Source organism: Lepidochelys kempii, chromosome 11 (genome assembly GCF_965140265.1).
Source record: "Lepidochelys kempii isolate rLepKem1 chromosome 11, rLepKem1.hap2, whole genome shotgun sequence".
Taxonomy (NCBI): Eukaryota; Metazoa; Chordata; order Testudines; family Cheloniidae; genus Lepidochelys; species Lepidochelys kempii.
Window position 1 is genome coordinate 24,147,489 of NC_133266.1, and position 72,089 is coordinate 24,219,577.

Sequence of the window (72,089 nt, forward strand, 5' to 3'; positions counted from 1 at the left end):
TTTATGTGAGGAACCAAAATCAAAAATTCCTTCATTCCTACAATGCCTGAGTATCTCTCACTTCTCAAGGGGATATACCATAGTCATTTTATTAGCTCCATTTTCATTTTCTATCAGCACAGTGTTTTCTGCACTTGAAATAAATCAACATGCAGAATTCACTTATCTCCAAAGCCACTTTGCATAGAGGTTAGGAAGTCAGAAATGGCATTAACCAGGCAGCAACAAACATCCCATTTCCTATGTGCAGCTTGCTACTATTTAAATATCTGAAAACTTTTAGTGTGCAAAAAAGCAAATATCCAATCACCAATGCTAGGCGCAGGAATTAGTGGTGTTTCCTTAATCTCTGCTAACCTGGTTCTGTCAATGTCAAAAATTGCATGACCATGAGGGAGAAGAGCAATAGTGGATGGATGGGTAGGAAAAGCAGTTCATTGCTTACATGTAACCAAATAACGTACGTGTGTTAGCACTGAATAGTCCATGTCCTTGTATGGGAGAATTACTGACACAGTTATGCGCATTTGAAACATTGAGCTTCCTTGAGAAAATATATGATGTATAGGAGTACATGCACTTGCACTTATCCAAGGCTACCTTAAACTATGCCAATGGATGGAGAGAAATGGAAGAGAAGAGCATTTCCATACTTCAGCCTTCCAATATGTGTTACAGGATGTTACTGCAGGGGTTTCTAGGTGGGATTCTTCTCTGTGGAAGATGAGAAACCACACTCATACTCTGCCATGGGTTAATTTTTGTCTTCTCAGCTTTTCCTCACAGAGTCATGCTAGTTAGGTTCTTTCAGCCCTGAATTTCTGTATATTCCACATGCACCTGTGAAATATGCTCTCTTTATTTAAATGCATGTTTTCCCCATGCTTGTTAGCTCAGATAGTGTTAGCTTCACTGAAGTCAATGATGCTGTAACAGTTTACACGAGCTGGGGATCTGATCCAATGTATTTAAAATATAAATGAAGGCTATGCTTTTGTCAAATCTAAATACCTCAGTGTCTGCATTTGAACTGATGTTTTTGATGGACTTTTTATGCACATGAGGGAGCTAGGAATGGAGCTGAAAATAAAGAAAGATCTGGTCATCTTGGAATATTTCCACCATCCAATAACTGAGAAAATGTTTGATGACCAGATCTTGCACTTTTTAAGCCCCATAAATAATTTTGCGAAGCATTTTAAAAAATGTGAACAATGTAAATTCAAGCATAAATGCACATACAGAAAACATGGATACAAATTCTAAAACTTGCACACACTCCTCATAGTAACCTATATTCTAGAGTTGCTATACAAACAGCCCTGAGCTCCCTGCCTTGAACAGTTTGAAATCTAACCCAACAACCTATACATATAAGCTATGGATGGGATACAATAAAAGCAATTGACTGAGCTTGTGATGAGGATGTGCCTTGTTAGTTTAATGATTTTCTGGGGAGAAATCATTGTCTATTTCATTACCATTTCTTATAATGGGGACCAGGGTTTATAGATCTCACAGAAGAAGTGTGTTTTGGGAATGACTTGAAGGAGGAGAGGAGGGAAACATGGAAGGCTAGTCAGGAAGGAGGCTTAAATCATGGAGGCCAGCATAGACAAGAGCGTGGGGACAAGAATGGGAGGAGCACTTGGCAGGTATGTAGAGCAGTGTGGATTGGGGGAGTATAAAGAGACATGAGCAGAGAGAGGTGAGAACTAACTGGTACAGTGTTTGGAAGGACAGAATGAGGAGATTAAATCTGAGGTGAGGGGAAGGGATTTAAGAAGATGCTGGAAGCTGGCTGAAGCTCTGGTCAAGTTAGATGACTTTTGCAGCAAAATTTTGGATAGCAATTATTAGAAATGAAACGTGGCCCATCTACCATTCAGTGATAGCATTACATAGTTTTCCGCTTACACATGCACAAACCTTGATTAGTGCTAACGGTCCAAAGAGACAGACAAGTATTAATGTAAGGACGCCAGTTGTAAATCAATATTTTAAATAAATTGTTTTAACTGTTCATTATGGAAACTTCATTCTGAGAATAATTATAAGCCTAAAAGTAAAAGTGAGATTTAAGTCCTGTGCTGATGGGCAGAGATTTGGCAGGCAGCATACATACTTAATCAGTCATACTATAGCTTCTATGCTTACGTTGGAGCTTACAATGTCTTTGTACTAAGAAACACAGTATATTCATCCATTATATTTATTCAGATTAGGTCATTTTAGAAGCAATGGCAATGCTGTTTTTCAAAGTTATCTGTAGTGGCTTTAAAATGTACCTGCTAATGTAAAACATACTAACCATGGCTGATGCACATTCAAACGGAATAAGGCAGTACAGTTTTAATATGTTTAAAATGCCAAAAGTTAATGGCATATTCTTCCTGGCTTCCTAGTTCACAACAGAATATATATATTTTTTTGTTTATTGAACCATATACATTTACTTCTACATTATTAGCCCAATTTTGTGGGGCAGAGGTCAAATCCTCATGTCTTAGTTAAAACTCATTGATTGTTGTGGTAATTTTGGTAGAATCAGAAATGCAGTAGGAAAACTTTCTATGTTGCTTCTTTTTCTTTTGTTAAGGACAGGATTTATTATTTCTTCTTTTGACCTATAATGTTTTAACACAGTAAACTGTTTGGCTGATGAATTGCAGCAACATAAATATGGTGTGTCTATAACTGTACCAATTGAATAGTGTACATCAACTGTGGGAATACGTGTTGTCTCTGTGTTCTTATGCAGGTCCCATCACCATAGTTTTTTAGCACATCCTAAGTATGAAGAAATGGAAACAGTCTCTCTTTCCCTTCCATTAACAGTCTCTCTTTCCCTTCCAAGTAAGTAGAAGTAAATTGCTTGATTAGATTATAGGGTCTGTGTATGTGTGTGAATAACTTATTGTGGGAAATGTATATTAACGCCACACCGATTAATGGTAATTAATGTTCCTATGTTTAATAACAAAAGAATTAATAAAAAGCAGCCACTTACAATAAATTGTTGCCTTGACATCTCTTACTAAAAATAAAAATCCCTAGAATGCCATGTAGATTTTAGGAAAGAACCAAAAGAAAGATTAGATAAAGAAAACAACTCACTGTAACAACAATAATTGTCTAACTGCTTTTTATCTACTGTCTGGAAGAAATTAATGTATTTTATTTAAAATAGTTGGTGAGAATATATTTCAAATAATATAATCAAAGCTTTCTTTCATATATAAACAATGGGCTTTTGTGTGTGAGTAAGGCTTTAAGTGATATTTAACCACTGTGTGAGTCTCTTACCTAACAAGTATATTGCTCATAAATACAGTTTCTCAACACTAAAACCATTTTTTAATTTATACATAATGCTCTTTTAAACACTGTGCCATCCAGTAATACTTATCAACAAATTTGCCATCATCTGAGACATTAGCACCCTGCTTACTACTTGATGAAGCAATAAGTACACTGCATCAATTAAGGAATATTTTCCAAAATTTAGGGTTAAATCATACTATTAGTAAATTTCCCAAATAAATAATGAGTCCTTAAAGCAAGATTGTCAGACATATGGGCTGGACACTAGAGGTGGCCAGAGAAGGAGTTTAATGTGACCTAGCAAGCTATTGCAAAATCCTCCTTCTGTTGCTTCTGCTATGCCTATCCCCTGTTGTGCTAGATTGGCACTGATTTAAATATCACCTCCCACCAGTCACCACAGTGGAGGCAGCCTATATGGATGAGATGGTAAGAGACCTGTGCTAGGAACTCAGAAGATCAGAAGGGGGATTGTATTCATCTGGGGGAAAGGACTTGGCCAAAGTGGCTAATATTGAATGAAATTCTATCCTTTTGAAGAAAAAATGTACATAAAAGAGAAATGTTGTCAGATGTCTGTGTATTCTGAAGACAGAATCATTTATATTGCATTCTGCTTTTACTGTTTTGGTGGATCTGTATGTGCTCTGTCTGTGGCTAGAGTTTCCATGTCTGTGCTTCTGGCAAATATGGTCAGTACTTAACCCAGACTATATTTTTGCACTTACCATCTGCTTCATTCTCACTGTCAAATCCAGAATCTGCCTGTTAGTCATTTCACTCTCAGGTTTTATGTAGATCAGCACAGTAACTAGGACTGGATGAACTGAATGTGATAAAACAGAAACCTAGCTAAATCTCCTGCCCTAAAAATCTGAATGAAACTTTTAGTGAGTAATAATAATAATAAAGGGCTGCATGTGTGTGTATGTAACTTTCTTGTATTCGTTACAATTTATTCTGTGTTACTCTGTATTCCCTTGGTCTGGATGAAATCAGAAATGGAAGTCCCAAAATACTACACAAAAGGCTGATCTTGGGTAATTCCCAATCTGATTAGAAGCGGGAATTACTGAACATTTCACAAGAGAGCCTGTTCTTGCAAGATTTCCACCGTATTTGATAGTCCTCTCACACAACCAGGCAATAACATTACTCTATATATCTTGTCTGAAGGGACCGATCCAGTGCTGGAAATTTGGGCTTGGATGAGAGCTAGCTGTAAACACAGCCCAGATTGAGGAATGTTGGTAGGATGGGAAAAGCAACAAGGAACAGTTAGTGAAGATTATACCCACAACAGTGATTGGGAAAGTGTGCCTGCCATTTGTAATTCAAGTCATGATTTGTGGGCCAGATTAGATTTTCACTTCTCGATCAGCTGTGGCCAAGAACATTTTTTCACTTGTACCTTCTGAGAAGAATGTTACTTTTCCTTTCACATGAGAATATTGTTAGAATGTCCATGCCTTTGTGCACCTCCAGATTAGTGCTCCACATGGGGCTACATCATCTTTCTTTCTTTCTTTCTTTCTTTCTTTCTTTCTTTCTTTCTTTCTTTCTTTCTTTCTTTCTTTCTTTCTTTCTTTCACATTTTATATTACAGTTGAGTCCCCACTGAGCTAGGCACTGTACATACATACACATGACAATGTCTGCCTCCAAAGAAGTCACTGACAGGTGGATGAGACAAACAAGTGGGTTGGGATGGAAAGCATACCGGGACCATTTACAAACATGCCTTCGAGAGAAATCTTGATCACTTTTCCAGGGGTCTGGGTTTACCCCAGCAGAGGAACTGATGCAGTATGAAGAAGAGATTCCAAGGGAGTGCACATCCCTTGGAGCATGGAGTTTAGCTCTGCACTGGCTCTCTACCAGCAAGAAAGAGCAGGTGGAGGTAGTGTGTGGGCACGATCAGATGATCAGCAGCAACATGAATCCCTTCATGGGAGGAGGTGCTCAGAGCTACAGAATTTATTGCAGCACTGCAGCTGCTCCTATGCTTGAGGGGAGAATGATTCTTTTCCCCTGACCCACAAGAGAGCTAATCAGAGCACAGTCCAGGAGGATGAGGGTCTTAGCATAGACTGCTGTTGACTACATATTAAATTGTGCTTTACAGCGAGCACAGAGTGTAACTGCACTGGCTTCACCTTAGCTCCCAGGTAGAACTTAAGGCAGTAGTTTTGTCCTAAACCAATGGTTTTGACATATATAGTTTGGGAGCTGGTCACCATAGAGATCGCGTCTCTTCTCAGCCCTGGGATGGCATGGAAGTAGAATGATCTGAGTGCCATTACAAACAGCCCTGGAGTGGCCTTGAAGGGGTCATGCTCCAGCCGGAGTCCCTGGAGGAATTCTGGCTGGGGTGGATGAGAATTTGTCCTGACTGTTCCAGGGGAACACATGCCAGAGTACCAGTTCTGAGATCCTTTCAGAGGTTCAGCATGTGCTGGCCATTGGCCGTGGCCTGCCACCATATTCCTTTTCAGCTAGTTAGCACCGATGCGGGCACAAACAGGGAGTTTGTGGAAGTACTTCCTACTGGGAGTTTTCTTCCTCTTCCCTCCCAATCCCTTTATGCTTCTACACCCTGCCCACCACTGTTGCGCAGCAATATAGTATATCAGGACCTACATGAATCCCGGACTGCTTATTGGGCTAAATTCTGCTTTCAGCTTACACCATTACAACCCAATTAACGTAAAAAGGATTGGACCAGTGTAACTGGGAGGAGAACTTGGCTCAATATGTATTCAACTTGTTCACGAAATGTCCCAGTCTATTTTGTTCATCTTGTGTTTATAAACCATGGTCTGTGATGTAGGAGGTTGAGGGAGAGACAGTGTTTCAGTAGGCTTGGGAGGAGTGCATGCTTGACTGATTCCTTTGAAAGGATGCAGCATACATTCCACTTCATGCTAGGCAAGCTCCGTTGGCCACTGCAGGAGCACAGGGTAGGTTGTGTTATGGTCCCAACAGACCACGTCTTTCCCCTCAACCAGAGAGAGCAAAGTCCAAGATTGGAGCTGGCCACTCTTCAGGGGAGCCTCCTTGAACACTCTCCCTCTTATGCAATCCAGCCTGCTGCTCTGCAACAGAAAAATAAAATGAAGAACACTTAACATGTATATTAATCAACTTGCATTGAGTTACACTGTGATTGCCTATTAAATAAACAGTTATCCATATTATATCTGCCACCCGTAAAACCTGGATTTATGGATGCATGTAATCCATTTATTGTTTATGAACTGAAAGTCCTCCCGGATGTCCCCGAGGGCTGGATTTTGCTTAGGGATCTCTGAGTTAGCTGAAGGAAATGTAAAATCAAATGTAGACAGACAGCTCCCTATTGAATACATATCTACAGAGGCTCAGGAACACTTGTTATTCTAGCATAAATTACACTCAAGAAATTTGCTCAAGATACACCTATTTTGTTTGATAGACTTTGTGCAGAGTTAAACCAAACCCTCCTTAGGGATCTGCCATCACAATCATGGCAGACAGGTAGATCTGGAGATGCACACACTTTGCAGAATGGCAGAAGACCAGCCAATCAATATTTAATGCAAAGGCTGCTGCAGCCCCTCACATGCATAATTTATTCCTACTTTAGGGTACAGATGGGCCTCAAACAAACCCTGTTCCAAACTACAGGGGTGTTAGAAGTGGATCCAAACCTCTCAAATGGTCCTTATCTTTAAAATGGGCCAAAACAAATCCCCATATATCCAATGGAACTGAGTATCTGTACTTTTGGCAGACAAATTGATTACATCTCAGGACAGAATTAGGCCTCTAGAATGAATTAAGCACCCTTAAGTTAATTAACTGCACTAAAATATATTATATGAACAAGCTGAAGCTTATAAACTTTACCACTTTATTGTACAGGATGACACACAAAAGCCTATTGGGCTTAAATAAAATAATCTGAAAATCACATTATGTTGAGTAGTCTAACTGCTCTTGTTTCTCTCAATGAGCAAACATCTTTGCCTAAGAAATTTTCTCCTGACATATGATTAAATGCAAGTGATAGCACACAATACTAACATAACAAGGTATGAGCAAAAGGGATTTGCTTTTGACTAGTTAAGAAATAGGCTTACCAATTCACAAATTTATTATAAGATTAGCCTGTAATACCTGGTAATCACCTTTGTCAAGCAAAATTTCTTCTATGTTAAAAAAAAAAAAAAGGCTCATGAAATTTATAGAAAGGTCTTGAGCCAGACTCACAAGTTGTAGACAAGGATAGTAAGAAGCCTAGCCTTTTTGTTAAAGAAAGAAAGAAATACCAATTTAGCAGACAGGATACAGTGTGCAACACAGCGTAACATGGTAGCTCAGAAACAAGACAGTCCAGGAGATCTATCAAATGCCTTAAGATTATTAGTATCATTGCACAAAACAAAATTGTTCTCTGTGTCCATTAATTTTTATCTAGTATATTTTAATCAGTATATATGTGTTTTGAGGTGTATTTACAGGAAAGCACGAGTAAATATGCATAGAAAATAGACAGGTATTTAGTTTTTAATGGGGGGCTTTGTTACATACAGGTGAGAACATAGGTATTTACGGCAGTGTTATTTGCTCTTCAGTAGGCTCTCCAGACCTCAACTAACAGTACCTAACATGCCAGGGCCAATGTATAAACACATAGTCAGAGATAGCCCCTACCCCAGAATTTACCACCGAAAGTGACAAAACAGTAAAAACATGGGAGGGAAAGAAAGTTATAGAGAAGTTAAGTGATTTGACCAAGGTGTCACAGCAGAGCTGGAAGTAAAGTCTAGGTCTCCTGAGTCCCAGTCCTGTGTCCTATCCGCTAGACCTCACTGCTGTATTGTTCAGCATAAGAATATACCTATGTAATTGGTGCAATATTCTTATACATAAATACATACATATACATAAGTATAAGAATAGCATAAAGCACTCAGCGAACAATAAATAATAAAGTATATGCACACATATTTTCTGCAATAAGGCTGTAAACTGTAGGCTCACAAATAAATTGGCAGCTATAAAGCTTTTGTAGACTGGTATAAATATGTGAGTATCTGGTGCAGAATTTTCCTTGGATTTCAGTTCCTTCTTACACTGCTTTCTGGAAATTTGACAACATGAGGGTTTGAGAATCACTGGGGCTTGGAAATGTATCTTGACTAGTCTCTGTAGGAGGTAGGAATACAGCAATATAAAAAATCTCACTCAGCAAAGAGTGGGACTCTTAGAAGCATAAAGGCATATGAGCTGCAACAAAGTTGCTTTGGATATGCAGAGAGAATAAATAATTGGATTAAAGAGAGAAGAAAGTAAAGATCAGAAGTCTTCTCATATGACCCTGCCCCGCTTCTTTGGATGGCATGGAGGAAAAGAATAGAATTTTCCAAATTTCCATATTTGAGAATGTCTTTCTCAAAATGAAATAATGGTCTCAAAGTGGAAGTGTTAGACAAAAGGCTTGTTTATTTAAAGTATTAAGGGGATCTGAAACTTAGGGTCCTCATTCCTTCGCTTCTTATATGATTCTACATAGTGGAACTTGAGAGAGAGAGAGAGAGACTTTTCCCACATGAATTTTAGTTTCAGTATCCAACATGCATGTTACTCTGTTCACAGTAATCTCCTGACACCACTTCCAGGTAAGGGTTCACCTGAAGAAGTCAGAGACTGAGAAGCTCGGAAGAATTTTACATACTTCATTGCTCACTTTGTAGAATACAGAGAGGCAAACAGATTCCATCATCTTTAAAGTAGCAATTACTAAGCTAAATCCAAATGTTATTACACAAAGACATGGGCAGGAGGCCCTTTGGAAGGGGCTCAGCAAAGTTATAGAGCTGTCTTAACTTGAGCCAGGCAAAACTGGTGGGACCTGAACAAAAAGGAAACATTTTAATACACTAGCATGTCTTTTACCAATCAGTTTTTCTCTTTGGAAATGCTTTTTTTTTCTTGTAGCTGAGTTGAATGGATTAAAGAGTGACATAACGATAGAGTAGAAGAATCGTGTTTGGCCACATGACAGAACTTTTTAGGTATTGTCTCAATCTTCTTGGTATTGGTTTTAAAGTGTGTCTGTTTGCTATTGTTTATATGGGGCCAACACTATGCTACGTGAAATAGAGAGAGATCTCTATCTCATGTCATATACCTATATGGAATATTACTTTAAAGACTGATAGTCAAGGTGAGAAATTATTTCTCAGCAGGTCATATTTTAGGCTCTTTGAATCATGCCACTAGAGGACTCTCTGTTTCAAAAGCTCCTTTTCATAATGGGTACAATTCAATCCTCCACCCTGCACAAAGCCAGATTAATCAGGAGGTGAGGGGGTGCTGCTGCATGGAATAGTCACCGCCCAATGCACAGACAGACTGTGAGGCTGCAATACAGCTCTTCTCCACTTGTGGTTCCAGTCCAGAGGCTGTAACCATGGTCACAGACACTCGATACCTACTGTACTACTGTATCTGTGTTATTTATTACCTAGTGGCCTTCACTCATCTCTTTCTGAACTCAGCTTTATCTGCCTGCCTATTTGGGATTGGCTCACAGATCACCTCTGTGATCTGGGCCTGAGGTGGGGAGAGCCAGGAAGGCAAAGGTTTTCTATGGCTTTTCCAACTCCAACTCTCTGCACAGGCACCACCAACTGTTATGGAGGGCCTTGAATGGTCCTGCATGAGTTTTACCCTTTTGTATGTAAAATTTTAAATATTCCTTGCAAATGCACTTGTAGAATCATGCAGTACATCAAATTAGATTGGCTATACTATACAGAGGGGTATGCAATATGTAGTTTAAAATCAGAGCATGTCATGTGACAGTATTAAAATGTAAAAACAAATAAATGAGGAATACAGAACATAAAATTACAAGACAAGCAAAACACATGTGAATCATGTACATAGGTGATCAGTTCAACAGACTTTGCATTTAATAATAATAATGTCAATTATAAATCATATCATATGATTAGCTGACCTAATTTAGACTTTCATTCCATATTTTAAAAGTTTTATTTTAAGAAATGGAGGAGGAAATCTACCTTTTAAAAAAACAAAAACAAAAACAAAAACAAACAAAAAAACCAGTGATAATATCCCACCGACCTGGGCCTGCTGTTAGAGCAAGGATTTTGCCTGAAAACATTTCAGGAAGTTACAAAAGTCCTTTACATGGCCTGTTGGATCTGTGTATGATTTCCAACATTACACAAAATAAATACCAGGAGACTGGTGTGGTTTATACAAGAGTTTATAAAGAAAAAAAATCCTCCCACCAGCTCCCTTGCTGAGGATTACAACCAGGTCTCTGCTGCCAAGTTCTCTGTTTAGGTAAAGCATGGGAAAATCTGCCATTTTTAAAGTCACAAAAGGGGTTCTATAGTGGGGGCAGTGAGAATCTGATAGCTCTTTAAGCTTAAAAGTCAGCTGTTCCATTTCAGGTACTATTATTAATAAACCCTAAGGTAGTGTTTGCTCTGAAATATGTCTAATTGAAATAATTTACTCTGACCCTTAGAGAATTATGAAACTGTTTTCATCGTGTTCACACACAGCAAAATAATTATGAGATGCCATATGGAAAAGACATCATGTGGTATATGTGTTTCTGAATGTATACTTTTTGAAATGGTTCCCACAGATATATCATGTAGCTAATTTATAAAGAGGAGGTGGATAGTAGTCCTTCAGTATGCAGTTTAAATTTAAAATGGTTTCGGGCTGGGTAAATTTACAATGGTGATAACACACAATTGCACTGATCACAAGACATATCTTACAAATTATGTCAATAGTGCCAGTAAGTTCCACTGTGCAAAATGGAGTGGTGAAATTCTTCTGATAACTCTCTGCTGTTGTTGGGTGTCATTGTAAATATATGCGCAAGTACAGCAGAGACTTGAGTTCATTTTGCATTTGTAATGCATTCCTCTTTAAACTTATGCATTTCCACTGAAACAACACAGGGTCCAAATGTGCTCCCAGAGCTGCATGCAATGAGTAAATTTCACAGATGGATCTGCTTCTGGTTGTGTGGTGGTAGGAGGCCACTCACGCTCATAGCACCATATACCCTCTCCCAGACCTTGGTGTTGTGCAGCTCTAGGGGTCCTTTTGTGGGGGATTGTGAGGCGATATTTCTGGGAACATGCAGATTATTCCCTGGCCCAACCATATGAAGGAAACCCTGAAAAGATAATACTACTTAAGGCTAAGATTGATTTTTTTCCCCGTGGTCTTCATCATGAAAAGGAAGGTCACATGTTTTCCATCAGTATAGAAACTATTAGCAGTGTGACACTATCAGGATGCCAGGGAGCTACAGGGGATAATGTCATCTAAAGCTAATGTCAAAGCACAGACCACGGTGCTGATAGCCGTATACTGTCAGAGATTCCCTGAGAATCTATGTGGTTGTCAGGACATTCAGAACACTTGAGAGTTGACACCCTGCTAACAGAGAGAACCCTCCAAATCCACATGAAATATATGGAGCTAAGACTATGAGGGGAAACTTATGTTCTCCTCTCCCACTGTCTAACACCCCTTGAAGGTTTTCCATCAGGAGAGTCTGGCTTGGCCCACAGTTGGCAGTATTATCACGAGTATGGTAGCAGTAGAATATCTGTGGAAGCCTTTATGGACCTTTTCAGTAATGTTTGTCTGAGAGATTATGACACATCCTAAGTATCAAGAGGAGAACTTCAGAAGACTTGAATGTACTTTTTGGATAAGGAGCTTTTACTAACCTTGCTACAAATCTGGCGGGAGATCAGGCTTTCTTGTTAGTCCTATATTACTTCTTGGTTCCAGCTGGGTAAAAGTTGATATGAGAATAGCTTTCTTATGCTATTTTGGTATCCATGCTTCAAGTCCCAGTTGAAAATAGGAAGTGGAGAAGACTGTAAAAGTGGGTGCAGGGGGAACCCCAACTTTTTAAACTTCAAAATATGCATAGTTCTTATTTCAGGCCAGTTCAGGTCAATTCTTATTTCAACTGAACCAGCTCGCCAGTGTTTTTTGCATCTATCCCCTTGACAATTAGTGAGAGATTTAAGAGTTCCTGGAGACACTGACTAATTTTCCCCAAAACCCACTACTGTATTTTTAGTGGTCACAAGGGCACAGAGCTAGATGCTGGAATTGCATGTTTATCCAGCAATAATAGCATTACTATCCTGTATCACCAATGTCGTAATAGACTCGCCAGCAACCTGGTAAATCATGGGTACAATCAAAATATTTACCCAACTTTCATGCTGTGGTGTTACCCCAGAAAAGCCACTTCTGGGAGCCCACACTGTGTGTCTGAGATTCAGGCTGCAGAAGTAGCAGCAGCAACAACAACAAGGAAGCATTTCTGTGTCTGTAACAACAGTTCTCAAATTACCATCTTTCAGAAATGATAATTGCAGTAATGACATTTCTCTTAAAAATGTGTTATTCCCCCTAAGTAGTTAAAGGAGGGATTTTTTAAACACCCACACTGCTTGTGGGTCACTTGAGACATCCATGTTTGATGATTCCCTAATCTTCATAACACTAACCACATATGCTAATATTTACTCACTCTGTCCATACAGATAAAGTATCTCAGTGCTGTAGAAGTATTTGTGTGTGAGTGTTTGAACTGAGCTTTTCTGCAATGTATCACTTCAGTGAACTGATTGTACAGAATGGGTAGCTTTGCTTCTGCCTATTTCCTAGCCCTCTGATTTTTAAAGTTATTAAATATTTTACACAAATAACAGAAATAGAATGAGAAATTTGATATTCATATTCCTATTTCTAATCTTAGCTCTAATATTGCACTGACCAAAAGCTGTGTTTCCCCTTTTTGCAACTTTCATTTATTTGTTTTTAAGCTCACTGTATTTCTAGCTATTAAAGTGACCGAAAACAAAGGTAAACATTCTGAGAGTTAGCAATGGATAGTTATTGTACTACAGTATCCAAAAGCATGAGATAATGATTTATGATACACGTGTGTTTCCCACTTCAGTTCATGTAACATAGGAAAGGTAAAAACATCTTGATTTCTACACTATTTCTTATTTTAAATAGTTGGGTCCTTTGGTGTGCTGCTTGATTAAAGTACAGTGAGAAGGTCACTGACCAAACTTTATCTTCCACACAGTTTCCCACAGCCTGTATTCCTCACAGGGAACATTTTCTCAGCTCAGGTTATTTCCAGAAATGTTCTCAAACCAAAAGAACAGTCCTTGCAGTAAAACATTTCATTCCCACTTTTTATCCTTTATCTAACAGTCCAGTGTTGACAGCATTATGTTTCTTCTATTGACTGGGCCAAGAACAACAGGATTAATGAGGTTGTCTCTTCGCGAGTGCATTATGTTTTTTCCTCTGACCTTTCAAACATGGGAATCTTCTGTTTGTAATATTTCTTAAGGAAGGGAAAACCCTCTCCATTTAAACTGTTGTTCATGCTAGCCATTTGGGGCCTAATCCTGAATTTCTTTACTCACTCAAAACTACCATTAATTTCAATGGTAGTTTTGCCATTGACTTCAGCAGCATTTCTGGATGCAAAAGGAATGTAGGTTCTGGATGCTCTGTGTGATTCTTTCCTCACCAATCTGTGTTTGGAGTGGTTGGTAGAAAATTGTGAAAGGGTAGAGTAGAGAGTATCTCCATGTCCTTATTTTCTAGGAAACTGGACTGTGGCAGAGCATATTTTAGGGATTTTCTTTCTCGGACTATGAGCTTCTGATTATAAATAAACTAAAACTGCCATGAGACAATGAGCCACTACAGAAAAATGCACCAAAAATAAACACCCCCAAAAAGCATTTTGTTTTTGAAAATGTTGAAATGTTTCATTTTAATTTAAGCTGTTGAAATGAAATGTTCTGATATTTCCAAATCAAAATTTTTCAGAATTTCCATTTCTCAAAAAGATGTGAAAATTTAATCTTTTCATCCCAATTTGAGTGTATAGACTATCAAATGACTGGAGTTGCACAGAAGATGGGAGATAATTAAAGGGTGCTAACTCTTTTTCTCCAAATGATTACATATATAATGAATTATAAATATGAAATGTTTAGAGTGGGTGGCTGGGGGAAAGCTTTAAGGAATATTCTTGCTTGTTATCTTTCATATTCTTGGCTATCTCTGACATTGGATAACTGGAACTTAATCAAGATAGGATCGTTTTTATCTTCAGCGGGACAAGGAACACTAAGAACTTTTCTGAGAGCAGAATCACAAAGTTCCTTGAAAAGAATAAATAATAACAGTTTCCATATGTGTCACTTTTTATCCTACTTCTCAAAACACATCAATTAGTTAAGCTTTACATGATTAAACTTCTATATAAGGCAGTAATTATTATTTATTCCCATTTTACATATGGCAATAACTGAGGTTCAGAGAAGTTAAATAACTCACCCAAAGTCCCAAGCAAGTCTGGAGTGATATAATAGTATCAAAGACTTCTGGTTTCCTGCTTTCACAACTAGACCATGTATTATCTCTGGAAACAAGGCAGGCTGTCTTTTGATTCCTTTAATTTGAAGATGCTTTCATAAGAACCAAAAATACTATGAAAGATTTTTAAGCCAAGGAACAACATTTCAGATTAATTTCTCTTTGAAAATATTAATAAACCACTTCCCCATGTAGTTTGGTAACATTTGCTCTACCTAGCGGCTATTGCCAGCTCAAGGGGGCAGAGTTAAGGTTGCAATATGAGGGTGGTGTGTACCTTAATTTTGTAGGTCCTCATTTTCAGATCTTTATCTCTGTGTTACCTTAACTCTTCATTTTCTGGTTTTCAGAGGTTTAAGTGTTGCTGAACTTGATGTTCTAGAAGGGTGTGAGGCAGCACTGAGCAAATTTTATTCTATATTAATAAAGTTTTTGGGGCAGTTAGCTGTAAATGTGACTTCTCAAGTATTAATATCCTGAAAGAGAAACTCCTGTGTTCAATACTTCCTTTGTAGTCTCACAAACAGGACCCATATTCTGCTATCAATTTTACCAGTATATAACTGGAGCAACTTCAATTAAGCTTATGAAATTTGTATTTGCCTGGCACTCCTCCTTCACGTATTGTCTTCCCCACCATAAAATGGTAAGACACACACTGGGAAATCCCCACTATGGAACTCATCATCTTTTTGGGTTGGACCCCTCCAGACTTTAGGATTATAAAAACCTCTGACTTCAAGATTTTCAAAGTGTAGCTATCAGTGAAGAGTGAATACATGTTTATGTAGTTCCCTTATTTGAATTTGTTGGTAATTAATTAAAATACATGAGTTTAATTAAACTTGGAGTTAGGGGATTCATTAAAATAAAACCAAAACAAACAAACAAAAATTCAGTTAAAAATTTATAATAACTTGTTCAGTTGAGTTTGCTGGTACAGCTTAAGGATTTGCAGACAAATACAGACAGTATTAAAACTTTAGGGAATATCACACTGCATACAGTTATAAATCAGTTACTGAACATGAAGATATTTGTACATCTTTGTCAGCAGAGAAATATTATACTGTAGATAGTGGAATCACTTAACATTAACATTTGTTAGCAGTTCCTTTTTATCTATCTTGACTGACTATGGCAGGGACAAGACCAAGCTTGCATAGATCTGTTAAAGTTCAAACCAGAATGTTACCCCCTAATTGCACTTAGTGCTCTTAAGAATTTAAGATGGTAACTTTGAAGGTGTCTAAGGAAATTAGGCACCCCAAAGCCCATTGATTTGGAGGCATAATTCTAGCAGGCACTTTTGAAAATCCCAGTCTATATTGTGTCCATCTGTTCATTGCCTACACTATAATAAGGCTTGGCAGAATTCAATTTTTATTTTTCTGTATTTTCAACTGATATTAATGTTTATGTTTAAGCATTTTTATTTGTATCTGTTTGTGTTTACAGTTGTGAAAAATTATGGGGTTTTAGCATTTTTCAGCTTTTATTCATTTGCATTTTCACATTTATGGGAAATTATTTAATGACAATAGACATTGAGATTCAAAAAAATAAAGCTTTATTACCATTAAAACATGAATTTTCAACATCACATGACAACATATGCAAAGTCAATATATGTAAGTCAAACTAAGAAATTCTCAAGCTGCATTTTTCTTGTTTTGCCATTACTGTAATCAAAATATTCCATTTATTGAACTACATTTTCCCATAATGGCACATTGCCTCATGATTATTGCAGTTGATGCCCCATTTTTTGCCTATGGGCGAGGCTCCCTAACTGCCTATATCTCCCACAAAGCACCTAGTCATATTACTCCCATGATGCACCATGCAGATAGACAGACCAAAAGCCACATTGCATTATGGGAAATTGTAGCCCTCAACGGTGCGTGGAGGGCCCAAACTACAACTCCCATAATGCAATTGGACTGATTCAAAACAAAATGTTGCTGGTCAGTTCAAAGAATGAAATTTTGCTTATTGTTGAATTGCCTTGAATGGAAATATTTAATTTAGATTTTCCTGACAGATAATCAAAACTTTTCAGCATTATCCTGTCTCTGACAGTGGCCAGTGCCAGATGTTTCAGAGTGAAGGACCAGAACAAGGCAAATTTGAATGATCCATCCCCTGTTGTCCAGTCCCAGCTCCTGGCAGTTGGAGGTGTAGGGAGACCCGGAGCATGGAGTTGAATCTCTGACCAGCTTGACTAATATCCAGTGATGGACCTATTCTCCATGAATTTACCTAATTCTCTTTTTAACCCAGTTATACTTTTGACTTTCACAATATACCATGCCAATGAGTTCCACAGGGTGTGTGAAGAAGTACTTCCTTTTCTTTGTTTTAAATCATTCCAACAGAAAATTTCTGACCAAGCTACTCATTAGGCTCAGTTTAATCTGAAATTAGTTTAGCTGATATCTCAGTTTAACCTATAAAATGTAAACACACTAATTTGCCTTTAATATTTGACAGCAGTGTTGTAAAACTTAACAAGTTTTCAAAATGCTTTGAGATCCTCAGAGAAAGATGCTGTATAGCTGCAAAACAAAGCATTTTTATTTTAAAAGTCTGTATCACACCTTTGAGTCCCATCACTTTCTATCCAACTGAAAGAACTGGACTTGGAGACTTGAGTATCAACAAAACACCTGCTATTGACTTAGAGACTCAGAAGGAAATGTGATCACAGCATAAAAGTAAAAAACTTGTAACTGCTGATTTTTTTAAAGAAGATACCTATGAAATATCCAAATCCAAGTTCTTATGAAATTACCTATTCACATTTAAATGCTTTTTACAGGGGTTATTGCCGGCTTTTAAAAAATCAAAACCATCTTTTAAAACAACTATGGTTAGAAAGAAAGACATAACTTGTGAAGAGCTTTTTTGAGGACCCCACACTCTCAAAATCTTTTAGGTCATGTGTTTGCTTTCTGAAACATTTGGTAAGTAATAAATGCTATGGGAATATATTCACTCCATCTGGAATTAGCAGATTCCTCTTTGTTCAATTATTCCTGAATTTTGAACCAGCTGGTTTACTTAGAAGTATTTTGATTTTCTTTGAAAATAAATATTGTAAAGAAACAAAGCCCAAGAGTCTTGGAGAGGTAAGTTCTTATTAGTCTTCTCTTTGACTTCACAAGGAGTGAAGGTCTTAAAGTGGCAGCTGCCAAATTTGATGTTTATTATTGGTTAATGGGTTGGAGTGACCCATCATTTCTGTTCCCTTTTTTAATAGAATAAAAAATAGAGATAGAAAAAGAACGATTAAGTCATCTAATCCATCCCCCTGCCAATATAGGATTGTTCCCTACAGTGTATTTTTCCAATTCTTTGTCCATGTTAAACTTGGCATTATATTTTAGAATCTGTTGGTCTGATGGGGGGTACAAGAACAAGTGGAGATTTTACTCCTTACTCTTTCACCTCATCAGAGGGCTGTATCATTCTGTCTCCAACTTTGACTGCTCTAGTGGCCTCTTGACCTTTGTCTATATAAGGAAATGTATTAAAACACCATGCAGGTGCTACATATTTGCAGGTGCTGTGGATCACTACCTCATCCCTATAAACATTTAATTTTTGCTTGGGGAAGGCAAGACAGGGAAGAGAAAGGAAACACTCCTACCTTCCCACTTCCCTGATGCACTGTAGCACCCAGGAATAAGATGTTGAGACCTAGCCACCTGCTCCTCCAGTAGCTTTATGAAAAGAGGGACTGTTCTTGATGACTTTTAAAAGCTTTAAAAAAATTATTTTACTAGTGTTTGCTCAAAGTACCTTTGTAAAATTATTGTAAAAACAAAGTGGAATTTGCCAAATGACACAGAATTCATGAAAATGGACAAAACAGAAGAAACATTTGACATTGCAAATGTCATCAGTGAAAGGTTTGCAAATCAAAGCTCACTGACTTGAGTGGATCTATACCTATTTACATTGGTTGAGGATCTGGTCTTGTAATATTTTCTGTAACAAACTCCAGGTATTTGCCTAGTTCACTATTTGTCAAAACTTTGCTTCTTCGAAACATTCACTCAGATATACACAGAGAGAGATTTTACTTCTGCTTCTAGCTTTTATGTTACTGGATTTCAGCTCAAACGTCAAAGACAATATGGGCCTCATTCTGCTCTCATTAACACCATTTTTAATCAAGAATATCTCCTGTGAAATGAATGGAGTCACACTGGTAGAAATGGAAATCAAGCTCTATAGTTTGTCACTGAGCAGATTCAGCTAACTTGAAGAATCACAAGTATGTGTCTCTGTTTACATATACATAGTAGCTATACAGTAGTTGTATCTGGTCTGGACACACATTTGTAACTAATTAACCAAACTGTGTATCCATACATATATGGCTGACCCTCAGATGCGGCCCAAATATACAGAGCACAAGTCAAGGGATGGTGTTCAAATGCAGTGTAATGCTAATTTTTGCACTGCCATCATCCTGGTCCTATTGTTTTGCACAATGATTCCCCTGAACTGTGTTTAAGCACCCAAAAGTCTGCTCTAAATTACTCTAGCCTTTACCTGTCATACATGACCAAACTGTAGCCAGGGATGAGTATGATGTAGGAGACACCTGGCCAGACCCTCCTCCCCTGAAATTCCAGAAGCAAGGAATATTTATGGTTTACAAGTTCTACACTACTGCAGGATCAGCCTTGCATTTCCCTGAGTTAGTTAAGCAAGGTTTGTAACCATATTATGCCATGCAGATAAAGTGACTGACTCACTACTGAGGATCTGGTATACATATTTACATGTGGATCAGAAACAGAATATTAAGACATTTGTTTAACCATTTTTATATCTGTGAGAATATTTCAAACCCAATAACTAAAGACCTGCACAGCACTTGGAAAGTTTATTACATCAGAGGATTTCATGCATTTCTTTTTACTGTTGAGAGCTGATTCTCTAAGCCTTGTAGTGTGTGCTATAAGAAACTCACTGACCTATATAATAAAACTGTGATGGAAGTATGACAGATATTATAATTTTGTGCAATATCCTTGAAAAAAGTATTGAATTATATTTAATTATTTTTGAGGCCATTGTATTAAGTGCAAATATTATGTATTATTGTGGGACTGCATGATCAAAGGACTGTACTAAACAATATGGTAGACAAGAATGGCGTTTTGGGACAATACATGTGAAGTGGATTTACTGAGAAATACATATGGGGAAGTGAATGCAAATTCCTTCCCCCACCAGGTTATCTAAAAACCCAACCTTCTGAAGCTGAGACCTGAGGAAGGGACCATTGTCTACTGATTATGTGTTTCCAGAATCTGAAGCTCAAAAGCCCAGGAAAATCTAACCTATGCATGGGGGTTCTTGTTCTGAGCTAAGGCTGTTATAAACTTGTAACCACAGAAAAAACCCTTGGTGGGGTTTGAAGGATTGACTTCTACCAGAGCCCTTGTTGAAATTGGGGGTGATCTCTGATAAACCTATTAGTTTATGTATAGGTTCTTTTATTGTTTTAAATATGTTTTTCCTGTAATACTTTCACCATAAGAATATATGTGCTTGCTTAGAAAGAGCTGTATAGTAACTTATAACAGTGGGCAATTACACTGTTTATAGCCTCTGGGAGAGGGGGGAGAGAGAAAGAGAGAGAGGCAGAGATGCTGGCGTGTTTAGGCACTCTGGCTTGCTGGAAATAACACAATGTAGGTAGGGAACTGTGCAGGCTGGAAAATCCCAGTTAGAATGGAGAGAGGTGAGGGTCTCTGCCCAAGAGAGGTGATAGCTAAGGAGCCAGGAGCATAGAGTGGGTGCCCTTCCTGGATCATTAGGGGAAATATAGGTGCACTTGCCGTGAACTGTGACATCAGATAGGAAATATTTAGCAGAATCTTGCAGAATGACTGTAAATTGTTACCCCTAGGACCTACAGCTTCAGTGAAGACTTCTGTCAAAAATATATATGGATCTTTCCAAGTCAGAATCATTCTCTGGATCATCTTCCATGATTTTTCTTGAGTACAACAGAGAAAAAAACAGATATAGTTCATTTGAAGGGGCCCAAGCTTGTAACCAATGAAATCAGCTAAAATGTTGCCATTAATATCAATGGGAGCAGGATAGGACCCAAAATGGCTGTGTCCATGTGAAACTGATGTACTTACTGCTTCTTATCTTCTCTTATGAAGACTGGAAAACTGAGTTTGCTATGAGAATAAACTCATTATTTTCAATTTGTAAATCTTTCAGGCAGTGAATATGTTCACATGCATACTTCACATTTTATACTGTCCCTTTTAAATGATTTTCAATGCTCTTAAATGTCATCTTTTTAATTATAAAAACTACTGCTACGTGGAAAGGTTTTTAGCAAAAGCTAAGAGAACAAAATGATCATACAGAAATAGAAGAGACTAAAGAGAACAATGAAATATGATAGGTATATAATTTAAGGACAAATGAAGTGTATCTTGATGAAAATGAGGGAAATCTAAATTTTAAAGCAGCAGAATTTGTTTGCAAAGTTTGACTTAAAAGATACTGTAACTGGTTTGAAAAGAGACCACTTCAAGGTTTAGTTTATTGCACTGTTGCACTGTAGTTAGAACTACTGAATGATTTTGTGCTGTTGTTTGCTGAGATGACTAAGTTGTCATTTTTAATTAGCTTTGTGCTCTTCTCAAAGGCTAATTACTTTACTTTTTATCAAAATTACTTGATTGCTAATGACAAGGGTGCCATGGTTACCTATTTTTAGAGAATTCCCCAACCTGTACAATTATATGATTTTCAGTTCCCTCTGGATTCTTTGTGCAGTAAAGCCTGCAGTGAAAATAATGGTTAAGAAAAATACATATTTGCTAATGATATCTGCAAAAGAAAGTGTCTTGTTTTTTGGCAGCAGGGCCATTGCTAACATATTTAGTCAATGTAAACAAACATTTCATTTGGTCTATCTCTCTCTCACTGATACCAGTGCTCCCCTATTAACTTGAATGGAGTTGTACCAGGAGAATTGAATTTGAGAACAGAGGCTGTATTCTGTCTGTTTTTTTTTCTACTTGTGCATCTTTCCTTTTCATCATGGATCTTCTAAGATTCTGAACATGTGAATTGCCTGAACTGCATTCTTATTCCAACCCATACAAATTACACAATCATACACTGGCATTCAGATAGAGTTCACCTTATTGTGCATCAATATTGGCTAGAAGACCACTTGAAACAAGTATCTGAATGGGGCACTTCCAAGTGAAATCTTTCCTCTCTTTAACCGCTGGTAGATGAGTATAATCTATTCCTGTTTCAGGCATCAGATGCTCTAAAGGTGTTGCTTTTGTGAATGTTACCTCAGTCAGGGAAATATTGATGGGGAAAAATACTTCTTGTGCTTTTGACATTTTTAATAAATACAGTTATACACACAGAATCTCCATTTTATTTCTGTTGCTCTACACATAAATACACATCAGATGTGTGGAAAATCAGAATGCTCTCAGGGGCTTGTCCTGAAAAAAGGAAGGACACAATGATTTAGAGTCTGCATCTGCAACTCTTGCAGGTGCTTCAGTTTCTACTGTTGGAGGAGAATTTGTTGCATCAACATCCTCTTGACAGTCCTGACACAGAAGTATAGGGGAATTCAGTGGTATGGCTATCCTATAGGAAAGTAAAATAAAGCCACTGTTCGGTTGTAAGACATATAATTGCTTCTGCTATCAGATTTCTCTCCTTGTTTTAGATGTCTTGCTCCTGACCACTCAACTCTCAATTTTCTTCAGTATATGGGAGAGAATTCAAGACAAGATTCATCAATCCCCTAAAAATGGGTAGCATTAAGATGGTGGAGTATATCCATGTTTTATGAATAAATGGAAGAGCATGCATGTACTCACAGGTTTAGGTATGTAGATACTAGACAAAGAAGTCATATTAAAGGAAGAGAGAAAAGCAGACAATGGTGGGGAGTTGAGAAAGTGATGGTAGAATCATAGAATATTAGGGTTGTAAGGGACCTCAGGAGGTCATCTAGTCCAACCCCCTGCTCAAAGCAGGACCAAGCCCCAACGGTAGAAGTTCTATACTTATAGGAGTTTGGTAGTTGATATTTTTGTGACAAGCCAGATGATAATTTAAAAAATTCTACAGTTATGCTAAAACAGGGACACTGCAGAGGTCTATTCTCCTTTCTCATGGGTGATGGCCCCATATGAACCAGTTCTAGCCAGGAGGTATTTAGATGTGGTCTTTTCACTCTGTGTAAATAAAGCCTTCTTATTAAATGTATCTACTATCAGTGTAATTTGTGTTGGTGTAACACCAACAGCCCCCGGTTGTCAGCAGGCGGGATCGAACCCAGGACCTCTGGAGCTTAGTGCATGAGCTAAAAGCCAGCTGGCTCTTAGCTAAGGCTGTAGAGCAGACTCAACGTGTGTGGGTTACATACTTCCCTTAGCTAAGGAAGCGTGTCCCGAGCTTCAGAGACTTCCCAGTTGAAATCCCAAATGAGCCCCCACTTGTAACAGTGACAGACCCCTGTCATCGGGTGGGATTGAACCTGGGACCTCTTAGTGCATGAGCCTCGACTGCATGAGCTAAAAGACAATGGGTTCTTAGCTAAGACTGTAGAGCTGACTCAATCTCTCTAAGTGGTCCTGGTGCCACTAGATGGGACAGAACACCACACCCAGGAGGTGTGTGGGTTACACTGTCTTCAATGACTAAAATGAATTTTTACTACTTTTTACATCTGTTAACACAGCAGGGCTAGCAGAAAGGGTACATGCTCTAGTGGTTAGGGTACTAGCCTGGTACTCTGGAGACTGATTTCCCCTCCCGCATACACAGATTTCCTGTGTGACCTTGGGCAAGTCATTTAGTCTCTCTGTGCTTCTGTTCTCTCCTTTTTACAGTGGGGGAATAGATTTTCCTACCTCACAGAGGTTTAAAATTGTGAGACACTCTGATTCTACAACAGTAGAACAATATAAGTGCTTCAGAGAGTGAGCTATTTGTGGCTGTGAATCATCAGAATTATTTATTACATTCCAGTTCAAGGTGTAATCAGTTACATCTTTGCAAATTCATTGAAGGCAAAGAGATTGCATACCAAAGGTGTAACCAAGGTCATAGTTTGTCTTCTAGAACTTTTATTACTAATGATGATCCATGGAGAACGAGAGAACCCAGCTTGATTTTCAGAAAACAGACTGGATACATTTTCCCTTGTAAACTGAGCCTTTCCCACTCTCAGCATCTCCGCTTTCTTTGTGGAATTTATATCCAGTAAAAATGAATGATTCCACATTCCCTCAAGATAATATATGCTCATGCAGAGCTCAAAATTAGAGGGAATATGAAGTGTTCTATTAATTGCATGAATGTTGATTGTTAAAAGTATGTGCTAATTGGTAATATATGTGTGCAGTAGGTTCCCTCAACATGTGTTAGATTACATTTACTATCCTTGTGTCTAAGATATCAGAAGTTAAGCTTTTTTTTGAATGGGTTTTAAGTGTTGTATAAATTGCTTCTATCTATTATCAATTTCGAAAAATTTACTAAAAGAAGGTATACTGGCGGTACAAAAAAGTGACCAGAGCTAGCGGTATAGAGATTAGTGTTGAACTATAAAAATGTACCTGTATTCTTTTCCCCCAGAGTAATTTTTTCCCCAAAACACTCGTTAAGATAGTTTTTCTGATGCTGGTCTTCTGGTAATTCCATTGGGTTAGATAATAGTGAGTCATCACAAATAGGGCTAGCCTGCTGCTTAAATAAGAATTCCAATATCTTTATTTGTTTCTCTTTAGCTAGGCCTTTCCATTTTTCTGTTTCTCCCCAGCCCCTCTCCAAGGGCCTGATCCCAGGCCTATTCAAGTTACTGAAAAACTTTGATAACGTTTCTAATTTTGTCAGATCCTGTTTAGGTCCTCACCCATCAGCATGGCGTTTGAGCACTGTGGTATTTAGCAATCTAATGCACATCCATCACAAGTAGTCTCTCCTCCATTCCTAGCCCCATGGGAAAATTGCATATGGATCTCTTGTTTGTTGGGTTTTTTTAAAATTTATGAAGTGCCATGAGCTTTTATTAGCAATGGCAGGGTTGAAATAACTAGCCTTGTACTTGGAACAGAATGTGGTGAGGTCTGAAGTGGCTCTTAGAACCCGGAGTGCTATGTCCACACGCTTGGACCAGTCTCTGCACGAATGAGCTTTATTCTAGTGACAACCAAATAATTCCATTGTGTGGAGATGACTCAGAGCACTAGGCAGTCTTTTAGGTATTAGGTTTGATAGGTGTGATAAACAGGGTCCAGACATCCAAAGAGGAAAACAGGTGATCTGAATCCCAAAGAGTAAGCAATTGAATCAACTGGTTGTATACAATGTCATTGTGTATAAAATACATTGAGTAAGGTCTTTTATGAAAGCTTGTAATGTTCTGAAATTGATAGTCATTATGAGCTATATATACAGACTGTGGTTAGGAATCTATACATTTATATGTATCATATTGTATTCTTATGACCTGAACGACAATTTCAAATATACGTCACAGCAGGGAGGGGCTCCTCCCAAACCATGTGTTTACACAGCATCAGACAGTTCATGGTACAACCCAGGAAAAGACAAATGATGGACCGTTAGAGTTATTGGGAAGATACTGAGATGCCCCTGCTATCAAGTTGAGAGGGAATTTCTCCCCAGCTCAGAATAATAATGAATTACTATAGTCCAAGAGAGAGGGGAACAAATCCAGTTATAAGGGAAGGGGTTTGAAGTGAAAGGTGTTCAGAACGGAGTGAGAGTCTCAAAGGCAAGGGGCTATCTGTGAATGCTGGATCTCCTTTAGGGCTACGAGGCACACTGGGAAATTGTTCAGAAGCGATAGGGAACTTGTATTAGAAAAGGGAAATTATCTACTAGAGCAGTGTAAATAGCCTGAAGTTGCATCTTTATTTATTTTCTGTGTAACCTATACGTGTTTGCTTGTCCTTACTATTTCATCTTCAAATACGTGACTTTTCTATTAAATAAACTTTTTGCTTATTTGTCCTCCAACCAGATGTGCAAACTGTGTAGAGTGTGCCAAAGTGAACTGATAACTGGATGCTATTGTCACACCATCAGGGCTGATGAACTAGAGGAGAAAAGTCCAAGCATCTAGTACTTAAGAACTCAGGGATAACAGGTTTGGGGAGACTCAGGAATGGAAGATCTGTTGGTGTCACACTGCAAGAAGTAACTAGGCTGGTGGAAGCCAGGGTGAGACCTTTATGTATGTGGGCTGGCTACTGGTGTATAGGCTCAGGGCCATAACAGCATAGCATTAAAGCATCCAAAGTTACAAGGCAGGTGGTGACAGAACCCCATACTGCTCTGGGTGATCCCTGAAATGTCACAGTGGCTTAGTCATTGCAGGAGCTGCACCTCCATATTGGTGAACTGAGGTTCACTCTCCAAACATTTGCAAAACAGGCTTTACTGGATTCAAAAGTAAGGGTGCAAAGAACAAGCTGTGATACTAAGCACCCCTGCATTCATACACTGTGCACTACTATAATAATCTTTTGTATAAAATACACCTCATGAGGTATTATTTGAAAACAAATAACTCACTGATCATTAATATTCTTGTGTGATGTATGAGTGTGGTGGGTATTAAGAGCTATGGATATGCTGGAATTATAACTAAAATGTGTTCAAGCCAGGCACGTTGAGGGAGTTGATAAACAGGCCTGCATAGACAAAGGAATGTGTTTGAATTTCTGACCAGCCCAATCTTCAGGCATAGACAATGAAGGTCCATATGAGACAATCAAAACTATTAAGCTAACAAGTGGGGAAAGAAAGCACAGAGCTTCCTTCATCACCCGATTTCATGTCGCCTTCCTCACAGCTTGAATAAACTTTACTTTGAGGGCTAAACCTCAGAAGAATCTGTTTAAAAGGTTAATGGTCTATAAAGACAGGGGATCTGAATTGCAAGTGATAAGTGATTGAATCAACTGATTGTGTTCAATTATGACTGTTTTATAAGAGAGTGCATAGTGAGGTTCTTTTCTGAAAGCTTATGACACACTGGTGATTAATATCCTTGTGAAATTTATGTATTAACAATATATATGGAATTGTGCATACTCATTGATGTTAGGCTGTAGAGTACAGTCTGCCCAGACAGGAGGGAATGTCACAGCTATCTACCTGTCTCCTAAGTAAATTAAGAAGCGTGGAATCAGAAACAATGGAAGCCCCATTTACACAGAAATCATACAGGGGGATGGGAAGTCCACAGGAAGGAAACAACAGCATGAGGTCATCCTGTTCTTGAAACAAGTTCATTGAACTTTGGGAGATATAAGCAAGGACAGAAGCCATCTTTGGCATCCATCACTAGACAGACAGGAAAGGGAACAGAGTTGTTGTGAGCTGAGAAAAATGGGTCCTTCACCCCATGGGGGCTTGAAGTCTCTGGGAACTGAATATAGGTGAGAAACTTGTTTATGAAAAGACTGTACTTTGTTAGATTAAGTTTTAGACTTTTAGAAGCATATTTTGTTTTACTTGTAACCCTTTGTATACTTGAACTCACTTAGTCTGATATATATTTTGCTAATACATTTATTTCATTTTTACCATAAACAAACTCAGTGCTGTGTTTAAAGGGAAGATTGTATTTACTTCCAGTTAAGTTAATAAGCTATAATGTGTTTTTTTACAGAGCAATTTACCTTCTTATTTCTCTAAGTTATCGAGAAGAGGGATGGACACTTCAGGGCACATAGTTTTGAGGAAATTCATAACTGGGTTAGGGTCACCTTGCTGGTTGTAACCAAGGCTAGTGGAACCCAGTGTGTGAGTGGTGTGTTGCTGGCAGCCTGCTGGGGTCAGAACCACAGCTATACACAGGCACTCAAGGTGTGACCTGCAGGCTAAAAGGCTGGGTCTGAGCAGCCCAGGTTGGGAGCTACGACAGCAAAGGATTATGATGAACCCAAGGTTACAGGGCAGGCAGTGACACAATCCCTCACTGATCTGAATTTGCACCCCAAACCTCAAAGGGACTGTGACAGAAACTTATGGCTTATTATTTTCTCTTTGTTTCCTTTGAGTAAAGGAAATAGAACAAATTAAAATATTAGATGAATAAAGTAACAGAAAAGGCAAATTAAGCAAAAAAAGCTCACCAAGAAGCAGTTAGAAGAGCTGTGTGCACAGTGAGGTCTGTCAGCTGCTAATCAGAAGAAATCCAAGATGGTGTCCATGCTACATTCATATGCTATGTGGCAGGATGGGGCACCTGCTCCAGACTGGAGGGGAAAAGGATATGGATGCTAGTCTATGATTTTCTTTCTTTCTTTGTTTCTTAGCTAAAAATCTCATACAGACACTCCCATTTATGCAAGTGAGACACACTAAGCTTCTCCTCCCTGACACCCACACTGCTCCCTAGAGTCTTTACAAAATGCTGCAGTTAAAATAATTTTCCTTGCCTATTATTCTAATCATGTTACCCCTCTTCCTTCCTCACTTTGAATCGCTTCACTGACACTCCTTTCTCCAGTCAATCAGTTTCAAACTTCTAGTCCCTGCACAAGTCAGCCCCCACAGCGTACTGCTCATTTTTTATCACATCAGTCCTGCCCATTCTACTCAGCCAGCAATACTGGCCTCAGCACACTTTTCCCACTTCTCCCAGGACCATCTGCATGTTTTCTCCCCCGCTGCCCTTCCACGTGGAATGTGGTCCCTAGGTTCTCTGTTCCTTCAAACTTCTATTCAAGGACCATTTCTCCTGCAGAGATGATATCAGAGATGGGTGATATTTATTTCATGACCAAACCATTTAACATCCAGGCTCTAGAACAATTTATTTATATGGAAGTGAAATAAGGAGCCCTCCTTTACTGCTCTGTGCAGGCCTGCGCCTTGGATCTAGGTGTGCAGTATTAAGAGATGTTGTGTTCCTGTTTACTACTCACCCCAGAAAAAGTGAGGGGAGGGACAGAGAGTGGATGGATTTAGGCGCCTCCCAAGGCACCAGCCAACAGAGATGAGCCAGCATACTGTGGCTAGAAATGTATTGTGGGCATAGGCCATGAAAAAATATATCTCCCTGGAGCAAGGAGGTAAATTAGGAGACATTTTTGTCTCTCTAACCCACAATTCCTTCCTTGCATTGTTTCATTGGCGATGACTTCTAGATACAATGAATTTAGCATGTAGATTGTAAATTTTGGGGGGTAAGGACTTTTCTTCTACTAGTTGGACAATGTGTAGCACTTTCATGGTGCTCCCATAATACAAATAAGAAATAATAATAACTTTTAGAGAGTCAAATCCTACAGTCCTTATTCAGGTAAAACTCACACTGAAGCCTGTGTCTGAGTAATGCCTGCAGAGAGTAGCCTATTTTTATTTTTGGAGAAGGAAGCTTAGGCCAGTGGAACATTACTTATGGCAAAATTAAGACAAGGAAGAGAAGGTGAAAGAAAATAACAACAAAGAAACAGATTTCCAGGTGTGCAAAAGAGCCATTTAATATATTTTCTGAATTACAGATGCAATTTTAAAATAAAATTGTTGTAACTGTAAATAGCATAAGTTAAAGAAGCAGCCAGATAATGAAGCAATAGATTAAAATAGAATATCTGGGAGGGCCAATGGACGGATTTTTGTTAAGGAAAGTATATACAGAAGTGTTGAAAGTGTTTGAGCATGAATTTCAGGAGCCTGTATTATCAAGGCTACTACACTGCTATCTATTTATTTACTGATCTCAAAACAGCCAAATCCCATGGGTTAAAGAGCATAAGGTTTAGGCAATTGTAATGGAATTTAGAGAATCCAGCAGACTTCATCAATTGTCCTGAGAAATGCAACAGATCTAACAGGAAATCAGTTTTAGCCAGCGTCCCAAATGTTGATTCTGAATCAAACAGTGCATAAACTATACTCACAGTTTAATTAAAAGAAAACCTGATAAATTACTAAGTTTCTGGTATTCAGAAGATGGTTATCTGTTATAGGAATTATTTTTGTAACGTGCTAGCTCTCATACTTGAAATGGTCTCTGGATTTATTTTATCATAAATGGAAATGATGACATACATACTTAATCTTATTTCTTTAAAAAAATGTTTCCCCTTTCTCACCAGACAAACTAACTCAGATTCATTAAATGATGCATTAAACAGGGTGAACAAGTTTAGCAAATGCAGTGACCACTGGAAATATATTGGAAAATTGACAATTAAAAAAATTAACCAGAAGGAAATTGCTTACTAATTTTTAAGAGACAAAGGTTAATCTAAAATGACTACCAGCCCACAAAAGGTTAACTGTCAAATTAAATAACAGGGACATACAGTGGTCACTGGCTACCTGGGGGAATAAGCTGTTAAATTACTTACTTCAATTCACATAATTTACAAAGAGATTAGCTCCTCTGTCTCTTGCTAGCTTTTGCTAAAAGGGCCTTACATTTCATAGAAGGTTTTTTAACCTAGCAAAATGAGGTCCTGATTGGTCATGGGAGAATCTGGGCTAAATGGTATACGTTTCCGATGATGTAAAAGTAAATGAGAGAACAGAGCAAGTTATTACACCAGAGAATGTGGGACTATAGGGAATAATAAAAATCAGGTTACTCTAATTTCCTTTGAACAACTAAATATATACAGGTCATTATTTCCTGTAATCCACAGGCCTCCCACTGCAGGTCCCAGCTCTGAATTAAAGCCTCTGAGACAAAAACAACAGTATACAGTGTAGAGAGCAGTGAAAGAAGCCATGATTCTATTTAAATAATAGTGTAAGTGTAGTTTATAAATTCAGCATTCCTGTTCTCATTGGAATGCTAAATTTGATCATCTTAGCAAAGAAAATTGAGATTTATAAGAGCTATTTGCCTGTAGTACTGTGTTTATCTTGTTTTGTGAAGAAGTTTTGAGGCCTGTTGCATCAGAGACTTGATTGCCCTTTACCCACTGTCTATACCAAGCATAAGACAAAAGGGCATTCAATTTATCCTGGTCAGTCGCTGATGGCACTGGGACTTTTATTGTTTTTCTGCAGCACCAGTTTCTTCTTTCCATTGTTTGAATATAAAATACACAGTTCTCAATTATTCACCATTTAGTCAGGAAGTAGCTGCTGTCTGTCCCACTAGACAATCTTTGCTCCTTGAGGGCCTGTAGCCTGATCTATAGATTATGTATTAATTATATTGATTACTTAAGAATTCCCAGTTATCACTTTGAGGGTTGACAGGTCCTTGTCCCAACATCAGGCCGAGTATTATTGAAATTATTATATTAATTATTAAAATTACTATATCGGGAATCCCGATGTGCACAGTTGCAACACCCACAATATAGGAACTCTTCTATATTTACAAATAGTTGATTAATACATTCAGCAAAGTCACAAACACTCTAACTCAGTAAGGTAGTTAGAGAGACTACAGAATGTATATTTGAACATCCCTATATTCACACCATCTCTTTCAGGACAAGCTGAAATGTTACCCATTATCTTCCGCATCACCATTACCTTCCTCCTCATCACAAGTAGCCATCATTCTAGCACCTCCCAAGGGCTACATCTCTCTTATCTGCTGCCCATAGGCTAGGATGCAACTTTTATAATATGTTATGCTGTCGCCACTATATCTAATGCATATTCTGTAGGAGTTTTTTCACCTTTTCCTTGTTTGTACTTCCTCATCCTACTAATGTTGAGGTCTCCTTCTTCTATGGGTGAGTATATTGATATGTGTAACTACCATTTCAGCTCATGATCATATCTGTCACTCCTTGCTTAAGGAGATTTGCAGTTATTACTTCCATGTTCCTTGCGGTAGCACTTACTGGAACTTTCTAACTCCTATAATTAAGCAAGCTCTCCTTAGTTCCTAAAAGCTAAAGGTAACCATTTCTATTCAAAAGGTTGTGGCCTACACAACCACACTTATGCTTCAACTAATGTCTTACAGGATATAGGATGCTGTAGGTTTATTGTATTATGGCTGAATATAATGAAAGCAGCTGAATATAATGAAGGCAAGGTGGTGCTATAGTTTAAAGGCAAGCTAGCCCTATGGGTTACAGGCCTGATCTAAAGTCAATTGAAGTCAGTGGAAAGGCTTCCATTGACTTTAGTGGACTGTGGATCAGGCCCCTGAGATGGGATGAGGCAGTAGCTAACACATTTAGCCTCTGGCCAATTCTTGTTAATGTTGTTCCCAAAAGCAACACCATTTAAGCACAAGACTTCCAAAGACCTCTTTGCTTTGGAGAATTGGCATTGGGAGGAATGTATCCTTAGTTTGATAGTGATATTTCTGTGCAGTTAAAAAGATGGTAATAAATTCCTAAGTAAAGCAAGCATGTCCCTGTTAGCTAAAAAACCTAAATATCTATGGGCTAGCAGATTGCATCTTTGTGATTACTGAATCCCCTGGCTCTGAGATACCACAGAGATGGGGGCCATATAAATACCTACATAGATGGTCAGACAGGATCCCTTTCAAGTGTCATCTCCAGGATGCACTATTTTTTACCAGAACAGAGTTACCTTCCACTACTTACTCTAGTGTAAATCTGGGAAATCAATGAAGTAACACAAGTAACAATGAAGTAACACAAATTAACCTTTGAATATGACCCCAAAAGTCGACTTCCCATTTCTTCCAGCTCTGGGCTATATGTAGTACCCAAATGAGTTTATAATGCCCATTGCTGTCAACAGGAGTGCAGATTGAGGGCTGAGTATGGCCAAGACTTTCAGAACATGTGTTATGTCACTTCCAATTTAAACGCACATCTCCTGTGTAAAAGTGCTTTGCACTAATTGCCAGGTCATTAGATTGGCCAAAAATGCCCCCCCCGCCCTTAAGAGCTATACTCTTCCAAAGCATAATAAAAGCTAATCCATAATAAAAACATAATAAAACTTAAATGTATATTGTGAAAAATGCTAAGCTTACTTAAGCAAGATAGTTGCCTGTAATAATACACTATAAAACAATCTAAAATGTTTATTGTATGTGCAAGAACTGCAGTTTTATTCCTTTCTAGAAGTCTTTGAGTCTACAGAAGTCTTCCCCCTCCCTAACAGACCTGAATTTTCAGAATTTTGCCCCCATATATAGTAATCTGGTTGTTTTATCAGTAATAGATTCTACCACCAATAAATATATCTTCCAAATTCTCAGTTTCCTATGTCAGTAGAAAACTGATCATGTAAATCAATAGAAAGCCTTAACACAATATGTTTTTAAAAGGCAGTCTGACAGCAACAAGTACAAATAGCACAGAGCAGAACCTCCTTCTTGACTGAAATCGCATATCAAAGAAGCTTGGGGGTGGCAAGGATGTTGCTGCAGGAAATGGCTCCAAAGTCACAATGTGTATTTTATTGCCATGAATAAACTGTATCCAGGGAACGGAGCTAATGAAAACGTAAGGACAGAAGATATCTTATTTTGTGTTGTTTGTTTCTAAAATGTCCACCCCCACATAGGTCACTGGGAATTCATTTGTCTACATCCTGGACTGCACGTGGGGCGGGGGGGGTGGGGGTGGGGGGAGAATGCCTGGGATCTGAAAAAAGGAATGCGGTAGGGCATGGGAATCACAGCATCACGGTGGTCACCAGAGCATATTTTGGCTTGTCTTAAAACAAGCAAGCACCGCTGGACCTCTGTAATACTAGCAAATTGGTCGAGCTATCAGGCTACCTATCGGAGACTGAATGCTTGAGAAAAAGTGTGTGGGTTTTTAGACTGAGCCTGAGGCGTTGGAGGGCCCTCTGAGCTGCTGCTTGCCTCTTGACTTCCAGTACTATTCAGTGACCTCGGCAACAATCCAGTGTACTGTTACAGTTCATTTGAATAATTAAACAGTTCAGGGATGGCAGGGCTTTCTTGTTGTCAGTAGAAAATCAGTGCTGAAGATTTTTTTCCCCCTGCACTGAAATCAGGAGTGTTTTGTTTTTAATTATACTAGCTAGTGACTATTAATTAATTTCCCAATCAGAACAAGAAATGTTTGTAAGGAGAACTGGAAACTGGTAAATGCAATTATTATTGTATCACTTTTTCAAAGAAAGATCCCAGCTCCAGAAAAGTCATATGTCAAAAATTCAGTCATGTAATTCAGGCTCAAATGGCAGATTTACTCTGCAAAAGAAGAGAACTGCTCTCCCATCTGGAGCTACGTGGTGTTCAGGCTGCATGGACCTATTTGATACTCGCTGGAAAAAAACCACCAGCCTTGTGAAGCTAGTAACTCCCTGCCCCCGCAAAAAAATAAACCCAACAAAAAAACCCACAACCCTGCTGTCTGTGAGCTGCTCTGAATAATGGGTTGATATGCTTCTTTAAACCGCTATAAATTCTGATGATTAGTACCAGCCCATTTTAAGTGTAGTTTTGTACAACTACCTCCTCCCTCCCTCCAAAAAATAGTCGGTGGAAATAGCAACATTTACATTTTTATGAAAATAGCAAATCATTCAACTTTTTATCAGGGATGTTTTGAAAAATTTGCTTCAATTAAAACATTATTTGTTTAGGAGCTTATTGTGCCCCTTTCATTACCCATCTGGTTCCTTCCCAGCTGTTCTGATGCTGGTATCGTAGTCAGGGGGCTGCTGCCAGTCCTTACCTCTGCATGTTGCTATCTCTACTGGTTCATAGAACCGAAGGCCACATTCTGCTCTCAGTTACATCATTGTGAATGCTCAGTACCTCCACTGATTTCAACTGAGTTGCTCCATATTTTTACTGGTGTAACTGAGAACAAAAATTGCCCTAAACAACGTAGGGGTGAAATAGCCATTTTAAGTCCTTTAAAACTTGGTCTTGCCCAGCACTCTCAACAGCAATGCCTATACTCCGGCCAGTTCTCAACATTTCTATTTTGACCACCACAGTGTTACATTCCTCATGTGATACAGTTTTCACCTCTTCCACTTCCTACCCGATGTTGTTTACATAAGATTTTGAAACAAAATTGCTTTCTCAAAGCCAGCATATGTTACCCTATTCACAGTGAGCAGTATCTCATTGTTTAAATAGCCCCATTAATTTCAACGGGGTTTCTTGGACAGTAAAGTGCTACTCATTGTGAGTAAGGGTATCAGTCTGGCCCTTATAGTTTACACTTCAAAGCACAAGATTGTGATGTACCTGTCATGTAACAAAGTGAAATGTTGTGGGGTTGAGAAAAATGGTAAAAAAATACCCCCCTGAAAACATATGAAAGAAAGCCTCCCATAATATATGCCATCATACATAAGGGGTCAGGTTCTGATCTCATTTCTGCTGCTGTAAATCCAGAGTAGCCACTCTGAAGTCAGTTGAGTTGCTGTAGATTTATACTGGTGTCAGGATGATCGAAATCTTGCCCTTTGACTATATCTCTAATCCAAAAGTTCTCCCCTGCTTGTCCTCTTTTTGCGGGGGAAGAGAAGTTTGCAAACTCAAAATGAAATATTGGAGTCTCTCATTCTTTCTAGGTGTACGCATGCCAAATCTCTCAATGATGTTGGCAAGCTCCCAAAGTTGCAAAATAATGGAGAAAATGTTGAGTTTAGGACTCTATGCCCATTTTAGGAACATTCCTTGTAACTGCAATTAAAGCTGTCACTGTCTTGACCTCAGTGAAAACAATGAGAAGATAGATGCAATGCAGAGATTAAAACTACGTATAAAGTTTGTTGAAGCATCTGCATATACCTGTAGCTCTGCTCTTAGAAAACTCTAAATAAGGGAAGGTTTGAATAAAAAAAATCACTTTGCTGATTTTCAGATCCTGAGCCTGAGCTCTGGGTATGGATTGTTCAGCTCACGTGGGGGTGCCACGTGAGCTGAACAAGGTGTCCAAGGTGGACATTTCAGCCACCTTTGCTTCAGGAAACTCTGCACTAATCTGGTCCTTTGGCACAAATTAGAGCAGGCTGTTGATTGCTCTAATGTGCACCAAACATAAAAGGCTCCCTCGGGGTCCTTGTGGTGATCAGGCACCATCATAATGCAGGGACACCTCCGTCCTTCCCTCTTTCTTCTGGCCACAACTCCTGCACCAGCCAGAGCCAGTGGGAGCAGAATAGGAACCATTACATCAGCTCTACATCACCTATTTATTATTATTTACTATTTGTATTACCGTAGTGCCTAGGAGGCCTAGTTATGGACCAGGACTCCATTGCACTAGGCACTGTACAAACGCTGAACAAAAAGATGGCCCAAGCCCCAAAGGGTTTACAATCTAAGTAAAGATCCTCTTACTCTGAAATTATCTTTCTGTGGCTGATAAGGTGGCTTTAGGACAGCTTCAGACCAGTGTCACGGTTCAAAAAGTACTGCCCTTATGCAGGGGAGACACTGGCCCACAGTCTTCTCCTAGAACTGTGCCTGTGGGGATAGTATAATCATGTAGGGAGGCAGAAGAGTAGTGGCAGGTCACCGAAGAGTATGTTTATTCTAGAAATGATATAATTGCACAGCTGCAGTGCTGTGGTGCTGTAGGGTAAACACTTACCACAGAAGGGGGTCTTCCATTGCTGTAGTAGATCCACCTCTGCAAGATGTGGTAGCTAGGTCAACAGAAGAATTCTTCCATCAACCTATCACTGTCTACACTGAGAGTTAGGTCAGCTTAACTAAATCTCTGAGGGTGTGAATTTTTCACACACCCCAGCAACATAGCTAAATTGACCTAACTTTCTAGTGTAACCCAACCCTAAGTCCAGGTGCCACTTATTATTATCATTAGTTATGAATACTATTGTTTTAAAAAGAGGCCTCTGTTCATAAAACCACTTTTTGTTGTTTTTTTCTGCCTGTTCTACCGTGTTTTTGCAGAAATTACAGATGACAGATAAAATTATGCTGCCTCTGGAATGGGTGAAAATAAAACTCTGTTTATTCCCAAAGCTTCTGAAAAGGAAATAACTGAAAATTGTGGTCCCTTATACTGCTCTTTCTCCAGCAAGACAAAACCAAACTGCCGGAGTTATTAACCTCAAGGATTCCACAAAATGAGAGACGCGTGCAGGCTCTGAAAACAAGGCGTCATAGCTACCCTAAGGTGACAGCCCTGGCTTCCTGCACCTCACTCTCGGTGGAACCAAGCAGCCCAACCACTCTCAGACTGGATCTCTGGGCTCAGTCATCTGATTCCCAACTGTATTAATGACATGGGTCCAACTTGGTTTTGGTTCCTCTAATAGTTTCCCTTTGGGATCCCTGTGACTGTATAAGTTTGCACTGGCACAGAAAATGTCTTCAAAATAATTCTTTATTCATTCCGCACAAGGTACAAGGTACAGAGAGGTAAAACCCATAAAAAGCCTGCAAGCAGAGTGTTTCCTTACACCTTAACCTTTCCTTGACAGCTTTGGTAAGTTCTCCTCAGCCCAGCTAACTCCATTTCTGGCAGAGAGAAGCAGCTAGTCTTGCTGCAGCAGCGCCATGTCTCGGTCAGTCAGTCAGCTTTCACTGACACGTTTCGGTTAGCCTCCAGCCACTCAACCCCTCCTTTCTTTTCTAACATCTCCTGGGGCCCCTTTTGAACTAATCCTGACTCAGCCTTGGGAAGAGTAAACCATTCAAGTCTGGATGCAGCTAGATGGGGGTATTCACCAGTCAGCAGCTCCACCCATTGTTATCTTTGCCACTATTTTGTTTCCTATGGATTTCCCTCTTTGCAGCCCCCTTTGATTTAATTCCTGGCATTCAGGCAGGTTAATATCAAACACATAACTTGAGGGGCATATGATGTTTATCAAAAACACTAAACATAACACCCCCATTTGCCACACAAGGTAGAAGCTCTAGTGTACAAGACTGAGGCTTTCTGACCATGGCAATAAGTGCTGCTGCCTTATAAAGGCCTCCAGCAGATTGATTCCTTATCCTGATTCCTTGCAACACACAGAGAAAAGGAGAAGGTTTGCTCTCATGTTTGTATAGATGACAGAATAAATAACAAAAATTTAAAAAGCCCTCTAAAAAGTTGATAATATAACAGCAGACAACACAAATTCTGTCCATGCTCTTTTCCTATAACAGATCACTCTGTGTTCCAGTGCTGTTCATGGGACTGAGAATATCTGTTTGACTATCTGTTACATAAACTCCATTGCTTAGAAGTTCAGCCTCTTAATAAAATGCCACGGACATAGGGACTAAACCTATTCTCACTAGCTTCCAGAGGGAAAAGGATCACACCCAGGAAGCTCTAATTACTCACCCTACAGTGATAGAGAGAGAACAGGGCTGCGAAATCTGAAACTGTAGTTGAGTGATTACTTCTTTTGGAGCCACAAATGAAAATCCAACTGGCATGGTTACAGTACTGAAAAGTTATCTGAAATATTAAAATGGAGCATATTTACCTTGAGGACAGTTTTGTTTTGTTGTAGAGTTAAGAAAATTAGGATATGTGGTTAAAATGTTTTTAACACATGACAATCGTTTTTAAGTGTGTGAAGATTTTCAAAGAGAGTAACTCATGACAGCAACAATTTAATTTCTGTTTAGTTAAGTGCCTCAGCAGATATGAACTGAAATGCTGGGGAAGATGTGGGATGCTACTCATTAATCAGAAATTTTAACTTTTCAGTGTTTCAGATTCATTGATGTTTTCCAGATTTTCAACTCTCCAGGCTGCTCCAACAAGCAGCATTCTTCCCACTCCCTTGCCCCTCCTCCCCCCGCCAAGTGCTAGTATCAACACAACGTGCTCAGTGAGGGTAAGTGAACCAGACTTGATGGAACAGTTACCTTCCAAACTGTGGATCCAAACCAAGATTCATAAACATTTAGGTAACTTTTTCTTGCCATTATTTTTCATTTTAATGAATTGCTGCCCTTTCAGCTTCTGGCTATAATCAGGACCAGAATGCCTGTTTCCGACTCTAATCCTGAAGTATCCGTTCAGACAAAATATTCACTGACATCAAGGGGGCCTTTGCCTGAATTAGGACAGAATGAAATAAGGAGCTCTGTTGTCCCTTCTGCTAAGGTAACCACTTAAGTCTGTGTCTCTGTGACAGGGATCTCAACCTTTGGTAACCTTGACCCATATCAGGCCAGATGCCAATAATAAAAAGAGCAGTCTCATCCCAACAGTCCTGTGTTCCATACCTTCATTAACTTTCTACTTCTATAGGCAGAAGGGGTGAGAATTGTCAGAGCTAACAGGTGCAGCATGGAAAAAAGATTGAGTGCTACTTTCATAGTAATTCCCCATCTTGCATCCATTCATCCTTTGCACTGAACCAGCAGAAGGTCTTTTATGGGGGCTTGGAAGAGATCTGACCCCATGCTGTAGAATGAAGTGGCCCAGGGCAATTTATCTGCTCCCTTCCCAAAATCCATATAAGTTAAAGCTGATGCTCAGTCAACTAATTTAGTAGCTTTCCACCTCTGTGCTTTGGAGTCTCCCACAATGTTCTGGGGGCATTGGGAAGCCCCTTACAGCACTACTTCTATAAAAACCATGGTGCAAACTAGAGGCAAGAGTGGAGGCACATAATCTCTATGGATCCCCTGGCTAAAAGGCAAAAGGAAGGTAAAAGATTTGGAAAAGAGAAAAGATATTGGGGCAAATATTCTTCTGAGATAACTCCATTGACCACAGTGGAGTTACACGAGCAGAGAATTTGGACTATTTTTTCATAACACATTGAATATTTGCTAATGGAACCATCTTCCAGATGCTTATTGCTCATGGTTTTCCTAGCCCCTAGTGGATCAGTTATGGTTCCTGAGAGCCTGAGCTATGTTTGAGTATGGCAGGAATATTTTCCAACTAAGAGGAAAGATTAGCTAAATTGATTCTCAGAAAGTTAGTCTGAAAGTCATATGTTCAGGTGGTGTAAATTGGCATAACCATGCTAATTTATGCCAGTTGAGGATCTGGCTTGTTCTGTCTCATGTGGTAGCATTTTATGCTCACTTTGCACAGATGTACATGACTAGACGAAGTGAAAGTCAGTGGAGAATCAGCTCCAAAGGGCCTGATGCTAATCTCTCACCAGTTTTACTTCAGTGTGTCTATCAAATTCAGTGGGGTTACTCTTGATTTACACTTGTGTAAATGAGATCAGCATCAGGTCCATAAAATTGATTGCAAATAGAGATGCCAATAATAGTAACAGCTGATACTCCTCAGGCTGCAGAAACACTAACTAGACAGGGGCAGTCTGCCTTTGATAAAGTTGAGATGCCTTTTTATTAATTGAGAGCTGGCTATGAGAAGCATTAGAGAACATTGCTATTCAGTACCTTATGCCTGGACTTAATTACTGTCCCATACCACCAAGTGTTTATTCTCACCTCACCTTCTTAGCTGCCTAAAGGGAATCACAAAACCTTCCCTGATTGAGTTTTTGTTTTATGCTTGTAAGTTAATATTCAGATGCTAAGCCAGAAAGTGGAGGCACTGTTAGTGACAACTAGAGTATTAATTTCTTCCCATGGCTGCCAATGGGGAATCCTAGCAGGCCATGCACTTGGTTACACTTGTGGGTATACTGCACTAACAGCAGTAACATTTACAGCACTGTACATGGCCTTTTGCTGTCGTGGGTAGGCCATCTCCACAAGATGATTTAATCCTTAGAGGGTTTAATGTGAATTTCAAGTCCTCATGTTTTCCTTCTTGTATTCCTGATCTTCCTGCCTTTCACTTATGTATATCATACTAAAAAGATTTCTTCTTTGGCAAGGAAAGTCAGTGTCTTCCCAGATAAGTTAAAACTCCCTGAGCACTATTGGTCTGCAGGAGAGGGAAAAACCTGAAAGGAACCCCTTATGGATTTTTTGCCTGAATTCTCCCTTCAAGGGTGGAGGTGGCAGAGCAGGCAGTGTGGGTGCTGGGGAAATCTCTAACAGGCCAGGCCATTTCTGTAGAAGCCCTGTGTCTCTCTGCTAGCTCTGAAGCCTTCTGCTCTCTGTATGGCTCTGGCTAAATGACGACACAACTCCATACTCTTTCCCACTGGGATCTCTGGAACTGCTAACGGAACTGCTAAAGGGATCTCATTCAACTGAACTTTTTTCTCCTATGAGTAGTCTTCTGTGGATCCTGATTTCTCACTCTCCCTTCACCAGAGCTGAAGAGGCTATTGCAGCTCTGGGCTTCAGTACTTTGGCAGAATGCGGAAGAGAACATGCCCCTCTGACTACAAATAGACTTTCCCCATCATTAAGAGGCCTAAGAACAATTCCTGCAGACTTAGACCCATTAAATTCCCATTGCCTTTTTTGATGGGTGTTCTGGGGGCCCAGATGATGTGTGAGTCCTACTGGCCCCACCCAGTTCATACCATCCTGAACCTGACGCGGTCCCTCCCCAAACGCGGGTTATAGATTGCATTGAGAGTTATCTTCAGAGTCTGGGAAAATGGGGGCCAGATCTAAGGCACAAAGTGATTTTTTTCTCCATGCCAGAGGTCCTCTGTGTGCTGGGAAATCTTAGGGGAATGATCAGTTAGAGCCCCAATTTTTTTTTACTGCTTTTTGTGATTTGTTTATAATTTTTAAATGGTAACATATTTGTTATGGAGCAGCATAGAATTTGCTACAGAATTTAGGTACTGAACAATCCCCAGTCCATATTCTTGAAAGTTAATTTTGATCAAGTTGTCCACTGAAGTCTGATACCTGTGAAAAGTTTTATAAATGTATTTAGATCCCAGGATCTAGTTATTTACTGATAAGTCTCAGAAATGTTTGATTTATGATTTTGTATGATTTAAGAAAGACAAAGAAATCTTGGATGAAATTCTATGATCTGTGTTATACAGGAGGTCAGATTAGATAATCTATTGCTTCTAACTCTAAAAGCTATGAATCTGGAGGGTATGGGACACCACGTTTCTGTCCACAGACCAAAAACAGAAGTGTGTGTGGGAAGATCAACTGTGAAAATTACAACACCCCAGTTGTTGCAGATAATTTTAGTAAAAATGCAGTAATAAAGTTTAGTAAACTTAATAGCTTTCATAAACATGAATTTACCTGTGTCAAAGCATTAGGCATGGACATTCATTATGAACTGCAAGCTCATAAAATATAGCAGGCATATGGCACGACTAATTATCTTGCTATACAAAGTTAAATTCATAGTAATAACATCTGTGCCAAGTTTAGAGTCCAACAACTTGATTAAGGTCAATATACTGAGGCAGATGCAAAGATTCTTGATATTCTGAAAATCTTAAATGACAAATGAAGAAGATGTAAAAGAAACAATCAACCATATTCTTGATTCTGATGGAAGATCAGCAGCTTGAGGAGTGAATGTGCGTGCTCAGGAAAGCTGTATGATGAAGAGAAGCAGCATAGTCTAATAGATAGAGTCCTGGGCTGTGAGTCAGGAGAAATGGGTTCTATTCTTGACTCTGTCGTGAAATTGCTGTGTGACCTTGGCAGGTATCTTCAGCTCTCTCTGAGGTTTCCAAGTTTTACCACTCAGACCTCTTATCCATCTAGATTGTAAACTCATCAGGGCAGGATCCTCTTACTATATGTTTGTGCAGTACCCAAAACAATAGCATCATGATCTCAGCTGGGATTTCTAGGTGCTACTATAATGCACATAATTAATGATAAGTGTGCAGTGCACCATTGAAGAGAATGTAAAGAAATAAAGTGGAAGACCAGCAGCAGAAGTACTCCACTCAAACCAACTGCTTAAGAACATCATATAGAATCATAGAAGATTAGGGTTGGAAGAGACATCAGGAAGTCATCTAGTCCAATCCCCTGCTTAAAGCAGGACCAACCCCAACTAAATCATCCCAGCCTGGGCTTTGTCAAGCGAGGCTTTAAAAACCTCTAAGGATGGAGAGGTCACCACCTCCCTAGGTAACCCATTCCAGTGCTTCACCACCCTAGTGAAATAGTTTTTCCTAATATCCAACCTAGATCTCCTCCACTGCAACTTGAGACCATTGCTTCTTGTTCTGTCATCTGCCATCACTGAGAACAGCTCAGCTCCATCATCTTTGGAACCCCCTTTCAGGTAGTTGAAGGCTGCTATCAAATCCCCCCTCACTTTTCTCTTCTGCAGACTAAACAAGCCCAGTTCTCTCAGCCTCTCCTCATAAGTCACGTGCCCCAGCCCCCTAATCATTTTCATTGCCCTCTGCTGGACTCTCTCCAATTTGTCCACATCCTTTCTGTAGTAGGGGGGGGGAGGACTGGATGCAATACTCCAGATGTGGCCTCACCTGTGCCGAATAGAGGGGAACAATCACTTCTCTTGATATGCTGGCCACGCTCCTAGTAATGCAGCCCAATATGCTGTTAGCCTTCTTGGCAACAAGCTCACACTGTTGACTCATATCCAGCTTCTTGTCCACGGTAATCCCCAGGTCCTTTTCTGCAGAACTGCCACTTAGCCAGTCAGTCCCTAGCCTTTAGCAGTGCATGGGATTCTTCCATTGTAAGTGAAGGACTCTGGCCTTGTTGAAGCTCATCAGATTTCTTTTAGCCTAATCGTCCAATTTGTCTAGGTCACTCTGGACCTTATCCCTACCCTCCAGCATATCTACCTCTCCCCTCAGCTTAGTGTCATCTGCAAACTTGCTGAGGGTGCAATCCATCCCATCATCCAGATCATTAATGAAGATGTTGAACAAAACCAGCCACAGGACCGACCCCTGGAAATTCTGTGTGATACCGGCTGCCAACTAGACATCGAGTCATCGATCACTACCCATTGAGCCCAGTGATCTAGCCAGCTTTCTATCCTTATCATCCATTCATCCAATCCATACTTTTTTTAACTTGCTGGCAAGAAAACTGTGGGAGACCATATCAAAAGCTTTGCTAAAGTCAAGATATATCACATCCACCACTTTCCCCATATCCACAGAGCCAGTTATCTCATCATAGAAGGCAATCAGGTTGGTCAGGCATGACTTGTCCTTGGTGAATCCATGTTGACTGTTCCTGATCACCTTCCTCTCCCCCAAGTGCTTCAAAATAGATTCTTTGAGAATGATTTTTCTAGGGTCTGAGGTGAGGCTGACTGGTCTGTAGTTTGCCAGATTCTCCTCCTTTACCTTTTTAAAGATGGGCACTATATTTGCCTTTTTCCAATCATCTGGGACATCCCCCGATCGCCACGAGTTTTCAAAGCTAATGGCCAATGGCTCTGCAATCACATCAGCCAACTCCCTCAGCACCCTCGGATGCATTAGCTACAGACCCATGGACTTGTGCATGTCCAGCTTTTCTAAATAGGCCTTAACCTGTTCTTTCACCACTGAGAGTTGTTCACCTCCTTCCCATACTGTGCTGCCCAGTGCAGCAGTCTGGGAGCTGACCTTGTCTGTGAGGACCAAAGCAAAAAAAGCATTGAGTACTTAATTTGTCACTAGGTTGCCTCCTCCATTCAGTAAGGGTCCCACACTTTCCCTGATCATCTTCTTGTTGCTAACATACCTGTAGAAACCCTTCTTGTTACCCTTCACATCCCTTGCTAGTTGCAACTCCAATTGTGCCTTTGCCTTCCTGATTACTCCTCTGCATGCTCGAGCAATATTTTTATACTCCTTCTTAGTCATCTGTCCAAGTTTCCACTTCTTGTAAGCTTCCTTTTTGTGTTTAAGATCACTGAAGATTTCACTCTTAAGCCAAGCTGGTCACCTGCCATATTTGTTGTTCTTTCTGCACATCAGGATGGAATGTTCCTGCACTCTCAATAAGACTTCTTTAAAATACTGCTAGCTCTCCCTGAGTCCTTTCCCCTCAAATTAGCCTCCCAGGGGACCCTGCCCATCAGTTCCCTGAGGGAGTCAAAGTCTGCTTTTCTGAAGTCCAGGGGCCATATTCTGCTGCTCTCCTTTCTTCCTTTTGTCAGGATCCTGAACTCGACCATCTTGTGGTCACTGCTGCCCAGGTTGTGACCAACTTCTACTTCCCCTCACAATTCTTCCCTGTTTGTGAGCAGCAGGTCAAGAGGAGCACGGTCCCTAGTTCCTCCAGCACTTGCACCTGAAAGTTGTCCCCAAAATTCTCCAAAAACTTCCTGGATTGTCTGTGCACTGCTGTATTGCTCTCCCAGAAGATGTCAGGGTGATTGAAGTCCCCCATGAAAACCAGGGCCTGTGATCTGGAAACTTCTGTTAGTTGTCTGAAGAAAGCCTTGTCTACCTCATCCTCCTGGTCTGGTGGTCTATAGCAGATGCCCACCACGACATCAGCCTTGTTGCTCTTACCTCTAAACTTAACCCAAAGACTTTCAACAGGCTTTTCTCCAGTTTCATATGTGCACCCAAGGACAGCAGAATATCTTTCCAGTGACTTCAATGGGCTTTGGATCAAGTGCCTAATTCCCTTATTCAATTGTTCTCCTCTTTATTGCTTGCCTTCCTCACTCCTGAACATTATTCTGTAAACTCTTTCAGGCAGAGACCTTGCATTCATATCGGTCTGAAAAGCTGTAGGTGGGGCTATACTACTGTCATGCTCAGTCCAACCATCACTTCTTGCTGTAGGAATACCGAACCCAACAGTCTCTCAGGCATATTTACAAACTTCTCTAGGACTTGCATCTCAGGATCAGGTATTTTTAAAGTGAGACGTCACTTTTCTACTTGTTCTAAATTGTTTGTGATCTTTTATTAATACAAATGGTTTTAAATGCTGCCTTCTGCAGAAATCAGAGAGGCAGCTTCCAAAGTCGCGGGTAAAAAAAGAGCAGCTATGAGGGATGCCATCAGTTATCCATGGTAGGTAAATATTTGGTGTTAAGGCAGTTTTCAGGTAGGTAAATATTTGGTGTTAAGGCAGTTTTCAGTGAACTTGTGCTGATTTATGGCTTTGTGTTGAAACCATGGGAAGCTCATGGTTCTGACATGAATGGTGGTGAAATTAAACAGTTTGACAGTTGGATTTGCATTCAAACAATCAGCAAACTGCAAATGAATCTAAGAGCTTGCAAACCCACTGTAGCAAGGCGGTGTGGTGCCCCACCACCTCGCAGAGGGAAGAACCTCCCCAGACACCAAAGTGGGCGGAGCCAGTGGATCCTGCGCCTGCCCTCCCAGAGGTCAAGGTGCAGGACAGGAAGTATAAAAACCCAACCCCACAGCTCACTTGGGCAGCAGCTGCCGGAGAGGTCAGACGCCTGTGGCCTGGCTCCGGCTTGGGAGACCCCAGCAATAAGCGGTCGACCAAAGGACTGGCCAGACTGGCCAATGCCTAATGCTGACTGGCGAACAGAGGAGCAGCCAAGCCTACCCGTCGTCAGCTACCCAGAGGAGCTGCCAAGCCAACCCATCGCCAGCTACCCAGAGAAGCTGCCAAGCCTACCTGTTGCCAGCTACCCAGAGGAGCCCATGGTGCCGGAACCCTCCGAGGACACCACCCTGACCCAGGTACCCTACGAGGGAGAGTCTGGAAGTAGCCCAGGGACAGCCGACCCTAGTCAGGCTGCAGCACTGCCAGAGCCAATATCAGTATGTTGCGGCCAGGATCCCCACTGACACAGCAGCGGGTCTTCTGCTGCTGCTAGGGCCCTGGGCTGGGAGGCAGTGGAGTGGGTGGGCCTGCATTCCCCCCTGCCACCCACCTCACAGGTGGCACTCTCCCTCTCTCCCTAGTCGCTCAAAGCCAGGAGCCTGAGGTTTGCTATTGAACTATTTGCTCAGTCCCTGCCTGAGGGCCTGAGCTTCTGACTGTTTGTTTGCTACCTGCCCTGATCCAGGGCTCAGGCTTATATTGTACTGCTTGCGGGGCCCTGCCTGAAGGTCCAGGCCATAGACTGGGTATTCCCCAACACAGCCGAGAGTGTGTAGCGAGGCGGTGTGGTGCCCCACCACCCTGCAGAGGGACGAGTCCCCTTACATCCACATTACCTGAAAATGAAGAAAGTATTCTCATGTAATCCTGTTATCTTAAACCTCTGAGTTATGCACAGTCCTACTGAGAAGCAGCCCTGCAGTCACCATCTAGGATTGCAGAGCTACCGTTTGGAACCTTTAATTAGCATTTTGGGAAGTATGACCTCTCTGAAAGCAAGACAGCCACTCCTCTTCCAAAAATGAGGCATCTAGATAGAGGGAGAAATAGTTGCTATTGCTCTCCTACCTTCTTGTGTTTTCCTGCCTTTTAAATGTTCTGTGTGAATCTTTGGGGTTACTGCTCACATCTTTCCACTATGATGCACATCTTTCAAGATTGCTGATGGAAAAAGGTTGTGAAACTGCACCACAGGATATAAAAGAGGGAACATTCTTCTGCTCATTTGTGAAATTTGAGACAAGGCAACTTGTGCTTGTTTTTACTCATACAGTTAGGAAAACATGTGAATGAAGTGTGAACCATACATTATTCTGAAAACAGACAAGAAGAGCAATATTAAAAGAAAAGGGGCATCAGGGGACATTCAAATCCAGGACACAACTGAGAGACAGCACAGAAAGCTTGGAGTAACAACAACAAATGAACAGGGAAAGGGTGTTATTTCAAAGGGAATAGTCAATGAAAATAGACCTAAACCATTTTTCAGTTCTGCAGAGCTAATTTGAAGCAAGACTTGCAATTTAAAGTATCACACTATTATTTTAAGCATGTTACAGAACTATTTCTCAATGGCCAAATTCTGCCCTCATATGTGTGTACCATGCATCATGTTTGCTGATATCACTGCATGTAGAACCAATGGCAGAATATAGCCCTGAATCATTACATGCAGTAGCAGGAATAAGACTTTAGAGATGAACTCCTAAGGCAGGAAAAGCTAAGCAAGGCAAACTTATTCTACTGGCCAAAAATAAAACCTTTGTGTGAACAATGGAAGCACAGTACTGAATGTCTTTAAACCAATGTATTTATCAACATCATTATTCCTGATGTTATCCTGGGGGAAAGTATTTAAATTCTAAGGAAACACTAAATTGACGACCCACTGCAATGGTCCTTTAGATAGAAATGAGAATTTAGATTCACCTGGAATTAAATCCAGCTCAGGTAAAAATACAGAATAAAATTGATATGTAACGCACTTACATATCAGCGACTACATCCAGGCATGGTCTCTAGCACTTGGGAGGTTGAGGTGCAATCTTTCACAGGAGATGTAAAATGAAGGCCCTTACAACTTATGACTAACAGAAATCCCATGACAGTTTTCATCAGAGTAGAGTTGTTTAATCATATTCTAACTTGAAATCGTAGTGTTTATCTTCACTGCCTGCCTTAAATTGGGTAGTTTTTCCAAGAGCTGTTAATCAGTTCTTGTGTACTACCCCAAAGGGGCTGAATTTCAGCAGCAGGTAAAGTTCTTCTCATATTTTTTGCCCGTTCCATGGGCTTGTTAGGCTTACTTAATTAATGTTTGGAAAGTGATTTTGAGGATCTCAAATAAAATGCGTCATAGTATGTGCAATGTATTGGTGAACTGATCTTTTAATATGGTTCTCTGCAATTTCTTTCTCCATTGCTAATAAAAATATTTCTGCCAATTAAATTAGGTATCATTTTAAAGCCTCCCTATATTTTACTCACAGGGGTATTTGTTTTTAACTGATATTTTTAAGGGAGTGAAAATGAATACCACATATAGGGCCAAATCTTAGCCCTGTGGTTATGCCTGGTACAGAAATGCTTAGAGATAGCTTTGTGATGAAGGCTAGCAATTGGAAATAGGAATCTTCCCTCCTGATTCATTCCCTCCTCCGCCCCCAAGGACTTTGATTGCAGCAGCTCATGGGGGCCAGTTGGGGGAGTGATAGCTCAGTGGTTTGAGCATTGGCCTGCTAAACCCAGGGTTGTGAGTTCAATCCTTGACGGGGCCATTTAGGGATCTGGGGCAAAAATTGGGGATTGGTCTTGCTTTGAGAAGGGGGTTGGACTAGATGACCTCCTGAGGTCCCTTCCATCCCTGATATTCTATGATCCAGGGAGAGTTACTTATAGTAGAGAGGAGCTCTTCCTCTCCACCATTTCCTGCTGTTGCGCAGTTTCATGGATCCCAACATGGAGAGAGCAAATAGCCTAATGGCATCTAGTCAGTATTACTGAGCGTGCAAGAGAGTCTCTCCCAGAAGTCTGGTGGTTGTGACATGGAGTATTCAGAGTGAAAATGAGACAGGGCAGTGAATCTTCAGAACTATGACAGACAAAAAGGGCTCCTGGGGGTGCTTTCTCTGTTTTATTGGATTTTTTTTCTTTGCTACTTCTGACAAGTAAATAAAATGTCCCAAATTTTGTATATTTAATAGACCAAATAGTAAAAACTCAATGTTCTGTTCAGAAGAAGAATTCCTTGTTTCCATGCTATTCAAGAACAAACAAACAAACAAAGAAAAACTGTCACACACCTATGTTAAGCTGAGCAGCATGGAGAACAGACCTATTTTTCATTGCTGAATACAGCTCATAAGTTCTTTTGTTGCATAATGAGTGAAAACTTGCTATTGTTAGAGATTTGTTCAAATATGAATCCTTGATCCAACAGAGTGTAATAACTCATAATAACTCACTCTGGAAAAAGAGGTAAACCATGAGGTGGCAAAATTTGCAGATGATACAAAACTACTCAAGATAGTTAAGTCCCAGGCAGACTTTGAAGGGCTACAAAAGGATCTCTCAAAACTGGCTGACTGGGCAACAAAATGGTCGATGAAATTCAATGTTGATAAATGCAAAGTAATGCACATGGGAAAACATAATCCCAGCTATATGTATAAAATGATGGGGTCCAAATTAGCTGTTACCACTCAAGAAAGAGATCGTGGAGTCATTGTGGATAGTTCTCTGAAAACATCCACTCAATGTGCAGCGCAATGAAAAAAGCAAACAGAATGTTGGGAATGATTAAGAAAGGGATAGATAATAAGACAGAAAATATCATATTGCCTCCATGGTATGCCCACATTTTGAATTACTGCATGCACATGTGGTCACCCCATCTCAAAAAAGATATATTAGACTTGGAAAAGTCAGAAATGGTTCAGAAATGGGCAACAAAAATGATTAGGGGTATGGAACAGCTGCTGTATGAGGAGAGATTAATAAGTCTGGGACTTTTCAGCTTGGAGAAGAGATGACTAAGGGGGGATATGATAGAGGTTTATAAAATCATGACTGGTGGCAAGAAAGTAAATAAGGAAGTGTTATTTACTCCTTTTCATAACACAAGAACTAGGGGCCACCAAAAGAAATTAAGAGGCAGCAGGTTTAAAACAAACAAAGGGAAGTATTTTTTTCACACAGCGCACAGTCAACCCATGGAACTCCTTGCCAGAGGACATTGTGAAGGCCAAGATTATAACAGGGTTCAAAAAAGGATTAGATACATTTGTAGAGGATAGGTCCATCAATGGCTATTAGCCAGGATGGACAGGGCTGGTGTCCCTAGCCTCTGTTTGTTAGAAACTGGGAATGGGTCAACAGTGTACCCTTGTTGCCAAAGAGACTAAGGGCATTTTGGGCTGTATAAGTAGGGGCATTGCCAGCAGATCGAGGGACGTGATCGTTCCCCTCTATTCGACATTGGTGAGGCCTCATCTGGAGTATTTTGTCCAGTTTTGGGCCCCACACTACAAGAAGGATGTGGAAAAACTGGAAAGTGGCCAGCGAAGGGCAACAAAAATGATTAGGGGACTGGAACACATGACTTATGAGGAGAGGCCAAGAAAACTGGGATTGTTTAGTTTGCAGAAGAGAAGAGTGAGGGGGGATTTGATAGCTGCTTTCAATTACCTGAAAGGGGGTTCCAAAGAGGATGGATCTAGACTGTTCTCAGTGGTAGCAGATGACAGAACAAGGAGTAATGGTCTCAAGTTGCAGTGCGGGAGGTTTAGGTTGGATATTAGGAAAAACTTTTTCACTAGGAGGATGGTGAAGCACTGGAATGCATTATCTAGGGAGATGGTGGAATCTCCTTCCTTAGAAGTTTTTAAGGTCAGGCTTGACAAAGCCCTGGCTGGGATGATTTAATTGGGGATGGGTCCTGCTTTGAGCAGGGGGTTGGACTAGATGACCTCCTGAGGTCCCTTCCAACCCTGATATTCTATGATTCTATGAATAGGCAATGCGATGGATCACTTGATGATTACCTGTTCTGTTTATTCCCTCTGGGGCACCTGTCATTGGCCACGGTCAGAAGACAGGATACTGGGCTAGATGGACCTTTGGTCTGACCCAGTATGGCCGTTCTTATGTTCTGATGTTTCACATAAGACCTTGTCATAAATATAAAGGGAAGAGTAAACACCTTTAAATCCCTCCTGGCCAGAGGAAAAACCCTTTCACCTGTAAAGGGTTAAGAAGCTAAGACAACCTCGCTGGCTCCTGACCCAAATGACCAATGAGGAGACAAGATACTTTCAAAGCTGGAGCGGGGGAAAACAAAGGGTTCTCTCTGTCTGTGTGTTGCTTTTTCCGGGACCAGAGCAGGAATGCAGGTCAGAACTCCTGTAAAAAGTCAGTAAGCAATCTAGTTAGATATGTGTTAGATTCTGTTTTGTTTAAATGGCTGATAAAATAAGTTGTGCTGAATGGAATGTATATTCCTGTTTTTGTGTCTTTTTGTAACTTAAGGTTTAGCCTAGATGGATTCTCTGTGTTTTGAATCTGATTACCCTGTAAGGTATTTACCATCCTGATTTTACAGAGGTGATTCTTTTACTTTTTCTTTAATTAAAATTCTCTTTTAAGAACCTGATTGCTTTTTCATTGTTCTTAAGATCCAAGGGTTTGGGTCTGTGTTCACCTATGCAAATTGGTGAGGATTTTTATCAAGCCTTCCCCAGGAAAGGGGGTATAGGGCTTGGGGGGATTTTTGGGGGAAAGATGCTTCCAAGTGGGCTCTTTCCCTGTTATATTTGTTAGACGCTTGATGGTGGCAGCAATAAAGTCCAGGGACAAAAGGTAAAATAGTCTGTACCTTGGGGAAGTTTTAACCTAAGCTGGTAAAAATAAGCTTAGGGTTTTTTTCATGCAGGTCCCCACATCTGTATCCTAGAGTTCAGAGTGGGGACGGAACCTTGAAAGACCTATTTAATTGTTTTACCATTGTTCAAGTGATTCCTATTGTGGCTTCTAGGCTATTAAGTCAGTGCAGGGTCATGTATAATCCACTTGCAAATCATTTATGACATTTTTTACCTCAAAACTATTATGCAATCTGCAGCCTCTAAAATAAAATATGTTGTGTTATTGTAATTAAAAAATAAACTACCAAAAACAATTATTAACTGACATTGTGGAAGAATGACTAGTAAGTTGCTATTTTTATAAATAAAGCTGGTTTTGAATTATCTGTAAACAAAATTCCCACATCTTTAAAAGCAACAGTTATTGATTTACAATCTTATAAATATGGCTATACAATCTTATACCATAGAATGATAGACATATATTTAAAATATATATATAAATTTGTTCCTAAGCTTAGTCGAGGCAGGGCAGTAGTCAGCTGAGAAAACCATTTTACAGAGTCATATAAACTGCAGAAAATAGGAATTTAGATTAGAAATGTAAAGAAACCCTAGAACTATGTACTACCAAAACAATGCAGCTATAATTAAGGAATTACCCATTCCTGCGTCTAGTCTTTGAATTAAGCCGTCACTTATTTTAATTGGCTAGAATATGGAAAGCATATTACTGTATACAGTATCTGTTTCCCTAGCACAGGAATAGTCCTACAAGGCATTCCCCGTAAAATAGTGTTACAGTTCTACAGTACACTGAAGAAAAAAAGAAAAGTACCATTGAAAGTGTTATCCAATGGCCAGATGTTAACTTAAAGTGCACATTGTTTGGAAAAGGAGTTAATTAACAACTTATTAATTGGATAGAAAGTCTGAAACTGTTGTACTTCTAGCAAATACATAATTTTCTTCAAGTATTATTAAAGCGTTTTTGTTGTACCTATTAAAGATTCTTGTCTCTAACTTAATTTCATTATGCTAATAAGCTATCATCGTTACAGAACCTAAGCTTTGATCCATGTTAATTGTCGTGATCTTCAAAGACAAAGTCACCACTTACTTTAAATGAATTTTACATCTTTTTAAAGAATCACACGGAAATTAGGGGAAGTAATTAATTTTTTATTATGTGTCTCAATATTTTTAAGGGAGGAAGTCAATGGTATTGGCTAGAATTCATTTTAACATTTAACTAGGAAAAACAGCATGAGGCAAAAAAACGTTCAGATGCAAAAGATTAAAGAAAATTTGAAACTGGGACCTAATTTGTCTTGATAAACTTTGGTGTTTAATATGTTTCTTTTGTTCTCAGTGTGAAACTGCAGGGTTTTGATTTGTAAAAACTTTTTGAAGAATTAATTCTTTCTAATATTTATTCCCTTCTTTGCCTTCCTTTACAGTAAGACAGAGAAGTTGACCTTCAAACCATAACACTTTTAACTATCTATGAACATACAAGGTTAAATCTATTAGTGGTCTGAGTTTAGCTATTATACACTTACAAAGAGTGTATTTTCTGCAGGAAATTTAGCTTTTAGTACATGGTATCAAGCTTATATCAACCTTAAGAGTTCTAAACAAATAACAGCATGTGTTGTATTAAAATGTTTCATCCCTCTTCCCCTTGAGTGTTGGCTATATTAACCCTTTATATCGCTCAAAACTCTGTTCTGTATCAACTGAAAATGTTGCTTTGGGTATTTAGGGGACATTGTAACAATTCATTGCAAACTCTGATCCGTACTGAAATTCTTCATAGGCTTCTTCAGACTTTTGTTGTCAAATACAATAGAACATCTTTTAAAAGAGGAAGAAAATATGCCATTCGCCTGCTGCATTTACCTCCAAAATGCAGAACTCTAAAAGGCTGTTTTCACTGCAAGTCGGAGCTGGTTGGCCGTCCTATAATAGAAACACAAGTATCCAGTTTACATTAGTATTGCAGGGGAAAAGAATGCCTTAAAAAAAAAAAGCAGCACACAGAGGAATTTAAGGATATTAGTAGTAATTGAAATAAAAAGCCAAATTACCTATCTTATTCTTCCTGTTTAGCAGCATGTAAGTACTGTAAACCCAAGTAAACATCAGGTTTAAACTGAACCTCTACAAGTAGGATTTCTGCAACTCAGTAGACAGGTGATGAGCTCATTGCAAGGATTTCTCAGTATTAATTCTGTACTCATTTAGACTAACACCAGGCTTGAGTGACCCTCATCTGGATTTAACCCATAACCTGTCAATCCAGAGACATACTTTGCAAACCACTGCACCATCATTTTTTAAAGGCATTGATTACTTTAATCATTAAGCAGCTTTAATAACTGTAGCCTATATATGTAGTATACAGTGCTTTGTGTTTTGTAATCTAGATTTCTGTACATATAATCCACAAGGTCTAAATGAGTTCATTTGAAGTTCTTTGTTTCTACATGTAGTGACTGGGCATAGGATTGGACTGCTTGTCTGTTTAGCTTCCCAAATATTTTAAGTTCATTTTTTAAAAAAATGCACAAGCATTATGTGATTTTCCCCACACAGAATTCTAGCAGCACTATAGGCATGAAAACAATATCTCACGATGGCATTCTACCATCATCCAGGTGATCATATGAATTTGAGACAGTTATTAAAAACCATTCCTTTCAGTGGAAACTGTGCACATGTTCAAAGTTGGAATTTATAGCGTGCAAGACTTTAGCTGAAAGTTAGGCTCCTATATCCATATTTAGGCAAAACAATAAAATAAAATAGAAATGTCCTGATCTCTCAAGTGCTCAGCACTCAGTAATTGGGTGAAAGAAGATCTCCTGTTCCATTAGGGTTGAAATTCACTTCTATGCAGATGGCTTGTAAAGCTCTGTTCATCACGGTAGCCTTCAAAATAGGGCTTAAGTGAGACTTAAGTGGTGCATAGGCGTATGGTCTTCTGGACAGCAGTGAATGTTATCCACAGTGCCTAATTTTGGCATCCAAGTCTGAGAATTTTGGTCTTAAAGACTGATTTTCAAAGGAACAAAGGGAATTAGGCCCCACATGCCAGCCTAACAATTTAGTAACTGCCCTTTGTAAGATCTCCCAGAGCAACAACATAATGGCACAGGAGACCAGAACTTCTTTCTAGATTTTCTTGTTTTACACAATAGCTGCTCCCCAAACAGAGGTTTCACTGGGACCAATTGTGGGAATGTTATTTGACAAGTATTAAAGTGCCAGCAAGTGCTGGGAAGCAAGAATTAAAAAAAAACCAACAACAACAAAACCAAAAAAACCCACCCAGATAATTAAAGCCTGATTTTATAAATAATTGTCATTGTTGTAACAATAGGAGAGGTACTCAGAACTAGAGCTGGCCAGCAAACAAGAACTCTGTTTCACAAAAAGCATTGAGATTTTGTTTTCATTAGAGTACCTCAGGCTTGAACCTGTGTCTCCTGTATACTAAGTGAGTTGGAGGATCTGCCCACAAAGCTATTGTCCATTCTAAAGTGAGGCTCTATCTCTTTCTCTCCTTTTGACCAGAAATTCCATCATGGCCTGGAAAAACCCTCTCAATGACATTTTCAACAAAACCAGTATGATTAAAAAAATTTGGCATTTTCCAACAAAAACAAGATAGGTCAAAAATTCCAGGCCAGCTTTACTCATCACTGTAGTACTTAGGAAATAAAGCTTCCAGCAATCTGACTAAATGATCACATGATATCTGAAGTGTCCTCAAATTATCCATCTTCACCTGGCAATCTTTCCAACGCCCCCTTTTATTCTTTACCATAAATGTGCTCAAATAGAGATAAATGGAAAAGAAGGGGAAAAGGACATGGGGCCAAAATTCTGCTCCCACTCACTTCATTACATTCTCAGTAACTGTAGTGAAATAATACAGATGTAAGAGACAGAATGATACGTCATGCAGTGTGATTAAAAAAAGAGAGAAGAGCATATGAGAACCAGGAAGCTCTTCTGTGATAACTAAAAAGAAAAAGAGTACTTGTGGCACCTTAGAGACTAACAAATTTATTAGAGCATAAGCTTTTGTGAGCTACAGCATCCAGTAAAGTGAGCTGTAGATCACAAAAGCTTATGCTCTAATAAATTTGTTAGTCTCTAAAGTGCCACAAGTACTCCTTTTCTTTTTACAGATACTGACTAACATGGCTGCTACTCTGAAACCTGTCATAACTAAACACACTGAGGGTAAAATTTGCCCCTAACACCAGGCTGCAGAGCGTAAGTAGTGATTGGCCTCATGTCAGCTCTCTACATGACATTGAATGTCACTCAGTAAGAACAGGCAAAGTATAGGGGACACTGTTCTGTTAAGGTCTTAAAATATGGTGTGATTGGTGGACAACTAGTCTATGAATCTGGGATGAAACAAAAGTCAACCATGAGGTTGCTGTGAAAAATACCTTATTTTTCATGTTTGTATGTCGGTGGCTCTAACACCCTTCTGTAGTCTGAAAGTGCTAAACTACTCTGAGCAGGAGACTATAAAATGTTGGGGTTAACTGTCAGATGCTTTACTCTTCTAAAGACCTTTGCTTTATAACTAAATGCTTGCTTATCTTTCTAATTTAACATAGCCCCACATTCTTCTTTGTAGTAATTTTGGGCTATCTGATAACATATAATGGAAAACATGTTTATGTCTTCCACCAGTTCTTGTTGCATATTTCAAATGCTTAGAACAACAATTTTCAGAAGCTTTCATTAAGGTTAATTTAAAAACTATATTAAATACAAACAGATTTTCTCACAAACAAAATGCAATGTGTACTTAACAGACTTCTGTATGTTATATTTGATAAAGTACCTCATATAAATGCAAATTTTGACTTTCTGCCAGAACCAGGTGGTATGGAAAATATTTCTATTAAACAAATAATGCTGGGAGATCAAACTTCATGTTACTGTATGCTACACTAAAAAAGAGGATGCTTTCACTGGGGTTAGATGTACAGATTTTCTTTCAGGTATTCCTTTTACTTTTCCAAAATGAAATACACAGCAGAAGACATAGTAATCCTCAGTGTGAAAAGACATTGAGATGTATGTAAGAACTATTCTGCTTTTTTAGTGAATCAAGCTGAAATACTTTCTAATGTTATACATGGTAATTACTGATACCATTCTGTTTTCCTACATAACTGCCCAGGCAAATTGCAATTTAAGAGCTAAGCTGAGAGACTGATTCAAAAGGGGCAAAAGATTGAAGGCCAACCCCCAATCTTTGTACCATAGGGTTTGATATGAATATAGATTTTCATTTGCTTTGTATTGGGTATCATCTTGTCTTGATGGATGTAAAATTATATGCACACAACTCCTATTAATTCTTATGGAAGCTGTGTTCATAAGTCCTGGCTCATCAAAATGAGAATATACAGTTCACCAACATTTATGATGATATCGGTATATCTGCATGATTATCCACATCTGTCTCTGTGTGTAAATGTATAATGCACACACAGACATACATGACATTTTATGACATACAACAGGAGTGAAGAAAATGTGCCAATGTGTTCTAAGGGGCACCACTTCACAGCAAGAAAACAGCAGTATGATCATTCAGCCTCCCTGTGCTGGTGAGTAAGGGTAGTTTATCAGTAGTAGTGTCCAGCCTGCCCACAGCTTCAGGAAACTGGGCGTGGCCAAAAGAATCGAAGGTGTGTACGGGGGAAGAGTCCATATACTGTGCCTCACAATGGGCATTTGGAAAAGGAAGGTGAAAATTCAAGCTGTCAGAGACAACTCAGAAGTGCTCATTTTGGGAACAAATTACTTCACCACCTCTGTTGCTAACATGATTGGTCGAATTTGGGATACCAGAAAGAGCCACTGCATGTTGCTGTTCCTGTGTCTGGTGTGCATAGTTCAGTAGCTGGAAGCTAGACCTGCATTATTGCTCTGTTTTGATGGGAAGGGGATTCAGGTAGTCTGGTTTTGCTTCTCTGTGGATCCTTCTGGTTTGTGTTGCACATTGTCAGTAACAAGTCCTACGGCTCCATCATAATTCTGGTATTGTCTTGCTTACATGGACCCAACTATGGCATGGTCTGTTTCCTGACATGGTCACTAACAGGATTGCTACACTGTGAGTCTGTTGGGACAGCTCCTTAACATCCACTCTCCCTCATGAATGATGGGCATGGGTTTTCCCTGACTAAACTTTGCCAAGCAACAATCAGCTTCTCTGTTTCCCAGGACAGTTTCTGCCTTGAGCTGGTCTGTTGTTGCCTTTCAGTCATAGAAATAATTACATTCCTTTCTATGCACGTGATGTGCTCTGTGGAACTCCACACAACCCTGGACATGCATCAGTTATATGACAGGCTTTTCAGGGTGAGAATCATGTGGTATTCACCTCCTCTTTTTGGAGTAACTTTGTACACAGCTTTTGTCTGCATTTTTCTGCAAGCACTGGTGTGATTGGGCCACTAGATAGAGGGATCCCTTTGACCACCATCAAATTGCAGCCAGGCCTGGGGCAGAACACAGCAGTTCTTTGACAGTGCCATCAGTATTATGCATATGACAGAGATAGAGATAATGAAAATTAATTAATCAGGCCTTGATTAGAAAAACGGGAGTGGGGAGAATCCTACGGCTGTTGTTCTACTATAAAATATATGAAACTGGTAAGATTTTAATGTGCTGTAACTTCTCAAAGATATTCCAGCACACTGACCAACACATTTATAATCCACAACACTGCGAAGCTAGTGACTAGGTTAGCCACCCAAATCCACTATTTGGGGGTTACAATGGGTACTTAGAACTTAAGGCCCAGATTCTGTAAACTTAACTGTGCTTAACCCCTAGGTCATCTTTACCTGCTGCTCACAAACCGGGAAGAATTAGTAGGGGAAGCAAAAGTGGATGGGAACCTGGGAGGCAGTGACCCTGAGATGGTCGAGTTCAGGATCCTGACACAAGGAAGAAAGGAAAGCAGCAGAATACAGACCCTGGACTTCAGAAAAGCAGATTTTGACTCCCTCAGGGAACTGATGGGCAAGATCCTCTGGGAGAATAACATGAGGGGAAAAGGAGTCTAGGAGAGCTGGCTGTATTTTAAAGAATCCTTATTGAGGTTACAGGGACAAACCATCCCGATGTGTAGAAAGAATAGTAAATAGGGCAGGCGACCAGCTTGGCTTAACAGTGAAATCCTTGCTGCTCTTAAATACAAAAAAGAAGCTTACAAGAAGTGGAAGATTGGACAAATGACTAGGGAGGAGTATAAAAATATTGCTCAGGCATGCAGGAGTGAAATCCGGAAGGCCAAACCACACCTGGAGTTGCAGCTAGCAAGAGATGTTAAGAGTTAAGAAACAAGAAGGGTTTCTTCAGGTATGTTAGCAACAAGAAGAAAATCAAGGAAAGTGTGGGCCCCTTACTGAATGAGGGAGGTGTCAAGCTTCCTCCCCCACTCTGAACTCTAGGGTATAGATGTGGGGACCTGCATGAAAAACCTCCTAAGCTTATCTTTACCAGCTTAGGTCAAAACTTCCCCAAGGTACAAAATATTCCACCCGTCGTCCTTGGATTGGCCGCTACCACTACCAAACTAATACTGGTTACTGGGGAAGAGCTGTTTGGACGCGTCTTTCCCCCCAAAATACTTCCCAAAACCTTGCACCCCACTTCCTGGACAAGGTTTGGTAAAAAGCCTCACCAATTTGCCTAGGTGACTACAGACCCAGACCCTTGGATCTTAAGAACAATGAACAATCCTCCCAACACTTGCACCCCCCCTTTCCTGGGAAATGTTGGATAAAAAGCCTCTCCAATTTGCATAGGTGACCACAGACCCAAACCCTTGGATCTGAGAACAATGAAAAAGCATTCAGTTTCTTACAAGAAGAATTTTAATAAAAATAGAAGTAAATAGAAATAAAGAAATCTCCCCTGTAAAATCAGGATGGTAGATATCTTTCAGGGTAATTAGATTCAAAAACATAGAGAACCCCTCTAGGCAAAACCTTAAGTTACAAAAAAGATACACAGACAGAAATAGTTATTCTATTCAGCACAATTCTTTTCTCAGCCATTTAAAGAAATCATAATCTAACACATACCTAGCTAGATTACTTACTAAAAGTTCTAAGACTCCATTCCTGGTCTATCCCCGGCAGAAACCAGCATATATACAGACCCTTTGTTTCTCTCCCTCCTCCCAGCTTTTGAAAGTATCTTGTCTCCTCATTGGTCATTTTGGTCAGGTGCCAGCGAGGTTACCTTTAGCTTCTTAACCCTTTACAGGTGAGAGGAGCTTTCCCCTGGCCAGGAGGGATTTCAAAGGGGTTTACCCTTCCCTTTATATTTATGACACGCCCCCCAAATCTCAGCTAGGGTGAAACGCTGGCTGGGATTTCTTCCTGGAGCTCTAGGAAAAACAGAGTTAATAAGACACATGCATCTCTAAATATACTACCAAGTCCATAAAGACTAACAATATTTTCTACATCTCAAGGACGATTTTAACCAGTTAATTCTGGGAAACTTTCGCGGGAGAGTGCATCAGCCACTTTGTTAGAAGCTCCTGAGATGTGTTGGATGTCGAAATCAAAATCTTGGAGAGCTAAACTCCACCAAAGAAGTTTTTTGTTAGTTTCCTTGACGGTGTGAAGCCACTTCAGTGCAGCATGGTCGGTTTGCAGGTGGAAACGCCGTCCCCAAACATATGGGCGTAGCTTTTCCAGAGCGTAGACAATGGCGTAACATTCTTTTTCAGTGACTGACCAGTTGCTTTCCCTCTCAAACAGTTTTTTGCTGAGAAACACTACAGGGTGGAATTCTTGATCAGGTCCTTTCTGCATTAAAACTGCTCCCACACCACGCTCGGACGCATCTGTGGTTGCTAGGAACGGTTTGTCAAAGTCTGGGGCCCTTAGTACAGGGTCAGACATGAGTGTCGCTTTAAGCTTGTTAAAGGCCTTCTGACACTTTCCGGTCCACTGAACAGCATTTGGCTGTTTCTTTTTGGTTAGGTCTGTCAGTGGGGCAGCGATTTGGCTGTAGTGCAGTACAAATCGTCTGTAATAACCGGCCAAGCCTAAGAAGGATTGAACCTGTTTCTTTGACTTTGGGACAGGCCACTTTTGGATAGCATCCACTTGCTATCCAGGGGGCTGATAGTTCCTTGACCCACCTGGTGTCCAAGGTAAGTCACTCTGTTTAGGCCTATTTGACACTTCTGAGCCTTAACAGTTAGTCCTGCCTCCCTTATGCGCTCAAGGACTTTTTGTAGATGTTCCAGGTGGTCTGCCCAGGAATCCGAAAATATGGCCACATCGTCAAGGTAGGCGCCTGCATATTCTCCTAATCCCGCTAGGAGACCATCTACAGGTCTTTGGAAAGTGGCGGGTGCATTTCGCAGCCCGAAAGGGAGTACATTAAATTCATACAGCCTGAGATGTGTGATGAAGGCTGACCTTTCCTTGGCAGATTCATCTAGCGGTACCTGCCAGTACCCCTTGGTTAAGTCCAAGGTAGAGATGAACTGGGCCCGTCCCAGTTTCTCTAATAGTTCATCTGTGCGTGGCATTGGATAGTTGTCTGGACGAGTTACAGCGTTTAGCTTACAGTAGTCCACGCAAAAACGTATTTCCCCATCTGGTTTGGGAACTAGAACCACTGGAGATGCCCATGCACTTTCTGAGGGGCGGATTACACCCATCTGTAACATATCCTGGATCTCCTGTTCTATAGCAGTTTTAGCTTGAGGAGACACCCGGTAAGGTTGGACCCTAATTGGGTGAGCATTACCTGTGTCAATGGAGTGGTATGCCCGTTCAGTCAGTCCTGCGGTGGCTGAGAACGTTGGTGCGTAGCTAGTGCACAGCTCCTGGATCTGCTGTCGCTGCATACGCCCAAGGGTCATGGAGAGGTTCACCTCTTCCACACCACCACCACATTTCCCTTTGTAGTAGACACCTTTGGGCCACTCAGTGTCGTCTCCTCCGTGGGCTGTAAACTGACAAACCTTTAATTCTCTGGAATAAAAGGGCTTTAGAGAATTAATATGATACACCTTAGGCTTTCGGTTGGAGGTGGGGAATGCTATGAGATAATTAACAGCTTCCAGGCGCTCCTGGACCGTGAATGGCCCTTCCCACGATGCTTCCATTTTATGGGCATGGAGCGCCTTTAAGACCATGACCTGGTCCCCTACTTTGAAGGAACGCTCTCTGGCATGTTTATCATACCAAACTTTTTGCTCTTTTTGAGCATCCTGTAAGTTTTCTTTAGCAAGGGCTAAAGAGGTTCGGAGGGTGTTTTGTAGGTTGGTTACAAAGTCCAGAATGTTAGTTCCTGGAGAAGGTGTAAATCCCTCCCATTGCTGCTTCACCAACTGCAATGGCCCCTTAACCTCACAGCCATATACAAGTTCAAATGGGGAAAACCCTAAACTGGGATGTGGTACAGCTCTGTAGGCAAAGAGCAACTGCTGCAACAGTAGGTCCCAATCATTGGAGTGCTCATTTACGAATTTACATATCATGGCCCCCAAAGTTCCATTAAACTTCTCCACCATGCCATTTGTTTGATGGTGGTAAGGAGTGGCAACCAAGTGATTTACTCCATGACCTTCCCAAAGGTTTTTCATAGTTCCTGCCAGGAAATTAGTCCCTGCATCTGTGAGGATGTCGGAGGGCCAACCTACCCTGGCAAAAATGTCTGCTAGTGCCTGGCACACACTTTTAGCCCTGGTGTTGCTTAGAGCTACTGCTTCCGGCCATCGGGTGGCAAAATCCATGAAAGTCAGTATGTACTGCTTTCCTCTGGCTGTCTTTTTTGGAAAAGGATCCAGAATATCCACAGCTACTCGCTGAAATGGAACTTCAATGATGGAGAGTGGCTGGAGAAGGGCTTTGACCTGGTCTTGGGGTTTTCCCACTCTTTGGCACACCTCACAAGACTGGACATAGGTAGAAACATCCTTGCCCATTCCCTCCCAGTGGAATGACCCCCCTAAACGGTCTTTGGTCCTGTTCACCCCAGCATGGCCACTAGGGTGATCGTGGGCTAAGCTCAAGAGCTTGGCCCGGTATTTAGTTGGAACTACCAACTGTCTCTGAGGATGCCAGTCTTCCTGGTGTCCACCAGAAAGAGTTTCCTTGTATAAAAGTCCTCTTTCTACAACAAACCTGGATCGATTAGAAGAGCTGAGAGGCGGTGGGTTGCTCCGTGCCGCCGTCCAAGCTCTCTGGAGGCTTTCATCTGCTTCCTGTTCGGTCTGGAACTGTTCCCTTGATGCTGGAGACATCAGTTCCTCATTGGATTGTGGACCTAGGCTTGGTCCCTCTGGAAGCAATATAGGGGATGGAGCTGTTTCTGTTGACTGTGAACCGCTCTCCGCCGGTGCACTATGTTGGGATTCAGGCTCCGGCTGAGCCTCTTGTGTAGGGTTATTGGCTGCTGCCAGTTCAGGTTTGGTGGGGCCCTCTGGTGTTGAGGTTGCAAGTACTGGATTCAGTGCTGACACAGGGTCTGGTGTTGGTTGTTCGGCTGGTTCCGGTTCTGGGACTGGTTCCGTCTGGGTCTCTGGGACTGGATCCACTACTGCTGTTGCAGACATTGGCCTGGGGTCCGGGTCCATCACCCCTGACCGGGTCCTGATAGAAGTTTCCGGAACAGAGCTAGGCCTCACGGCTTGTTTAGCCTGGCTGCGGGTGACCATTCCCACCCTCTTGGCCTGCTTCACATGATTGGCCAAGTCTTCCTCCAACAGCATGGGGATGGGATAATCATCATAGACTGCAAAAGTCCACATTCCTGACCAGCCCTTGTACTGGACAGGCAACTTGGCTGTAGGCAAATTGAAAGAGTTGGACTTGAAGGGTTGAATCGTCACTTGGATCTCTGGGTTGATTAAATTGGGGTCCACTAAGGAAGCATGGATAGCTGATACTTGTGCTCCGGTGTCCCTCCACGCGGTGACCTTCTTCCCGCCCACACTCACAGTTTCCCTCCGCTCCAAGGGTATCTGGGAGGTATCTGGGCCTGTGGTCCTCTGGTGTGATTCCGGTGCAATGAACTGTAATCTGTTGGGGTTCTTGGGGCAGTTGGCCTTTACATGCCCCAGCTCGTTACATTTAAAACATCGTCCAGCTGATGGGTCACTGGGGGAGGAGGGTTGCTGGAGAACGGGGTGGTGGGACGATAAGGGGTCTGGAGGGTTCTTTGGGAGGTAGGTGGGGCTTTGGGCAGCCCCCGGTAATAGGGTGTGGTCTGGGGTGGTCCCTTCTGGATTCTGCTCCAACTGCGACCAGTTTTCTTCTTCTCTGCCACCTCCACCCATCTGGCTCCAATCTCTCCTGCCTCGATTACAGTTTTGGGTTTCCCATCTAGGATGTATCTTTCTATTTCCTCAGGAACACCCTCTAAGAACTGTTCCATTTGCATTAGGAAGGGCAAATTTACAGGAGATTCAACACTTGCTCCTGATATCCAGGCATCCCAATGTTTCACAATGTGGTAGGCATGTCGGGTAAATGACATGTCTGGTTTCCACCTTAGGGCTCTGAACCTCCGACGAGACTGCTCAGGTGTTATCCCCATTCTGACTCTCGCCTTGGATTTAAACAGTTCATACTTGTTCATGTGTTCTTTAGGCATTTCAGCTGCCACCTCAGCTAAGGGTCCACTGAGCTGCGGCCTCAGCTCTACCATGTATTGGTCAGTAGAGATGTTGTACCCAAGGCAGGCCCTTTCGAAGTTTTCTAGGAAGGCCTCAGTATCATCGCCTGCCTTGTAGGTGGGGAACTTTCTGGGATGGGAAGTGGTACTTGGAGAAGGATTACTAGGGTTTGTTGGGATATTCTGCTGAGCCTTTATCTTCTCCATCTCCTCCACATACTTCCTCTCTTTTTCCTTCTCCTCCAGTTCTTTGTCCCTTGCTTCCATAGCTCTCCTGTGAGCAGCCGCTTGGTGTTGTTCTGCTTCTCTCGCTGCCTCTCTCGCTGCCTCCCTTTCTTGTTCCTTCTCCTCCTTCTTCAGCCACATGAGTTCTATCTGTCTTTCATGTTCCCTTTGTCTTTCCTCAGCCTGAAATTTGGCTAATTCCAGCTGTAGCCGAGCTGCGGATTTTGTCATTCTAACCTCTGTTTTTAACTAACTTTACACCCGAGGTTTAGAAATAAACAAACAAAACTTGGCCGTAAAACTTTGCTGTGCTGGAATAGAATACCTATTCTCTGATAGTGAGTGTCAGCCTACAGAAAAAGACAATTCCCTTGTCTCTGCTCTGGGCCCAAATTAAAGGAAAAAAACCTCCAACTACTTGGAAACCTGCTTACCCAGCCCAAAGAAAAAGCAAATGGATAGAACACCCCTCCCCTCTATTTACTTTTAGGAAGAAAAAAAAAAACAAAACTCTGGGTTGGAAGACTGTGAATTTCCCTGCAGAAGTTAAGTACCCTGCCTCCAGGCAAAGAAAACCTGCAATTCACAAGATAATCCCCTTTTGTCTCTGCTTGGCCACAAAGCAGAGAAAAAACAAGCTGCTTTCAGTTTCAGCTGCTTTCTGGACTTCCTTTCCAAAGGAAAAAAAAATTTCCTTTTTAAAATCTGTATTTCTAGTTCAAAAAATCTCAACTGGCTCTCAAAATGATTTTAGGTTAATCCCACCACTATGCCACCATGTCAAGGTTCCTCCCCCACTCTGAACTCTAGGGTACAGATGTGGGGACCTGCATGAAAAACCTCCTAAGCTTATCTTTACCAGCTTAGGTCAAAACTTCCCCAAGGTACAAAATATTCCACCCGTCATCCTTGGATTGGCCGCTACCACCACCAAACTAATACTGGTTACTGGGGAAGAGCTGTTTGGATGCGTCTTTCCCCCCAAAATACTTCCCAAAACCTTGCACCCCACTTCCTGGACAAGGTTTGGTAAAAAGCCTCACCAATTTGCCTAGGTGACTACAGACCCAGACCCTTGGATCTTAAGAACAATGAATAATCCTCCCAACATTTGCACCCCCCCTTTTCTGGGAAATGTTGGATAAAAAGCCTCACCAATTTGCATAGGTGACCACAGACCCAAACCCTTGGATCTGAGAACAATGAAAAAGCATTCAGTTTCTTACAAGAAGAATTTTAATAAAAATAGAAGTAAATAGAAATAAAGAAATCTCCCCTGTAAAATCAGGATGGTAGATATCTTACAGGGTAATTAGATTCAAAAACATAGAGAACCCCTCTAGGCAAAACCTTAAGTTACAAAAAAGATACACAGACAGAAATAGTTATTCTATTCAGCACAATTCTTTTCTCAGCCATTTAAAGAAATCATAACCTAACACATACCTAGCTAGATTACTTACTAAAAGTTCTAAGACTCCATTCCTGGTCTATCCCCGGCAGAAACCAGCATATATACAGACCCTTTGTTTCTCTCCCTCCTCCCAGCTTTTGAAAGTATCTTGTCTCCTCATTGGTCATTTTGGTCAGGTGCCAGCGAGGTTACCTTTAGCTTCTTAACCCTTTACAGGTGAGAGGAGCTTTCCCCTGGCCAGGAGGGATTTCAAAGGGGTTTACCCTTCCCTTTATATTTATGACAGGAGGCAACCTAGTGACAGAGGATGTGGAAAAAGCTAATGTACTCAATGCTTTTTTTGCCTCTGTCTTCATGAACAAGGTCAGCTCCCAGACTACTGCACTGGGCAGCACAGCATGGGGAGGAGGTGACCAGCCCTCTGTGAAGAAAGAAGTGGTTCGGGACTATTTAGAAAAGCTGGACGAGCACAAGTCTATGGGGCCAGATGCGTTGCATCTGAGAGTGCTAAAGGAGCTGGCAGATGTGATTGCAGAGCCATTGGCCATTATCTTTGAAAACTCATGGCGATCGGGGGAAGTCCCAGACGACTGGAAAAAGGCTAATGTAGTGCCCATCTTTAAAAAAGGGAAGAAGGAGGATCCTGGGAACTACAGGCCAGTCAGCCTCACCTCAGTCCCTGGAAAAATCATGGAGCAAGTCCTCAAGGAATCAATTCTGAAGCACTTAGAGGAGAGGAAAATGATCAGGAACAGTCAGCATGGATTCACCAAGGGCAAGTCATGCCTGACTAATCTAATTACCTTCTATGATGAGATAACTGGCTCTGTGGATGAAGGGAAAGCAGTGGACATGTTGTTCCTTGACTTTAGCAAAGCTTTTGACACTGTGTCCCACAGTATTCTTGCCAGCAAGTTAAAGAAGTATGGGCTGGATGAATGGACTATAAGGTGGATAGAAAGCTGGCTAGATTGTTGGGCTCAATGGGTAGTGATCAATGGCTCCATGTCTAGTTGGCAGCCGGTATCAAGTGGAGTGCCCCAAGGGTCAGTCCTGGGGCCGGTTTTGTTCAATAGCTTCATAAATGATCTGGAGGATGGTGTGGATCGCATCCTCAGCAAGTTTGCAGATGACACTAAACTGGGAGGAGAGGCAGATACGCTGGAGGGTAGGGATAGAATACAGAGGGACCTAGACAAATTGGAGGATTGGGCCAAAAGAAATCTGATGAGGTTCAACAAGGACAAGTGCAGAGTCCTGCACTTAGGACGGAAGAATCCAATGCACTGCTACAGACTAGGGACTGAATGGGTCGACAGCAGTTCTGCAGAAAAGGACCTAGGGGTTACAGTGGACGAGAAGCTGGATATGAGTCAACAGTGTGCCCTTGTTGCCAAGAAGGCCTATGGCATTTTGGGATATATAAGTAGGGGCATTGCCAGCAGATTGAGGGATGTGACCGTCCCCCTCTATTCGACACTGGTGAGGCCTCATCTAGAGTACTGTGTCCAGTTTTGGGCCTCACACTACAAGAAGGATGTGGAAAAGTTGGAAAGAGTCCAGCGGAGGGCAACAAAAATGATTAGGGGACTGGAACACATAAGTTATGAGGAGAGGCTGAGGGAACTGGGGATGTTTAGTTTACGGAAGAGAAGAATGAGGGGTTATTTGATAGCTGCTTTCAACTACCTTAAAGGGGGTTCCAAAGAGGATGGCTCTAGACTGTTCTCAGTGGTAGCAGATGACAGAACAAGGAGTAATGGTCTCAAGTTGCAGTGGGGGAGGTTTAGGTTGGATATTAGGAAAAACTTTTTTCACTAGGAAGGTGGTGAAACACTTGAATGCGTTACCTAGGGAGGTGGTAGAATCTCCTTCCTTAGAAGTTTTTAAGGTCAGGCTTGACAAAGCCCTGACTGGGATGATTTAGTCAGGGATCGGTCCTGCTTTGAGCAGAGGGTTGGACTAGATGACCTCCTGAGGTCTCTTCCAACCCTGATATTCTATGATTCTGTGTTTCTATGATTCTAACTTTAGGCAGTGTGAGGCTGATCCAAAACCCACTGAAGTCATTGGAAAGGTTCCTTTACTTCAATGGGCTTTGGGTAAGAACTTGTGTGCAGTGCCATCTAGCACTGGGGCCTAAATGACCCTGAGGCACAATCCACTGACCCCAATCTTCCAAATGCAGCTCTGTGCTCTCCCCCACTTAGCCATTGACTAAAATGCCAGAATTTGGTTCTTTATAATAAGAATATGAACAGTGCCAACATCTGGCCAGAATTACATCTGTTACAAGTATCTAAGCAGACTTGTATCATAACTGCCTTGACGCTGGGCATAGGCATTTTCTATGAGGCATGGGAAGTACAATGAACCTTATAAAGATGGTGGGGTTTAGGTTGAAATCGATAGCTGCAATATTAACTGGATAAGTGACTTTTCCTTAATTTTTTTTATTCTCCAAAAACGTAGTTTTGATGTGTGTACAAATCCAATGGCTGCCCAAATGCTAACATCCCATGAAGCATTCTTTATAAGATGTGTTGAACTGGGCTAGATTTTAGTATTCCTGGAAGCAGACAGTGTAAAGAATTTCAACTTTGGAGGTGAAATCTGCCTAGTCGGATAATTAAATATCAATAAGTTCAAATTTAATACAATTATATTAAAAACTGTTTTCAATTTTAGAAAGAATAACACTGCTCTCCTGGGCAAATTTCAAATATGGGCCAAGTAAGGAATTTTATGGATAGAGATTACATAATACAGGAACACAGGGTGTTTTGCATTATGTTGAAGAAACAGAGCATTAGATTTCATAGAAGAAAAAGTAGAACTGCCACATTGTTAGGATTTGCAATGGTTTGGTTGAGTTCAAAACCCTCAGGTCCAACTCACAAAATTACATTTCTTTTTTGCACCCTCAGTGCTCAGAACACTCAAATTAGCACTTTTAGGCAGGCAAAAGCAATTCTTTCTTTCCTCCTTACCAAACTTTAAACCTACAAATTGCTTCTTAGTCAACTTTAACTACAGTCCTCTGGGGAGGTGCAGAGAAAAGAAAGATGCAGAAGCATCCAAGACAGGTGTTCCCAGCTCAGTCATAGAGTTTATCTATAATTACTTTGGGAAAACCTTCCAAGATACAGTTCTCATAAATGAATCCTACTAGGAGCATCTGTTAAAGCTGCAGCATCCCTTTAAAGACCACTTAATGTAATCATTTTCCTGTACATAGACAGGTTCTCCAAAGGAAAGTATTCAATGTTCCCATTAATGATCAGCACATGTTTGGTCTTCAGATTTTGCAGGGTTTGGTATAAATTAGGAGAATCAGGGGTACAATATTTTAAAAGTGTGAATGCAAACATAAAATTACTGTTATATGACAGAATATCCAGTATCTTCTTCTCAAAGGAAAATCAACATGCTTTGGATTGCATCACAGATATCACAATTGAATTTTTAGAGGTCATTACAATGAACCAGTTTCCTTCACAAGAGGTGGAGGATGATGAAAAATGCCACTATTCTCTCTAGTGAACGTGTGAATGAGACAGCCACAATCTGGCTTTGACTGGAATGGGAGTGCAAAGGACAGGGCTAGCAATGTCCAGGGTGGGAAAATCCCCACCATGCCCAGTTAAAGGACAGAAAGTTCTGAGAAAGTTCAGGGTAAGTCTTACGAAGGGCTAGATTGAGACCTGAGTATGGAAGGTTGTAGATCCACCCTCTCTGTGCTCCCCTCTGACCCTCCCTGCCTTTTAGAAAAGGCTAGTTCTCAAGGGAGTGCAAGGGCTGCTTTTGTGTCCAGACCCCTGTTCAGGAACTATACGGAGGACTCCTCCTTGTGACCCGCAAGAGCTGAACACAGTATCTGATCCTAAAGAAATAACAACCTCTGTTCCTCCAATCCTTCCATTTTCTGCAGAACACTAGAGGTGTCGTTCCCCCCCACCACCCATCAGTCAAGAGAGTCACTAGGTCATAGCTCAGCCCTATAAATCATATTAGCCACATTCATTTCAGAGAGAACACAGGACATGCAATACTTTCATTAGGACCACTGCAAGGAGTGGAACTAATCGCAAATGCAGGAAAAGAAGTGGTTCATCTTTACGTTGATTACAAGATACAGTATACCATCTGGACAGCCAGGCATCAGGTGATGGCAGCTGAATTCTGTTACGCTGCAGTTATGTTAGTGGGCTAGGGGTTTTTTGAGGGTGGGGAGGGGGGCAGGATGTGAGCTTGCTATGTTAAAATGAATGGCATTAAACTGTCAGACTTCTTCACAAGAGCTTAGAACTATACTGCATTGGGAACTTCAGTACAACTCTTTCAGTTTGAAACATATATGTATTTTAACAGTGAACAATTTCCACCCAACCCTTTCTACCTTTAAACAAAATATAGTACCTGAAAGGGCCCAATTAAAAAAAATATTATCAGCCTGCACAGCTTCTTCTAAACAATGAAGCTCTAACATTTATATCAACTCCCAGCATAGCCTCAGTACCTTTGGCTTCAAATGCTGCACAGTAGACCACAGTAGTAACCAGATTCTGATGTGTAAAATATAACTGTGGTGTCAGCATCTGGCTTAACACAGAGTTTCAGTGGTACCTGGTGTAGTAGATATGGAGTAATACCTAAGATTTCTACAGTATGTGATTAGACTTCATGGAGTTGCTTAAATTCCTGTGGTTGCCATTTCCCTTTCAACATCTTTCATTCTGAATCAGTTATGGACTTTTGCATATTTGCAACCATTTTCTTAGATTTCTTTTGTTTATTGTTTCAGGAATTTCAAACTATGGTGTATGAATTGCAACCCCAGTGTAATTCAGATTTCCAATCCATGCAGTGTTTCCATGCCTTTCTATTTCCAAGGACCAGGCCTCTGTGTAGTAAATTATTTCTTGTTTGCAGATTTCCCAGGATTAAACAGTATCAGAGTTCTGAAAGTTACTTTTTCAGGATAGCCCTCTGCAATCTGTGGTTGGTGTCTACCAATTATCACTAATTTTCTGTGTTATACACAGCTTTGTGGATCTAATTAGTACACAGAAAAACTTTCAGCATGTGATTCAATGAAAAACAAACCCTGACTTTTAATGAAATCATTTGCTTTATGCAACTAGATGGCAAATTCTAAAGTTGGAAACGTTTGGACAATTTGAACAATTATTAGTGTATTTACTATTAAAGTGGTATTTTGCCACTTTGGTGTTGTATTCATCTTTCTACTACTAAAACCTTATTTTCAGGGGATTTCAGGGGATGAAACTTGGCACCCAAGATCTGATCATGAAAGAGACTTTTAGTTTTATTATTTTAGTTTGCTAAAACTTGAAAAATAAGAGTCAGGATTGTATACTCTAACTTATACTGAGTTGGAACTTATCCTGTGCATAGTCCTATTGAAATACCCTATCAATAAGTAGTGTCTATGGAATAGACTAAAATCTTAGGAATGAAAATAACAATAATAATAATGATGATTATGTGACTTCAATGTATCGATATACAGATCAGATGATAGTGTTCTTGTGTACAGAGATGACCGATGTAGTGCAGGCTATGTATGACACAAAGCGGAGATGGGCGGGTCATGTAGTTCGCAAGCAAGACAATAGGTGGACAACCAACATCGGTGACTGGATCCCCAGAGACCACAAGCAACAACTGGGCAGGACGAAAACATGCTGGGCTGATCCCATGACAAAACTCTTTGACCAGAAATGGAAAGAACGTGCTCACAACAAAACGGAATGGTGTGGCATTGACTTGCGTTCATGGAGGGACAGAAGAGGACAAGTCGGACAAAGGTGACAATAATAATGATACTGCTAAATGCTAGAGATTGCTGGGAAATTGAAATCCCTTCCCACAAAAAAAAAATCCTTAAAAAAAAAATTGGTCCGAAAGTGGGATGAAATATTAGAAAATATGAAATTTTTCATTGACAGGTATTTCCAGAAAAATCCTGCTTCTGGGAGAATCAAAATGG